The following is a 72,089-nucleotide window of genomic DNA, read 5'->3' on the forward strand; positions in this document are numbered from 1 at the left end:
TAAAATGAGAGGGACCTTAATTGGATTTAAAGGAAGGAAATTTCTTTGATCAACACTTTAGTAATCTCAAATTTGGTTCCTTATATGTATTTATCATATATTTTATTTACTGTATTTTGGTATCCAACTAACTTCACAATAACAAGAAATTAGGACACTTATTTACGCTCCACCAAACACATTATTAACTTATGTTTGATTTTGCACGTGTTTAAAAAATTTAAAATTGTTTTTGATATGTGGAACTAATTTCCATATGTTTAATTGTTGTCGAGTATAATTGATTTTCTTCTAAAATTGATTTTGACTTAAAGTTAAATTTTTTATTTTTTATTATTTAATTCATTTTATGTAAATATATAAATATATTTAAGTATAAATTACTTTTTATTCAATTCATTTTTTTAACTAAAATTAATTTAACATGATTTATTTATTAAAAATTATTGTATCTAAACTTACGCTTACACCCACTCTTTCATTTTTTATATCCTTCCATCAAAATAAATATTAAAAGAGAGAATCAATAAAATACTAGTATTAAAAAAAGAAGAGAAAGAAAATTTAAGAGAGATATAAAAATGAATTAATGAAAGAGAGAGTCAGTGGAAAAATGGGTTGGGCTGAGGCATAATTACAATTGAGCCCAATATGAAACCAAACATAAGTTGAAAGTTCAACTGAAAAGCCTGCAAAAGAGAACGGAGGTTCTAAAAGTTAGTCACTGAGGGTCAAACATAAATTGTAAAAAATCAAGTTAATTTTTATTTTGGCTAAATTACAGTTTTGGTCTCCCTATTTTGTCTGATTCACGAAATTAGTCCCTCTATTTTAAATTCAAACAGTTGATCCCCCTATTTTAAATTTAAAAAATTGTAGTCCCCTTCTCATGTTTTTTCAAAGAGAATCGATGAATTTTTTTATTTTTTAACTTATATTTTTATCTACAAAGTTTAATAATAGGTTTATATACGATGATTTGTCATGTTTTATAAATAATTTGTCATTTACAAAATGAAAATATCGTTAATTTTAAGTGCAAAAGTATGAACGGGGGATCAAAACTGTTTAAATCTAAAATAGGGGGACCAAAACTGTTTAAATTTAAAATAGGGGGACCAATTTCGTGAATCAGAGAAAATATGGGGACCAAAAATGTAATTAAGCCTTTTATTTTTTATTATATGTTACTAAAAGTTTGTTTGATCATTTAGAAAGATGAACTAAATATTCAATTCATCAAATAATATAGACTCATCTTCAATGGGTCCAGTAAAAATTATCCATGATAGACGTGAGCTTAAGTATTGAATTTTGATATTATGAAAGTTGTATTAAAGCTCCAAATGTTTAGTTTCTATACCCTCGCCCTTAAACATCTCATGGAAAAGAGAATTTGTTTTCCTTTCCTAATATCTATTTTATTGTTCATTTGCATGTTTAATTATTTGGTGACAAAATTTCAAATAAAATAAAATAAAATAAAAAATAGTTCTTTTCTTTTTAGCTAAGGTACATGCGATTCTCTTGTGCTAGCATTTCTTGAGGACATGGTTCTAGTATATGATGATTGCTTTACTCAAGAGTAATCTCAACGTGTATGGATTCTTTAATTTCAAATTGATATTAAAAAGTTCCTATATAAAAAGATGGTGAAGTAGATTATTTCCTTAGGATCATAACAAAAAATGAACATGGAAATGTTTGCTTTGGAAATTTTGGACAATACAGTCCTTAAAAAAACTGTTGTTGTTTTCTTTTGTAGTTTTTTGTTTTGGAAGATCGTTAGATACATGTGTGGTCTTCTCAAAGTTGACAAAGAACCTGTCACCATATTGGTCACCGGTGCTGCAGGCAAGACTTATTTCTTTCATACATTTTTTTCATGTCCTAGTTGAATTTTATCTAACCTTATAAAATCTTATGTTTGTCACTTAATTTTGTTCCATATTATGTAGTCATATACTTTGTCAAAGTTGATCGAGAAACTAACATCTAGAACCGTCTAAAGTATATGGAGAATAGATGTCTTATTTAATCACGATTTAACCGTGATAATATTTTATGAAATCTTATTTAATTACAGTTTAATCATTACAAATTTTGAATCATATACAGTAATCTGTGTTGTACGTCTTAAAAGACAATCTTGCTAGTGCTAACACCAAAACAAACACACAATAAATATCAGACTCGTCGTTAATTTGAAGTGTGCGTATTGCATATGTTACATATAAATTTTATTGACATGTGATTGTTTTTTATCTTTGATTTTGATTGAAAAATAGGACAAATTGGTTATGCACTTGTTCCAATGATTGCAAGAGGGATGATGTTAGGTCCAAATCAACCTGTGATTCTACATATGCTTGAGACTGAACCAGGATTCGAGGCACTTAAAGGGGTCAAAATGGAACTAATTGATGCTGCTTTCCCACTTCTTAAAGGCATGTTTTTTGAACTTAAATTTGAACTAATTAAGCACAACTAAACATATCTAATAATAGTGTTAAATGCAATATAGGTGTTGTTGCTACTACTGATGTTGTTGAAGCTTGCAAGGATGTTAACATTGCTGTTATGGTTGCTGGAATCCCAAGGAAAGAAGGAATGGAAAGAAAAGATGTAATGTCTAGAAATGTTTCTATTTATAAGGCTCAAGCTTCAGCTTTGGAACAACATGCTGCTGCAGATTGTAAAGTAAGAAACACTTTCCAAACTGCACTAAAATATTTTGGTTCGATTTTCAAACGCGAACCGAACTATGAACAACTATAAATTCTCTTAATTTTGGTTCGATTTTTTAAAGGTACTATAACTCTAAGTTACCAATTATTTGTGAATGCAGGTGCTAGTGGTTGCAAATCCAGCAAACACAAATGCTCTAATATTGAAAGAATTTGCTCCATCAATCCCTGAGAAAAATATCACATGTCTTACAAGACTTGATCATAATAGAGCATTAGGCCAAATCTCTGAGAAGCTTAATGTTCATGTTAGTGATGTGAAAAATGTAATCATTTGGGGAAATCATTCCTCAACTCAATATCCAGATGTCAACCATGCAACCGTCGCAATAAGTAATGGCCAGAAAACTGTCAGAGAATTAGTCGCGGATGATTATTGGTATCTCGCTTCCAAACCTTCTCAATCTCAACATCTTTATGATCTTTTGCGATACTTAATATTGCGGAGAATTGCATTAGAAAATTAAGTAATTTTGTTTTTGATTTGTGTTAGGCTAAACAATGAGTTCATCACAACTGTTCAGCAGCGTGGAGGTGCCATTATCAAAGCAAGGAAGTTGTCTAGTGCATTATCAGCAGCAAGTGCTGCTTGTGATCATATACATGATTGGGTTCTAGGTACACCTAAGGTTCGTTTTTTCTTAATTTCTCTTAATTACAATTTTATCATTTAGTATCGTTAAGTCAACTCAGTTGATAGTTGTGCAGAGACATCTGAGTGTAGGGATTCGAGTTGGAATCTGCGACACTTATTCACCTTTAAGGAGTGAAATTTCAGTCACTAAACTACTAAACCAAAAATAAAATCATCACTTATGTTTTGCGTCTTATTATTTATCTATTGTTTGTTGTATTTGCATGATTATTTTAGGGGACATGGGTATCAATGGGAGTATATTCTGATGGATCTTATGGAGTTCAACCTGGTCTCATTTACTCTTTTCCTGTTACATGTGTCAAAGGGGAATGGAGTATAGTACAAGGTACATTGTTCATTCTTATATTGGCCAGAAAAATGTATTTAATGTCATGTGATTTTGTTTAATATATTATTGTATTTGATAATTTGATAGGGCTCAAGATTGATGAATTGTCAAGGGAAAAGCTGGATAATACGGCTCAAGAACTCATTGAGGAGAAAGCATTGGCTTACTCATGCCTTTAGTTTGGCTCAAAAGAAGAAATCATGCTTTTACTTAAAATCCCTTTGCATAGTAAATTTGGTTCTTATAAAAAAAGACAGACTTTCCTTAACCTCAATAAGTGCGCGGGGTTGTGTGCAAGTTCTATTTTACAATTATATTATTATAACTATAAAAAGTTGTATCTTATTTAATCAATTAAAAAATAAATGACATCATTTGTAAATTATAGTTAGACTGACAAACGGCGATATTGTTAAATTGAACGTCATTACCAGAGTTTGAATTATAGACTCCATGGTTGTGTATGTGGGTTTATTATTCTATTGAACATTTTGTCATTCGTCCCGCAAGGTTTGGCCGATAGAGGACTTGCTTAAAAGCCAGTTTGTGATCAAGGCCAACTTCATTTTCTCAATCTTTTTGGGACATCTTTCTAGATTTGCTAGCGCTTTAGATATGAAATATATTTGACTCTGCACGATGACCACTTCTAGCGTCTCACTGATTTATTCTTCAAAATTCTGATTCATCATTCTCCAATATCTAGTGCTTGCGTTCCTTAAACCAAAAGGAATGACGTTGTATCATTAATTAACGTGCTCTGTTATGAAAGCAGTCTTCCCTCTATCTGCGTTAAGCACAGGAATTTAATTGTATCCATAATAGGTATTCATAAATAATAGCATTTTGTAGCCGACTGAATTGTTAAGCAATTTATCAATTTTGGGGAGAGGGTAGGAATATTAGAGACAAGCTTGATTGAGGTCAGTGTAATCGACACACATCCTCCATTTTCCTGACATTCATTTTAAACCAAACAATGTTAGATAGTCATTTAATGTATTTTAACTCAAAAATGAATTTAGCACAAAGTATACTCTGAACTGTAATCCTAGTTGCCTTGGCTTTTTCGGCGGATTTTCTTCTCCTACTTTGGGTTAAGCATATGATTGAGGGATTGATATTTAACTTATGACAAGCCACACTGGTGACCGCTAATATTGATCTCTCGTCTTTTGGATTTTCTTCGCTCGTATGTGATCTTGAAACATCTTTATTCACGGATCTCTGAACTGGTTATTTCAAGTGAGATGATCCCCTAGTGATCGTATATACGATGGGGCTCAATGACGACATTAAGGCTAGATTTAAGTAGTGAATGTGGTAGTAAGACCCAAGGTTACCATGGTAAGCCGACAAAAATATTGATGAAATGGTGCAATCCAAAGGATCCGATGAATTTGATGTGGAAATTTGTGAGAATCAAAAAATTGATTCCCACTCACAGCACAACTATTTTGGCATGAACAAGAGTTCAATGATGTTTGGGTGAGAAGCTCCTCCTCTACGGTGGTACGAGCCTCTGATTGCGGTGGACCGAGGATATATATGCATCATTAACACTCTAAGACCCAAGTCAGTAAGGTTCAAGAGATGCAACTTTGCAATAATGAACGAATAATACATGTTGCATTGTGTAACATAACTTATTAACGATAGACGATGAAAGTCGCTCCCGCATGGCTCGATGTGAGTTTAGGGGACAGTTTGATAAGACATGATTATAAGTGACGACCTAGTAGATGGAATTCAATGCATAACCTGCTGTATCATTTTAATGTTTTTTTAGTTAGCATATTTGTGAGAAGAAAAATTAGATATTAACTTTTAAGATAAAATAGTGTTTTTTTGATATTAACTTTTAAGATAAAATAGTGTTTTTTAACAAGTAATCTAATAGCTGAAATTCACTTTTTAAAGGTGAATAAATAAAATGTCCTAGGTTCAAACCTCGAACTCACACCTTTATAACTCAATACCAAATGAGCTAATTTAAGATGCGATATGAGACATCAAACCTCTTATCATTCAATGTTCAAAAGTATATTATAAGTTGTGGTAGTGGTCAAGTGATGAAATGGTAAGAGTGATTGAGACTGCTACACATCACTTAGTTCAAAAGTTATGCTTAACAAATAACCTCTGATCTTATTTATAAATAGCAAAAATGTTTACAAAAATTTAAAAATTAAAATTTTGAAAGGTTTTACTTTTACCCATGATTTCAACATTTGTGAATACTTTAGTCAGGGAGATAGATGAAAACTCCTCAAGTCATTATTTCTAAGTGAATGCATATTGGAAATCAGACATCTCACCTAATCACTTAGAGTATGTTTGAATTGATGAAATAGAATGAAATGGAACAGAATGGAATGAAATAAGTTTATGTTTCATCGTTTGGATTGATTAAAAACAGATGGAATTGAGTGGTATGTGATGAAATGCATTTCATCCCATTCCATCACTTTCCACTATTTTTTGTACCCTCTGATTTGGGCGGAATGAAAAAATTACTCTATTCCGTCGTAAAGTTCCCAAACAATGGAAAGACGTATTTATTCCATTCCGCTCTGTTCCGCTCCATTCTATCCCGCTCCGTTCCATTGTGCTCAGTTATTTTTATTGTATTCAAACATGAAATTTTGGGTTAGACAATTAGATTAAAAAAAATCGATTATGGTTTTAATTAACTAATTAAAATAATGAATCACTAAACCCTTATTAAGAGAAATAATGAAGATTGAGTAAAATCGAAGAATTACGATGTGGATGCAATGCAGAACGAAAGCAGCACGAAGGCTGCTACAACAAAACGCCAACCACCACCATCAGCCGCAGCGGCAACTAAGCTATAACGTAACATCTTTCGTCTCTTCTATTCATTCTTCGTAATCATTTCTTCATTCATTTCAATCTATATCTCTCACTTTACAGGTTTTGGTTGAAGAAAATGAATACTCCAGACTCGCTCAACTCAACCGACCCTCCGCTCTCAATGCCATCAACACCTCCATGGTTACTTATTACTATCCCCTCTCACTTCAATTCATTCAAAATCAATTTTCTTCACTGCATAACCAAACGCACGCTAACATTATTCCTTTTGGTTTTTTCAGGCTGCAAGACTGCATAAACTTTATAGAAATTGGGAAGATAACCCTAATATTGGTTTTGTCATGCTCAAGGTAATACTTATTATACATATTCTCTATTGTATTTTCTCACTACATCTCATGCTAACTGTGATATCGTCAGCTTGTGTTTATAATGATATTAAACTTACATGATATTTTCAATTTTCTTAAGGGAAGTGGCCGGGCATTTGCAGCTGGTGGAGATATTGTCGCGCTTTACCGTTTTATAAACCAAGGTAAGAAGTATCATGAGTATGGGGAAGTTTTACTGCCTTGAATCTTATTGCAAATTTCAATGTCCTAGTTGTTTCTGCGGTTCTAAAATGTATGTTTGGTAGATGACTATGTTTTCAAACTGGTCTGTAGACCCTTGGAACTTAAGAGAAACTATAGGTTGCATCCATAGATTAAGTTTCAGATTTTACTAACAATTTGGTTTTAGGTATTTTCTTCATTCTATTTTAGATGTATTATTTGCTATTTGGTAATTTGCAGTTTTTTTCTCCGTAGTTCTTTTAACTTTTCGCTTTCTGCATATGTAGGGAACATGGAAGCCTGCAAAGAATTGGCTAGAACAGTATATAGTTTTATATACATGCTAGGTACATATATGAAGCCTCATGTGAGTATAGTGTTTGGAGGCTGGTGAATTATTTGTTCTCATTTGATTAGACATATTTTATATACTCATATCTGTTGTTTCCTTTGAAAAATGATTTCTACTCGTTGATTTGCTGTGAGTGTTCAGGTAGCTCTTCTGAATGGCATTACCATGGGCGGTGGGGGAGGAATTTCAATCCCTGGTACATTCCGAGTTGCAACTGACAAAACTGTATGTAGATAGAAACTTCCTTATATATAATGTACTTGATAAACCTCTTGCGTATTATTCTTGTATTTGGGAGTTATGCATGGTACAACGCAACACTTGGTTGTATATGCTGACTTAAGTATAACTTATCACTGTTTTGCAGGTTTTTGCTATCCCTGAAGTTCTTATTGGTTTCCATCCCGATGCTGCAGCATCTTTTTACCTGTCACGTCTACCTGGTCACTTAGGTATTGTTATGTGTAATATGTATGTATCTTATGCTGCTTTATGTTAAAGTTTCAACTTTCAATCCCTCTGCTTGGATTGGGAGATTCTATATAAATCATTTTAACAAATGTAGTCTTGAAGATATTTAACATTATACTTGTGTCTGCGCACTTAGAGGGCAGAGGACAGTTGCAAGGTTTGACAATTGTAGTGGCTAAGTTGTTAGAAAATAGAAGCGTCTTTGTAAACCAATTCGCTACGCTCATTGTCAAAGATAAGCTACGCTTGGATTGATTTTGTTCATGGACTGACTAAAAGATATAATTCCATATCTCCATTGTTTAAACAGAGATTTTCACTTTAGACGTGTTACTTCATCATAGAACGATATTTTGGCCACTGTGAGGCTATTAATGGTGTTCAGGGGTAGCTATATACTGACTTTTTAAACTGTATTTTTTTTATTCACTGGTTGCTATTGTACGCAGGAGAGTACTTGACTCTTACTGGGGAAAAGCTCAACGGGGTAGAGATGGTTGCCTGTGGGCTTGCTACACATTATTCGCTACTTGCAGTTTAGTTTTATTAAACCGTAGTTCTTTTTCTTTCTATCTTTCTTTCATTATTTCAGTTGTATTAAACTAATCTTTGTTTTTGCTATATGGCATTTGAAACCATTGAGTGTTGTGTCCTGTAGAAGCTTCCACTAATTGAAGAACAGCTGAGGAAACTGGTTACTGATGATCCATCTGTCATAGAAACTACTTTAGAACAGTATAGTGATCTTGTAAAACCAGGTGGCTGCAGTGTACTTCAAAGGTTTGAGCTGTCTTTTATCCTCTTAAATTTTGGCTCACAATATCAAATAACTCTAGTATTCAATTTTTATTTTCAGGCTTGAAGTTGTTGATAAATGCTTTTGCCATGACACGGTTGAAGAGATTGTTGATGCATTGGTAAGATTCACATTCTTTTTCTGAAAAATGATAATTAAGGGCCTTCAACTCAGTTTTTCAAATTGAGAATTTCATTTGTTCTTCATATGTTGCATTAGAGTTTAAACCAACCAACAACCAACCGCCAACCGCCAACAACCAAGTCTTATCCCACTAAGTGGGGTCGGCTATATTGATAATTTCTCTTAGATGTGCATTCCTTTCTTTTGCATGAGTTGTGACTTACGTTTGGATGAATAATATATAATTTTCTTTTATACTTATTATCATTAAATTTCCAATAGGAAGTTGCGGCGAGTGAAACAAAAGAACTATGGTGCATTTCTACCCTAAATAGACTTAAAGAAGCTTCTCCATTGAGCTTGAAGGTTTCCTTAAGATCTGTGAGTTCCTTTTGCTTGACTGATGATGTCTATACATTTTGAGTTTGTGTTTTCTTTCTCTTCTTTTCCTAGAAAAACCTGATTCTATAATGTAATCCTTCTAATTGTGACAGATACGAGAAGGTAGATTTCAGACCCTTGATCAGTGCTTGTTGCGCGAGTACCGAATGACTTTACAAGCAATATCTAAACAAATATCAAATGACTTCTGTGAGGTATAAACACTGAATTTCTGGAAACAGAAACAAACTGCTTGTGTCTTTCTCAACAAAAGTTGATTTGAATTTCTTTCAGGGTGTGAGGGCACGTGTGGTTGACAAGGACATGGCACCAAAGGTACCATTCACTTCCATTACATTATTTTTCTTCAGACTAAATTCATTGGCTTAATGCAAATTCTTCTTTATAGACTAATTTTCTCTCCATTGATATCACAAATATGTATTTAAAATTGAAATTCATATTATGGTTGTGAATTAAATATATACAGTGGGATCCTCCAACCTTGGAAAATGTGTCACAAGATATGGTGGATCGGTATTTCTTACCTCTAAGTGAATTTGAACCTGATCTAGAGCTGCCAACAAAATCCCGCGAAGCTTTTTTGGATAGAAGTATGGTCGGAAGTTGAATCATGTAGCCAACACCACTTAGTGGGACAAGATTTAGTTGTTATTGTTGTATCTTTTTCTCTAGAATCGGTCAAACAAATATACACCATTGATATTAGTCATTGTTTGGCATAGAGGAACGTCTCCCTCTATTCTGACCTGCTTATAATCATTGACTTCACATTCATACAACAAATAGTTTCCTGAAAATAAAATTGGGCTGACTCTGGAATATCATTAGAACAGACTAAATTTTTATTCATTTTTGCCTAAATATGGTTCTCAACATGGTATCCGAGCTATAGTTGCCACCATCAAAAAGCGACAATTTTATTTATCATCAAAGATAATCTCCAATCACTTTTGTCCTTCTTTTTAATTTCAATATGTTCTTCTCTTTTCAATTTCTTTGTTATTTTTTATGTTTGGTGAACATGTATATTTGAAATTGGTTGAAGCTCATTTAACAAAGACAACCATCATTGCCATTATCTTTCTTCATTCTTGTTTACATCTACAAACAAGGGAATCTCACAAATAATTTCTACATGCGGAAACTGCCATGGAATGAGTTTTTATCCTGCAAGTAGTCTTTGAATATCAACATAATGACACCACACCAACTTTGCCATTTGAATACCCAAGAATATAGTTATTAATTATTTTTGAATAAGCGCTAATGAGATATTGGAAGATTTTTAATTATATTGGAAGAGTTTTAGGTACCTAAGTTACTATCGCTATTAACATTAATTTTTTTTTTTTTTTTTAAAAGAGGTCACATGATTTTTTTTTCTTCAAGTCATAACAATCTTTTCTAACCTATCATTTTCTCTATTCAAGTCCTTGCATATAGAATACAATTTTTGAAAGGAAGAATTATTTTTAACTTTATTTACCTCATTGTTTTTTAGTCTGTCATAAAATATAGGTTTGTCCCGTCTCTTAATTTGATTTATCATATGAGCCTGAGTCAATACTTTATTTCTTGATGACCTTTTTATTTTTTTTCTATTTCATTTTGAACCCTATCTTTTTGCACTTGTTCTTTCTCTGAGTTTCTTGACAAATTTTAACTCATGTAGTATTTTCTATAATTTATCAAAAACAATCGTATTTTCAAAGCGCGTATCCTTAAATTTCATTACTGGGTTAGATTTTTAGCACCACAATTTTAATCGAAAAAACTCGTTAGATGAACAATTTTTGAAAAGATTACCAAGAGTTTTAATATTATTGGAGAAATAGTTTTAAAGATTTCCTTTAGAATCGCTTGGTATCTTAGACTCTTGGCCTAATGTGTTCATCATATCCTTTTGATCTTAGTAGAATTTGCATAGATCATTTTAAAGTGTTCCACATTTTCTTAGTAGTTATACAGTTAAATACATAGATGTAATGTTTAATACTTAACGCGAGAAACATCAAGTACTTGTCTTTTAAACCATGTTGCACCTTTCCTTTTTTCTCTTTGGCTCATAAATTTCTTGATTTACTCACCACTTCCCGATGCTTTTGAATGTTGACTTGTCCTTTCGATGTTGAAAACACGCTCCTTGACGTCGTGCACCTTATTTTCGGTGTTGCTTTCCTCATCCTTTATGTATCACTCAATTCTAGTGACTACTTCTGCCAATAAAAACGCTAGCTTATGGGCGAATGATTCGTTGAAGTGCTCCACCTTAAGACTATTTTGAAACGCTTCAACAAACATTTCTTGGTTTGGTTGGACGACCTGGTGGTGGCCTCATTGAAGCGGGCGAGGTAGCCCTTAGCGATTCTGACGGACCCTGACATATATTAAACAGAATGATGGTGGACATCTTTTAGTGGTGGCTAGCAGCGAACTTGTGTACTAGTTTCTTTACCAATTCTTGATACTATTGATAGAGGCAGAGAGTAAACCCACATACCATCGCAAGGTGACTTCTATGAAAATGCCGGACAATAGCTTTCACTTTAGAGAGTCAGGAGCTCCTATGATGGCCATTTGCGTATTGATGGAGGCAACATGTTTGTATGGATCACTACGTTCATCAAACTTGGCCAAGGAAGGAGGCTTGAAACCTTCAGAGATAGGCGCCCCCATATCTCGTCTGAGAGGGGTTGGGGACCCAACAATTTCATTTCCTCTAGGAGGTTGGGATCTTGTTATTGATGTCTGATGTTGTGAACATCGTCTTCAAACGTCTTGTTATGGCGACGTAATTCATCCATGGTGGTACGCATCTCCGACAGGGCGTCGACAACACCGGTACCGCTGGTACTTTTTGGCATAGGAGATGAAGCTCTCCTACTAACCTTAATTGAAGGTGGCTAAACGTATGAGTGAATGGTAATCGTGGAAAGAGTGATGTTGATAAAAGAAGGTGTGACCTAAGTTAGTTTTACTGAGGCCCTGCGGTGGGCGCCACTATACTTCTAAAAAAGTACAGTTGTGCACGTTTCCCTTGCAAGGGAAAGTGACTCAAAGACTTTAGTAGGTTTATAACATGTTTTGGTAGTGAGGGCTTTGGCCACGACAATGAGGAACCCTGCAGAGTTATGTTTGAAGGTGACTTAGGAGACCTGCTCACGTGAGGTGAGTGACTCTATTGATGTTCGATGATGTTTGGTAGCAAGCGTGTAACCCCCGACAGTAGATTGTAGTGAGCGTGATGCTCTTTAGGGTGTAGAGAATGAGTATACTTGAGGTCTCCTCATCTCCTTAGGAGGAGATGTATTTATATAAGTCTCTAATACCTAGGGTTTGAATCACCTTTAGTGGTGTTAACCGTCCCCCATGTTCGAGGGAATATTGACCGCCTATATTTCAGGGATTAATAAAGACTCCTTCTTACTTGACCCAATGTCAGGGCTTTTGTCTCTTAGGCAAACGCGCAATAGTTTAGAGTATTAACAAATATATCACTACAAATTATTAAACATATATAGACATAAATAGTGGACTAACATTGCTAATATTTTAAAACAGAAATAACATATTGATAACAAAAAGTAAAACAAAAATACAAAAAAATATGTTGAATTTTAAGTTTGAGTTTAATTTTTTTTTCGACATTGAGATTTTCTAGGATAACAAATTAATTTTTGTACTAAAAGATATAAAATTGATTTAACATTTAAAAATAGAGAAAGTAAAATGAAAAAAAAAACTATACTTCTAATAAAAATTTAAAGATATAAGAATATATATTTCTTTAATATTAAGCGATGTGGTTAAACTTTGCCTAAAATAATGAAAATAGAGTGATTGTTGTTTTAATTAGATGAATGAATTACTAAACCCTTAAAAAAGAGAACACAAACAATGGAGATGGAATAAAATCGAAGAAGCAGAATGGCGTTGCAATGCAGAACCAAGGCAGCACGGAGGTTGTTACAACAAATGGCAAACCACCACCATCACCAACGGCAGCACCTCAGCCAAATCCCCTCTCTCTCCGATGATCATCACCATAACGTAACTTCCTTCCTTCTTCGCTTCTCTTCGATTCTTCGCGTTATCATTTTCTTATTCAATTCAATCTCTGTTACGCTTCCTTGACAGGTTTTGGTTGAAGGAAATGGATACTCCAGACTCGCTCTACTCAACCGATCCTCCGCTCTCAATGCTATCAACACCTCCATGGTTACTTCTTACTACCTCCTTTCACTTCAATTCTTACTTCTAATTTTTGATTTTATGGTTGATAGCAAATAAACTAGCCTATTGAATTCAGTGTTTGATAAAATTAAGAGTTAAACTAACTTTTTAAATAATATTTAGTTTTATCAATTAAGATAATAGGAGTAAAGTGAGAGAAAAATAATTGAGTATAAGCTACTTGAATTAACTTATCAAAGTAAGTTATAAGCTAGTGAAAATAAGCTATAACTTCGTGACAAAATGACGGTTATCAAACAAATCTTTTTTTAAACATATGAACTTATATGTCATAAGCTATGAGCTCAGAAAATGACATTGCCAAACAAATTCAACTAGCTAGCTTATCGGCTATCAACTAGCTTAAGTTCATTCGCTATAAGCTAGCTTATCCGATATCAACTGGCTTACAAGTTCATTTGCTATCAACTGACTTATAAGTTATTTGTTATTTTTATCAAACAAAACCTTAGTGATTTTATTCTCAATTTTGTATGCACTAAGTAATGGTAAGGTTAGTGAGTTAGTGTGCTTTTTTAGATCATTCCTTTTGGTTTTTCAGGCTGGTAGACTGCATAAACTTTATAGAAGCTGGGAAGATAACCCTGATATAGGTTTTGTCATGGTAAAGGTAATAATTATTAATTTATTATGCATATTCTCTATTGTTTTTTCTACCTACATTTTTCTACATACATCTCATGCTAACTGTGATATAGTATGTTTATGCATATAAGAATGTCAAACTTATATGGCATTTTGAATTTTCTTAAGGGCAGTGGCCGGGCATTTGCAGCTGGTGGAGATATTGTCGCGCTTTATCGTTTTTTAAAAGAAGGTAAGTTATATCAGCTGTTTTCATTTTTGAATTCTGTATGGCGAAGTTTCACTGCCTTGAATCTTATTACATGTGCTGGCATTTAAGACCCAGCTCCATCTAGTTTTGGTATCTGTATTTTCTACGCAAAAATAAAGAATGCCCAAGAGAAAGTGTATGTTGCATTCATAGATTAAGTTTCAGATTTTTCTAACTACTTGTTTTTAGGCATTTTCTTCCTTTTATTTTAAATGTGTTATTTGCTGAAACATGATCTGCAGTTTTTTTCCTTAGTTCTTTTAACTTTTCCCTTTCTATACATGCAGGGAACATGGAAGCCTGCAAAGAATTTTTTAGAACAATATATAGCTTTATATACCTACTAGGTACATATTTGAAGCCACATGTGAGTACTGTATATGGAGCCTGGTCAATTATTTGTTCTCATTTAATTAGACATAAGTTATATATATATATATATATATATATATATATATATATATATATATATATATATATATATATATATATATATATATATATATATATATATATATATATAATATACTCATATCATATCTGGTGTTTCCCTTGAAAAATAATTTCTACTTGTTGATTTGTTGCAAGTGATATGTTTCTTCAGGTAGCTCTTTTGAATGGCATTACCATGGGTGGTGGGGCAGGAATTTCAATCCCTGGAACATTCCGAGTTGCAACAGACAAAACTGTGCGTAGTATAGAAACTTCCTTATGTATATGTACTTGATAAATCTCTTGCGCATTTTTCTTGTATTTGGTGGATTGTTATTTGTTAGTAGGGACTTATGATATGTGATTTGGGAATGTGATAATGGGCCTTGCATTGTGGTACAAAATGCTTATACTATAGTACTCACTTTGTCTTGCTGACGTAGGACTTCTGATTATTTACTCTATTACTGAGCAAACATTGATATTGGTAGTTTATCTAATAAAAATCCACAGTTCATATCAAAGTAGGACTTCAGATTGTTTACGCTATTACTGAGAAAATGTTGATATTGGTAGCTTATCTAATGATAATCCTACAGTTCATTTTGGGGGAGATATGTATAACTTATCACTGTTTTGCAGGTTTTTGCTACCCCTGAAGTTCTTATTGGTTTCCATCCCGATGCTGCAGCATCTTTTTATCTTTCACGTCTACCTGGTCACTTAGGTATTGTTTTATCCATACTATTACTATATACATGCCCCATCAAGTATTGACAACATATAATTGAATAATGAATGATTTATTAAATAAGATATCATCTTATTTTAAACATAAATGATTGATGGCGGAGATTCACTAGTTCAAAAACTAGTCACCAATTGTAGATACAATTGATGAAATTCCTCTGTTAGTCTTTCTGAAAAACTAGTCACCAATTGAAGATACAATTGATGAAATTCCTCTGTTAGTCTTTCTTTGTTTCATTGGTTGCTAATGTATGCAGGAGAGTACTTGGCTCTTACAGGGGAAAAGCTCAACGGAGTAGAGATGGTTGCCTGTGGGCTTGCTACACATTATTCACTACTTGCAGTTTAGTTTTATCAAAGCCTTTCTTCATTATTTCAATTGTCATAGACTATTCTTGTTCTTGCTATATGACATCGAATACCTTTGTTTGTTTTGTCCTCTAGAGGCTTCCACTGATTGAAGAACAGCTCGGGAAATTGGTTACTGATGATCCATCTGTCATAGAAACCACTTTAGAACAGTATGGTGATCTTGTATATCCAGACAGCAGTAGTGTACTACAAAGGTTTGGTCTGTCTTCTATTCGGTTACTTCTCTTATATTTTAGCTCAAAATATCAAATAAGTCTTCTACTTTTTACTTTTTATTTTCAGGCTTGAAATTGTAGATAAATGCTTTTGCCATGACACAGTTGAAGAGATTGTTGATGCATTGGTAAAATTTACATTCTTTTTCTGAAAAATTATAATTAAGGGCCTTCAAATCAGTTTTTTATATTGAGAATTTCATTTGTTCTTCATATGTTGCATTAGAGTTTAAACAAACCAACAACCAACAACCAACAACCAAGCCTTATCCCACTAAGTGTTGTCGGCTATATTGATAATTTCTCTTAGATGTATTCCTTTCTTTTGCATGAATGGTGACTTACGTTTGGATGAATAATATATAACTTCCTTTTATACTTATCATCATTAAATTTCCAATAGGAAGTTGCGGCGAGTGAAACAAAAGAACCATGGTGCATTTCTACCTTAAATAGACTTAAAGAAGCTTCTCCATTGAGCTTGAAGGTTTCCTTAAGATCTGTGAGTTCCTTTTGCTTGACTGATGATGTCTATACATTTTGAGTTCATGTTTTCTTTCTCTTCTTTTATTAGAAAAAACTGCTTCCTTCTAACTGTGACAGATACGAGAAGGTAGATTTCAGACCCTTGATCAGTGCTTGTTGCGCGAGTACCGAATGACTTTACAAGCAATATCTAAACAAATATCCAATGACTTCTGTGAGGTATAAATACTGAATTTCTGGAAACTGAAACAAACTTCTTGTGTCTTTCTCAACAAAAGTTGATTTGAATTTCTTTTAGGGAGTGAGGGCACGCATGGTGGACAAGGACATGGCACCAAAGGTAACCAACCATTCACTTGCATTACATTATTTTTCTTCAGATTTTAAGACAAAATTTTTCTTTATTAATATTACAAAATTGTATTTAAAATCAAAATTCATATTATGATTGTCAATTAAATATATGCAGTGGGATCCTCCAACCTTGGAAAAGGTGTCTCTAGATATGGTGGATCAGTACTTCTTACCTCTAAGTGAATTTGAACCTGATCTAGAGCTGCCAACAAAATCCCGGGAAGCTTTTTTGTAGCTTATCTTTCTCCTTAGAATCGGACAAACAGATATACACCATTGATATTATGCAAGGAAAAGATCTGGCATGAGCTTATTGGCAATCTCATGGACATGGTAGACAGTGGATTGTAAAGCTATGTATTGTGAAACAGATTTAGTCTTTGTTTGGCATAGAGGAATGTTTCCCTCTTATTCTGGCTTGCATATAACTATTGAATTGACATTCATACAACAAATAGTTTCCTGAAAATAAAATTGGGCTGACTCTGGAATATCATTAGTACAGGCTCAGTCAATGAAAATAATGTTTTGGTATTTTCAATTTTTTTAAAAGGCTATATCTGTTTGGTTGGGAAAGTGATAGATATATAAAAACAGAAAAATGGTAAGTAAGTTGGGCTGAATAATAAACTTAATTTCTGAACAGATTATTTGATCAAAATGACTTATTTATCATGCAATATGCCCTCAATACTATTCTACAAAAACGGTGGATTTGAGAGTCTTATTGGCCATTGGCTTATTGCATAGTATTTTTAATTCTCAAAATTTAAAATTTAAGAACGGATGAGTTTGACTGCAGTGGACAGAATGACATATTTTTTCAATTTTTGACAAGCAAACGATGTAAGTGCAAATTGCTAAATTAATACAGAAGACAAGAATGAACATGTGCCATGAAAGTGGAATTTGTGACATTTACAAGATGTAATAAACCATATGGAACATCTTCAAAAGTGGCCCATGAAAATCTCTGGATTTTGCTTAATTTCAAATGTAATTAAAAGCTCTAAAAAATGTGAAAAGAAAAAGAAAAACTAAAGGCCCATGCAGGTCTCGAACCTGCGACCTTCGCGTTATTAGCACGACGCTCTAACCAACTGAGCTAATGGGCCATTTGTTATAATTTTCACATTCTATTTTAGTTATCCTAGAATATTCTTTGGAGACAACTCTTCTGAAGAAAGTTTCCAAGGAACTCTCCCGAATTTATCGTATAAGGTCCTCATCCGTTTGTAAGTCTCGAACATGTGTACTTCTAGGACGTTATCATCGAGCCTCTCCCTAATACATAATTGTTTCCCTTAAAAAAGACTTAGTCGGTAAGACCAAATTTTTACTTGTATCTTGGAATCATTGAGGCTTAGTGATGCCCCTCAATCATAGGTGAGACAAAGTTTCCATGGAGACCGTGAAACAAAACTTAGCTCGATGTTTTAGGATACTATTATTTAAAAGATTCATTAGATGCTTTTGGAAGATAGTATGATCGAAGCCTCATATTATTCCTTATTTTTAAGGACCAAAAAGAGTTTAAGGAAAATATCGACATATTGTACCTTAACCGCGACCTTTAGATCCTTTCCATTTTTTTTACCATGTTATTCCTAGCCTCGGGCCTAGATGGCCTAGGGTGAGACACACATGTAATGATCCTTGAAGAAATTAAGGTTTAGGGATGATTTTTAGGGAAACTTACATATTCAAGTGTGATACGTTGTTACTTGATTAGTTTGTTGGTGGCCTTGTGGACTCCAAACTTCCTAATCATTAGATTTAGTTCTTTGATATCCCTGAGTTTGATCAAGAGTAATTATAAAAGGATGATCTTTTGTTCTTTATTTTCTTTCCTTCAGTTGCTAGAAAATTCCATCAAGATATCATCAACATATAGAATGAGATAGATAAGAAATTCCTGATTCCTGTTAAATATGTATGAAAAAAATATCATAACAAGTTCTCACAAAACTATGCTTATGAAGAAATTAATAAAAGCGATAATGCCATTGTTGTTTGGAGCTTTATTTCAACGCAAACAAGTATTTTTCAATTAACATAATTTAAAATTGTCCCATACAAAACCTCAAAGTTTCTCAATGTAGATTGTCTCTTCAAACTCTCCATTTAAAAGAGTTGTTTTGGCATCATCTTTTATAACTCAAGATCATATTTAAGTATTATTCTTCATCAATGGATGCATTTCATCATTCATCGCCTTCAATCATTTCTTTAATAAACATAACTTAAACTTGTCCCTACAAAACCTCCAAGTTGCTCCACATAGATTTTTTCCAAGGTATTTATGTAAAAGAGTAATTTTGACATCCTTATGTTATAACTCAAGATCATATTGAAGTAGGATTCTTCATAAATGAATGCATTTTATTATTAACCACCTTCAATCATTTGTTTTACTATCCTTGCCATATGCTTTCTTGAAGATTTTTGGTTATGAGTCAAACAATCTTTCAACCACATTCAAAGCATAATAGATAAAACCAACATATCTATATGTCTAAGGTGGTATAATCTTCCTCCTCACTCAATCATGAGTAAATTGATAATTTGGATTCATTTTAGGTTTTCCTTCTCTATAAATTTAAGTTTACTATTCTTTCACTTCTAAATTTTTGCACTTCATCCAAATATGGGTCTAATCAAAAGAAACATCCTAGCATAAAATAAGTTTTGATTCTCTAATTTCCATCTTCCACAATTTGTATCCCTTCAAACTTTTTGGATAACCAAGAGAGACACGTGTCACACTAGTGGCATCAAGCTAGTCTTAATTGATATGTCCAAACGCCAAGCTTCAAAAAACCTTCAAATTAGATTAGTCTACAAGTTTCTCACTCCAAACTTTCATGCATGTATTGAATTGTATTCATGTGGATAGACATTTATTAATAATGTAAGTTGTAGTAATAAAAACTTCCTCCAAAGAATATGAATACACATAATTTGTTTATCCACACTATTATAAAAACACATTTGATCTCAGTTGAAAAAATAATTTTACCTCGATTTCAAAGACGAGGTAACTGAGATAAAATGTACCACACAAGAGTTTGAATCACAGCAACTACAATTTCAAATTTTATAGAAAAACGAAAATTTACCTATCACTTATACCAATAACCAAGGTGGATATATATATATATATATATATATATATATATATATATATATATATAAATTTTCTATTGTATAAATATTAACTTTTAATTGCTCTCGATTAACAACAATCACCATTAAATCAACAACAAAACAATAATTCTAAAAAAAAAATTAAATATACTAAAATAACTTAAAGAGAAGCTAAAATTATATCAATATGATTAATTAAGTAATACAAACAACTCATTAAAATTATAATATAAAAAACAGAGTTGGTATACTAAATATTCATCTACCACTTAATTTTTCTTCTATTATTTATGGTGTATTTGGATTGAAGGTAAACATAATTGATTTCTAGTAGAATTGAGTTTGGTAAAATTGATTTTAATAAAATTGCGTTTAACATTATTGATTTATGTTTGGTCACATTTATGTAAAATTGAGTTGAACAAAATATTTCAATTTAAAAATCACTTAGAGTCAACATGCATGAATGAATATCTTAGATAATTCAATCTGCTTTGAATTTGCACAAGACCGACAAAAATTCAAATGCAGGGACGATGAATATGAAATTTGTAATAAAAATAATTTACTTTTGTTATGTAATTTTCAATTGGCTTAAATGTTCAAGTGTCGTTTACAAATTGTCACTAACTCTTTTACGCTTACGCCCTCGAACCCGGAGCCAAAGTATAAAGGAGACACCGACGAGAGCAAAATGAAAAAGATAAATGGCATAAAACTTAAAGACCGCCTTATCTATGTGATATTTTGTTCTCTTTAATTTATTTGTTGAATTAATAAATGTAATCTTTATAATAAAATATATTTATACTAGTTATACCCATAAGTTTTACTATTGATATACTTTTAGTATAAATTGTGTATCATTTGTGGAATTGTTAGACTAATTTTTTAAATTGAAGAAGACTATAATAGACAAGAAAGCTCAATCTCAAAAAATTTAAAATTGATTGATGTATGTTCAGAATTAATTTTGAATCTAAAATTTTTGATCAAGTCCTAAAACATCCTACTATTGACACATTTAAATATATTTAAATTTTTTCAACAAATGTTATACTAATTATAGTTACTCAATTATTCGGCAGTCATGTGAGATCTGCTCACATGATATTCTAAAATAAATGTCATATAAGATATCTTACAAAAGTATTCAAACATAGTGTGCGACATTAAGTTTTGTTGATTGTTGTGAACAAGTGCAATGTATACTCTGATCGCGACTCATGTGGGACATAGAATTGAATTAAGGCAACCAAGCAGTCTAGACAAAAAATATAAGTTGAAATTGAGGCCGTTTTGACCAAATATTCGAAACAGATTTAGTTTGAGGCTGCTTTTAAAGTGATGAGGATTGAGATGTATTATCGTGTAAGGCTCTGTTTGGTAAATTAATTAGTTTATGCTTTATAATTAATTAGTTTATAAATTTATATGATAATTTAGACATGTTAGATAATGATCTTTTCGTCTTAAACTTATAGTTTATTTTACTAGGGGGGTGTTTATTTCGGAGATACAAATGTAATTCCCGGAAATGTGACATTGGAATTCACATATTCCTTTATTTGTTTCAAGTTTTGATAAATTATTCCCAGGTACTTTTTATTCCCAGGAATAAATTTTGTTCATGAGTTTCTTCATTTTCATTCCCATGTAAAAGGATTGGAATCTTACATTCCCGTGGGAATGTAAAATAACCAACCATAACTTCCCACTCTAATATTATTTTAACACATTTACTTTTTAATTTTTAATTTTTAAAATTTAATTAAAACAAAATCTAAAAATATTCCTAGGAACTTTATTCATTTGCCAAACACATTGATAGGAATAAAGTTCCAAGCAATAATATTCCTAGGAATAATATTCCCAGGATTATAATTTTAATCCTTCAAACAAATACACCCTAGGTTATAGCTTATTTTTTAGACATTATGTCAAATAACATTTTATCTTATAACTTATTATTTTTCTTCCACTTTTATCCTTATAATTTTAACCAAAATCTATTTTTATCCTTTATAATTTATTTTAATTTAAAATAAAATAATTATGCATTAAATATAATTCATCTGATAGAACATATTAAATCTTAATCGTGATTTTATCTTTCTCAACATTATTTTGATTTTACTTGTAATAAATTTACACTCAAAATTTTAACTATTCATATGTATTATTTGTAAATAAATAAAAATAAAATTAAATGCATTTAATAAAAGGATAAAATCGACAGAAGAATTAGAGGATATATATTTATCTTCTCTTACATAAAAATGTTTTTTTTTGCGAAAACTAATTATTCTTGCATTTTCTTTGAATGGCCGAGGCATATTGGAAAAAAAACTCAAGTTTTATATTGGTTAGAGATAAAGTCTAAAAAGAGTTAATATAAATTACCACCCCTCACCTTACAAGACGATTTTGTAGGTAAGATACGATGATTTGAGAAAGAGATTGTGGTCTTCTGCAGAGGATTCCCCAAAACTCAAAAGAATCAACTTTGTGGAGGGACATGATGCTAATGTGTAAAGATCCTCAAGGATTCATGAGAAAAATTAGGAATGTGGCTCTCTTTTGGAAATCTTGTTGGCTGGGGAGAGGTTGTTTGGAAGATCATTTTCCAAAGTTATATCAGGAATGCTCATTTAAAAATGATTGTGTCAATAGTATGGGGGTTTGGCATGGTGATGTGTGGGGCTGAAGGATCATTCGCGCGGAAGAAGTCGCTAGGAGGGAGGCTACTACTGAACTTGAGGATTTGAAGGTGATGTTATATGGTATATATTCTGTCGTGAATGCTGCTGACATGATTATTTAGCCTTTTGATATTTCTAAAGTCTTTACTGCGAGGTCTTGTTATGATAACTTAAATTAGGTTATAGGTGTTAACAAAATGGACGCTCGGAAGAAACAGGGGTTAAGCATCATTTGAGGGCTCATGTTCCTTGAAATTGAAGATTTTCGGTTGGAGACTTTTGCAGGATATGCTGTCTTCAAGGAAGCAACTTTTTAGAAGAGAAATTATCACACATAGTTTAGATGCTTCTTGTGTTTTCTGTCAGTCGCATATGGAAGATTTAAATCATCTACTATTGCACTGCTCAAAGTTAAAGATATTATATATGGAGGAAAATTCATATTTGGTTGGAGTTAGATATTCCTTTTGTTGAGGATTGTTGTAGTCACATGCTAAAGTGTGTTGACCTATTGATTGGAAAGATGTCAAGCTGCAGGATAGATGTTATTTGGTTGACAACTTGTTGGTGTATATGGATACACATAAATGACATTGTTTTTAATAACGCAGATTTCGACATCGACAAATTCTTCTTTATCATTTTTTGCTTCTCATGGTGGAGGCTCGCAATTGACTTGAAGGATAGAATTAGGAAATTTCTTTACACACCTCCTAACCTTCTTGGTCACCTCTGGTGAATTTACCAAAATACCCCTTGTTTCGGAAGTTCATTTCCGAAAACGTACTTTTATTGAAAAAAAAAGGTGTTTTCGGAAATGTATCTCCGAAAAAGTGTTTTTTTTAATGAAAAACATTGATTTCGGAGATGCATCTCTGAAATAAAGTTGTTTTTCATAAAATTGGTGTATTCGGAAGTTCATCTCCGAATTCACCCCCTTGGAGGAATTCAGAAATGTACTTCGGAAATAAGGTCTGGACAGAAGAAAAATAACAAACAAGAACGATTCGCTTTATTTAATCGGATGAAGATTACATCGATCACATTACATAAGATTAAAGTTACATATTGTTAAACACGGGTAGGTGAGGATGAGTCAACATTTTGATAACGTCGGCCCCCGATCTTTGAGTCAACGTTTTGATAACATTTTGATAACGTCGGCACCGTAACTTTGTCCTCGGACGTTCGGAAGCTTGACACATATTGGTTATCGCCTAATAGTTTCAAAAGTTGTTGCATTTCCGACCGAGGGCCCATTTTCAAGACTTTGAGATTGTGTCGTTCATTGTAAACTTGCTTGATATTTGAAACGATATCCGGTTTTTTCCGTTTCAAATTGGCAAGTATGTTGCGAGGCGCCACTTTAACTATCGATAAATCCGAAATCACATTCTTCTCTTCGCGGGACAAACGACACACAATTGGATGCCCGTGTAACTTGGCATCCAAGGCATGATTATGAACTCCACAAATGACGCTTAAACGCCACAAATCATCAACCCTCCGAGTAGCACGCAACTTAAACGGACACCCGCACTTTCTCGATCCCGTGTCTTCGTGTTTTAGCACCCGGTTTGATTGTGCATAACTCCCACCCCGTTCGCAATTCAAAACAACGAAAGCTTTCCGCCTACTATTTCCATTGTCGGACCTTAAAATAACAATTCCAAATCCAAGTTTACTAGCTTCGTTCCGAACCCAATCAAGCAATTGTTCACGACTACCGAAGCTCCGATCATTTGTAAATTCTTGCCGTACATCAACCGCATTGATCATAGATTTAACGTCGATAACCGGATCGTTATTAACGTTGACAACTTCCGGAACTGCTACGTCATCGTCTTGCACAATGTTGTCCGGATGCACCATACCTAACATATGTAAAAATTAGAAAAAAATAACCAAAACTGTTTTTTTTTAACTGCCAGGGCATATTTCGGAAGTTCATTTCCGAAATTTGTTAGGTAATATATTTCGGAAATGAACTTCCGAACCATCGCAGGTTTCAGCATAAATTTGTTGAATCAATGTAGTGAAATAGGGGATGAAATGAGAGATGTTTACCTCAAATTGTAGCTTTCTATGATCCCTTTAACGTGATCAACGGTTTGAAACTTGATTTTGAGACGAAAAATGGATGGAGATTGATTGAGTTTTGGAGAGGGTTTGGAGAAGTTTTGGAGAAAAAATGATGAAATAGTGAAGGAGGGAAAATTGTATATGCAGGAATATTTTTAGAAATGAACTTCCGAAATATTCATGGTTTTGAATTTTTTTTGACTTCGGAAATGCATCTCCGAAAACACCACTTTTTTGGTGTTTTCGGAGATGCATTTCCGAAGTAAAAAAAAATTCAAAAAAAAAAACTTCGGAGATGCATCTCCGAAGCAGGGGCAATTGGGGGATTTCGCTGGGGTCATCCCCATAGGGAGGTGGGTAAAGAAATTTTCTAGAATTATTTGTAATTTTTACGAGTGGTTTAAAAACTCGATGCTTTGTATTTGATTTTTCTAGTTTTTTATTTTTTTTAATTTTGTTTCTCTCTTGTATGGATTGAAGTAATCTTAGTACTCCTTTATCCTAATTCGAGTGTTACTTATTAAATTTTTTTTTTGAGGAAAATAAATATGAACTACTTCAAGAGTAATTATTTATAGCAACCAAAGTTCAAAGTTTTCTTAGAGATCCGAGTCCGCCAAGATGGACTTTGTTGTTTCTTGTTGAAGTAATGTATGAAACAATTGAAAATAATATTTTACATTTGATAATGATAGTGAATAGCACGAACAATTACTTTTTTAGTTTTATCATTAAAATATCAATTCTTTTTCTCATTGATGGCAGCCGTTTATTTATTTTTTAATTTAATTATATATAAATATTAATTAAAATACATAAATTTATTTTTTAAAATAAAATGGCGGATCAAATTACATTTTAAAAATGTTTCTATTAATTAAAAAATAAATGAGTAGCTTTTAGGATGATCTGTTTCAATAGAAATTTTGAGAATTTCTTTGCCAACCTCCCTACCTTCTAGTCCACCTCTGGTGAAAAACCCAAACTACCCCTGACTTCGGAAGTTCATTTCCGAAATGCAAGAAAAAGGCGTTTTCGGAGATGCATCTCCGAAAGCGCTTTTTTTTTTGAAAAAATTGTCTTATTTCGGAAGTTCATTTCCGAAAACAGCATTTCGGAAGTTCACTTCCGAAATACTGCGCGTTCTGCAGATTTATCAAAGCACTCCCCCTCCCCCAATTCATTTACCCTAACTCAAATCAAAAACAACCAAAGGCGAAAATTTGTGCAAACACACTTCCAAGGCTGCATCAAGGCTCCAATCACATTGCTATACAACATTCAAAAGCCCACAAATCACTCAATTTGTAAGTTTTAAATTTGTTAGATTCATTATTCAAATGCATGTTATTTAGGGTTTCAATTGCATAAATGATATATGGACTGATTGTTAGTAGTATTTAGGTTGTTTAGAAACTTTTTGAATTGGTTTTATGTTTGATTTTGGGGTCTGCCATGGAAGTTTCAGAAAACTCTATCGCAGGGGTGTTTCAGAAGTTCATTTCCGAAAACACCTCCATCCCAGTTTTCGGAAATGAACTTCCGAATTGTATCAGAAGTTCAAATTTTTTAGTTTTTTATTTTGTCTCGCATATTAATCGATTTCAATTGTTTACAGGAACATGTCAGGAATGGGTGGCGCTAAGGGAAAAAAGGAGGTGAAGGAGAAGAAGAAGGTTTCGACCGGCTCTACTTCGTGCTCTCGCGGAGTGAAGGAGGTGAATGAGAAGAAGAAGGTTTCGACCGGCTCTACTTCTCGTTCCCAGGGGGCCCGGGGCCCGGATGCTCAAGCTCAACTATCTGGCGTGAGAGTCGTGGTTGATGCTGATGGTTCTGAGACTGAGTGGGATGAGGATTGGTATCAGTATCTTCATTCGGAGGAGTTCGCTCGTCGGGCAGAATAATGTGTTTTTGTTTTGTTTGATGTGTATTTTGTAACGCTCGTCGGGCAGAATAACGTGTTTTTGTTTTGTTTGACGTGTTTTGTTTTGTTTTGTTTTGATTTCGGATTGTATCTTTCGCACAGTGTTTTTGGATTTTATTTATCATATTAGTATTTTCTGTTTATATGTCGCTTATTTTATTTGCCGTTTGCGTTTAATTAAAATGCGAGACTGTTTAAGAAAAAACATAAAAAAAAGCTTTTTGAGAGCGAGAAAGTTTTTGTATGGTATCCTAAGCATAACATGACACCATTGTTCAAGAGTAAACTATCTGATATTTACAGAAAAGTTGGTGCTAGAAATATCTCTGAGTCACTATCCAAAGAAGAATCATCTGTTGTGAATGATGATGTTGAACTCGAGCATGTTGATCCAAATAATATTCTCAACTTAAGGGGGTTGGTTAAGCTTATTCTTGGTTTTCTTGCATGTTGTAGCCTGAAAATGGAACAAAGTAAGAGACATGAAGCTGTTCAAAGTCTTGTCAACTTGAGTTTCCGCGAGACAAAGGGGTGCGCTGGGAAAGTCAAAGTTCTATGTTTATAATCCAGAAGATGGATAGTGTTCGCGGCGATGAAATGAAACATGCTTCAAATTTCTCTGAAGCAATATCTGAAGGCGTTTTACGCGAGAATCATGATCATGTCGCTTATTTAATATATGTCGTTTATTTGTTTTTTTTTTTCAACAGGAGCGAGAGCCGTTGAAAATGCGAGACTGTTTTAGATAAAACATAAAAAAAAACATAGCTGCATAATTCGGAAGTTCATCTCCGAAGACACCCCCCATGAGGTGTTTTCGGAGATGCACTTCCGAATTGTGGAAATTTTTTAAAAAAACATGCGCTTCGGAAGTTCATTTCCGAAGCAGGAGTATTTTGGGATTTTCGCTGGGGGTGACCCCCATAGGGAGGTGGCTAAAGAAATTTTCTTCACATAATAGTTTTAAAGTGACTTGCTTACTAACATAACTCTATTAATAAATTGATATATTTTGACTAAAATATAAAAATGTTAATATCATTACTATTTTTAGTAAATAAAAACAGTATAATATATTTATTTTGTCTTTTCTTTTAAGAGTTCAATGATTATCCACTAACATTATAAAATAGTTTAAAAATATTTTGTTCAGCCGTGTCATATCAGTAATTTAAAAATTGCAGTCTGAACTAGTGAGATACATGATGATCATTGAGAATTCATTGATAGTATAAAACTATTTTATACTTTGATTTAGACTATTTTATAGGAGTTCATATTAGATACAAACAAAATTTAGGTCAAATAGTTTGACTCATTTTTCTTATATTTTCTTACAAAGTATATATATAAGCTTCGACACCTCTTCAAACATAACATAACCAAAGATGGCAAGTTTAAACATGGAGTACTACTTGCCAATAATGGTTATGGTTTTGTTACAATTTATATATTCAGGCATGACTCTTGGAACAAGAATTGCCCTTGTGGATGGTATGAGTCCAAGGGTATTTGTGGTATATCGTCATGCTTTTGCAACCATTTTTCTTGTTCCCATTGTTTATTTGTCATCAAGGTATACTATAGTTAATTACTAGCTATCACCACTTTCTCTTTCACTTCTTTCTTATTATTTCTTATAATGTTAATTGTATTGATTAATTATTTCTCTTTTTATTTTATTATAGGAGAAACTCTGCTTCCTATTCCTTAAATTTAAAGAGTTTTGCTTGGATATTCATGAACTCACTAATTGGGTTTGTTTCTAGTTTTTTGTAATATAAATTATAAATTTCATTCCTAGATTGCCCCTCTGATTCTGTTTGAATATTTTTGCAGGATTACATTAAATCAAAATTTATATTTTGAGGGACTATATTTATCTTCTTCTTCAATTGCAAGTGCTATGAGCAATCTCACTCCAGCACTCACATTTGTTATAGCAGCTTTTGTAGGGTAATTAATTACTAACTAATTAACTCAATCTATTTTTGTTGCTACTCACATATATATGTTTCAACCCATTTGAAATTGATAATATATATTATGTTACAGAATGGAGAAGGTGAATATTAGAAGTTTGAGGACTATAGCCAAAATAATAGGGACAGTGATATGTGTTAGTGGAGCAGTATCCATAGCATTATTGAAGGGTCCAAAATTAATAAATGCAGAAAAAATGCATTCAAAATCAATCATGGGAAGTGATAGGAACAGGTTACTTGGATGTGTATGTCTTTTGGGAAGTAGTGTTGCTTGGTCCATTTGGCTCATTTTGCAGGTAATATAAAAAATAAATTCTCTTAATTAATTTCTACTAATATTCTATTATAGAATTTCTATATAATAATTAAGCCACCTTATATACTTTTCAGGTTCCAGCCTATAAAAGTCATCCTAATTATTTATCACTATCAGCATGGATGTGTTTATTTGCAACATTACAATCAGCAGTTGTTACATTAATCTTAGAGAGAGGAGACATGAATGCATGGAAGATGAATTCTGTACTTCAATTTGGTTGCACTTTATATGCAGTAAGTTGATAATTTTTTATGATAATCCAACAATATTTGTATATATAAATTAATAAATCATTCAACTTAATTTGTTATATATACATTTTGTAGGGAATTATGGGATCTGCACTTATGTTTTGTCTCCAAGCATGGTGTGTAACAAAGAGAGGACCACTCTTTTCTGCAATGTTTAGTCCTCTCTTAACAGTGATTGTGACGGTATTAGCTGCCTTATTCCTTCATGAGCAAATATACCTTGGAAGGTACTAATATTATTTAAGTTCTAATTATGAAGATTAATTTTATACATAACTTTGAATTATTAATCTAATTATATGATGTCTGCTTCATATGTTTTAGCTTGATAGGTGCAATTGGAGTGATCATTGGCTTGTATATTGTGCTTTGGGGTAAAGCTGAAGAAGTAATTAATGTCAAAGAGAAGATTGATCCAAAATTGATGGTTGATGAGACAAAAGAAGTGGAAATTGTGATTAATGATCTAGTGGAAATTAATTGTAAAATTGATTTGGAAAAATCAAATTTAGATGATGAATCTACATTACACCGTTGATTGAAAGAACTTTGTATTAGAATTATAGAATGTCACAATAGTCTTTTTACTTTTTTTTTTAATTGAGGAAAAGATGGGTTTTTTTTTTTTTTTTTTTTTACTTTAGATTTCTTGAATGTATTATATTGTGGTTTCACAATAAAGATAAATAACACATTTTTAAAGAAAGGATACAAAAAATTGCATAAAAATTTATAATTTTCTGAAAATGCAATTAAAATTGTCAAAAAATTAGATTGATAATGATAAATAAGAGGTTATTGTTAAATAAAATAGGTATGAAAATGCAAATGTTTAAGATATTAAAAATTTAAAAAAGACTAAAGAAAGTACAACGACTAAAGATGGAAATCTAGCTCTAACATCCTTCAACATAAAATTTTTAAATTAGTAAGATTGATGTGAACTCACTACCTAGCAGCCATGAATGATAAGCTGAGAAGCTTGAATAGAGAAAGAGAAAGGCAAAAAAACTTTATTACACAACTGAACTTACAACAATGCATAGAGCCAAGTATATATAGCAATACTGAGTTAGTTACAACTCAACTAACTACTATAACTAACTTAACTAACTATGCTTATGGCAGTTGCTAATACAATAAAAGGTGATTACTCTAAGCTTTCTTTACTATGCTTAACATCCCCCCTCAAGCTGGAATAGATGTTCAGCATTCCAAGCTTGCTCTGTAAGGTATTAAAAGGTCCAACATGCAGAGATTTTGTTAAAATATCTGCTACTTGATCTTTTGAAGCAATAGGGAGCAAGTGTAGGATTCCTGCCTGTACTTTATCCCTCACAACATGACAATCAATCTCTATGTGCTTTGTCCTCTCATGAAACACAGGATTAGCAGCTATGTGAAGGGCAGACTTATTGTCACAATAGATCAGAAATGGACCAGAATGTTTAATGTTGAAATCTTGCAGCAAGTACAAAATCCATTGACCTTCACAAGTAGCTTGTGCCAATGCTCGATACTCTGCTTCGGAAGATGACCTGGATACAACTGTTTGCTTCTTACTCTTCCAACTAATCAAGGAATCTCCAAGAAAAAAGCAAATTCCAGTTGTTGATCTCCTTGTATCTGGACATGCTCCCCAATCCGAATCTGAAAATCCTTTGAGTGTGAGAGTGGATGATGAGCTAAAAAACAAACCATTTCCAGGATTGCTTTTGAGATACTTTAGAACATGAATACCAGCAAGCATGTGTGCATCAGTAGGATTACTCAGGAATTGGCTAAGTTTACTAACTGTGTAGGAAATTTCAGGTCTAGAGTGAGTGAGGTACAACAGTCTACCAATCAGTCTCCTATATGCAGTAGGATCTGAAAGAGGCTTGCCAGATTCTTGATGTAATTGGAGATGAGGCTGCATAGGGGTATTACAAGGTTTGGCACCAGTCAGGCCTGCATCTTGTAACAAATCCAATGTATACTTTCTTTGACAAAGAGAAATTCCTTCTTTGGATCTACTTACTTCAAAGCCAAGAAAGTATTTGAGGGCACCTAAATCCTTGATGCTGAACTTGTTATGTAGAAGGGTCTTAATGTTAGTGATCTCATCAACATCAGTCCCTCCTAAGACCAAATCATCTACATAGACAAGAATGATAGTGAAGTGAGGACCATTGGATTTGCTGTACAAGGAATAATCTGACTTGGATTGGATGTAACCCGAGTGTAAGAGAGTCTCAGTCAGTTTTGTGTTCCATTGTCTACTTGCTTGCTTCAAACCATAGAGAGATTTTTGAAGCTTGCAAACAAGATTAGGATGAGGTAGTGTGAGACCAGGGGGAGGCTGCATATATACTTCTTCATTGAGATCACCATGAAGGAATGCTGTGTTCACATCAAGTTGAAACAAGGGCCATTGATGAACAGCTGCTATGGCAAGAAAAACTCTGATGGTGGTCATTTTAACAACAGGACTGAATGTGTCCATGTAGTCCAAACCTTCAGTTTGGGTGAAGCCCTTAGCAACCAATCGTGCTTTATACCTTTCTACAGAGCCATCAGCATGTTGCTTGAGTTTGAAAACCCATCGACATCCAATAGCTCTTTTATGTTCAGGTAGAGGAACAAGTGACCAAGTATTAGTCTGTGTGAGAGATTGTAACTCAGATTGGATGGCATCACTCCAATGCTGGTTACCTATAGCTTCCTCATAAGTATGAGGCTCAGGAATGGAGGAAAGATGCAAAATATATTGATTGTGAGCAGGAGATGTATGATGATAAGAAAGAAAATCAGAAAGGGGATACTTACTTTGGGAAGAAGATTGAGCATTGGCTGGATTGTTGAATTGGACTGTGTTCTCAATCAGATTGCAGTGAAAATCCTGAAGGTAAGTTGGAGCTTTGGTAGGTCTGGTAGATTTCCTAAGAGGGATAATGGGATCAGAAGCTTGTATAGGGAGATTAGGAGATGTGTTATGGGATGGAGAAGAGGATGGATGAGCAGAATTATTAGAAAAAGACTCATTAGTGGAAATATTGGGAGATGGAGAAATATTAGATGAAGGAGCAGACTCATGAATGAAAGGAAAGTCAAAATGTTCAGGTGAGGATTGAATAGATGGAGGAGAAGATGTAGGAGGATGTGGTGGATAAGGAAATAAATGTTCAAAAAAGATAACATCTCTGGACAGAAATATTTCTTTAGATTTTAGATCAAAAAGAATATGGCCTTTGACTCCAAGTTTGACACCTAAATAAAGACACTTTCTGGATCTAGAATCAAGTTTATGTCTATGTGCTGGTAAAGTAGTAGCATAACATAAGGAACCAAAAACTCTAAGGGATTTTATGTTGGGCAGGCTGGTATATAAAATTTCAAAAGGTGACTTGTTTTGTAAGAAAGGTGTGGGGAGTCTGTTGATAATATGAATAGCATGACTGACTGCATAAGACCAAAAAATTTTGGGAAGATGGGATTGGAAAAGAAGGGCTCTAGTGATGGCAAGTATGTGTTGATGCTTTCTCTCAACTATGCCATTTTGTTGAGGGGTACCAACACATGATGTGTGATGAAGAATGCCATGAGTTTGGTAGTAATCATGCATGAGAAACTCACTGCCATTGTCTGATCTTATGCATTTGATGGATTTGTTATGCTGAGTAAGGGCCATGGATACAAAATTTTTGATCAAATTTCTGGTTTCAGTTTTGTGTTTCATAAGGAAGATCCAAGTAAAACGACTCTTGTCATCTACAATAGTAAGGAAATATTTGTGGCCATTAATAGAAGGGATGGAGATTGGTCCCCAAATGTCCATATGGACCAAATCAAAGACTGCATTAGACACATGAGTACTATCAGGAAAAGGTAACCTTTTCTGCTTGGCATAAAAGCAAATGTCACAAGGAACATTAGAAGAATCAACATTGATAAAAGGAAAAGATTTCTTTATTTCAATTAACTTGGCATTGGAAATATGTCCAAGTCGTAAATGCCAAAGATTACATGCATTGGTAGGGCTAAGGTTTACAAAGTTATGTGGAGGTGCTAGAGAGTTAAGTGCTAGAGAGTGATGTGGAAAGTTGGGAATGACTGCAAGTGGCTGAGTGAGAATATACAGTCCTCCTCGCAATTCAGCTATACCAATCCTCTTCTTGGAGTAAGTGTTCTGTATGAAACAAGTAGAATTGTCAAAAAGCAGTTGGCAATCTAAATGTGAAGTGAGTTTAGGTACAGAAATGAGATTAAAAGTAAAGTGTGGCATATAGAGGACATTGGTCAGCACAAAATTATCATCAAATTGAATGGTGCCAGCATAATGAGTAGACACTAAAGTTCCATTTGGCAACTTTACAGTGATTTCAGGAATGCGTGTGATGCAAGAAAAAAGTCTTTTGGAAAAGCAAACATGATCAGTAGCTCCTGTATCTAGAATGAATGATTCATTCAAGTCCTGAGAAGGAATAGTACAGATAATACCTGAGCTAGAGTTAGGTTGAGCAACAACATGATTCACACTGTGAGAGGAGGAGGATTGCTGAAGCAAAGCCAAAAGAGCTTTGTGCTGAGCAGGTGTGAATCCATAAGTGCCCGATGCTGTGTCATTAACTTGGTCGTCAGGAAGATCATGTGGAGCTTCATCTTCAGGTTCTTGTTCAACTGAAACATTGTTGATATGGTTTTGTTGCTGCCAATGGGGAGGGTAACCATGCTTTTTGAAGCATGTGTCAATAGTATGATTAGTCATACCACAATGAGTGCATACCCTCATTCCTCTACCACGACCATTAGAGAATCTACCACCTCTTAAACCACGACCTCTAGTATGATTATGACCTCTGCCTTGAGATTGAGTAGCAGGAAAAGCTAAGACTTTTGATTCATCAATCGGAACGATCAACTGTCTTTCTTGTTGCACAAGTAAAGAGTAAACTTTGCAAATATTGGGAAGAGGATCCATTAACATGATTTGTGATCTAACAGCAGAATAGGTATCATTTAATCCTTTCAAAAATCTAATAACTTGGTCAGAATCATGGTAGCTACGCATCTTGTCAATAGCTATGCATGTAGAGGCACAATCACAAACAGGTATGGGGCGAAAATTATCTAGCTCTTGCCACAACATTTTCAATTTTGTGTAATAGGAAGATATAGAAGAATCACCTTGCCGAAGGGTGCAAATTTCTTCTTGAATCTCTGAGATTCTGAAAACATCTCCATGATAAAAACGATCTTTGAGTTCTTTCCATATGCTTGAAGCTGTCTCCATCCATAGCACGCTTTGAGAAATTTCTGATTCCACAGAATTGTTCAGCCAAGACATAATCATCGTGTTGCAACGATCCCAAGCAAGAGAGTCACGATCTTCATCAGGTGGTCGAGGTAAGGCACCATTGATGAAGTGAAGTTTGTTCTTGGACCGCAATGCCATTGTCATTGATCTAGACCAAGAATGATAATTGCTGGCATTCAAAAGAGGAGAAACAAGAACGAGAGCCGGATTCTCGTTGGGATGCATGAAGTAAGGATTAAGAGTGTCATTTTGATACCCTTTGTTGCCATGGTTGATCGGAGAGGAAGAAGAGCCATCAGAAGACATGATGCAAAAGAAGAAGAGGAAAGAAGATCGGGAAGAAGAAAGGAACTGAGTTGTGAATAAGATCGCAGCGGAAAAGAAGCAATAATGGGGTAGCCACAGGTCGATGATACCATGTGAACTCACTACCTAGCAGCCATGAATGATAAGCTGAGAAGCTTGAATAGAGAAAGAGAAAGGAAAAAAACTTTATTACACAACTGAACTTACAACAATGCATAGAGCCAAGTATATATAGCAATACTGAGTTAGTTACAACTCAACTAACTACTATAACTAACTTAACTAACTATGCTTATGGCAGTTGCTAATACAATAAAAGGTGATTACTCTAAGCTTTCTTTACTATGCTTAACAATTGAATCAAATGATCATATACAACAACATATATTCTTAATATCAGGGTATCTATGTATTAGTAAAATCTCATGAAACTTGTATGATTTCTTTTAGTTAATTATCTTGTTATTTACACACTATAGCAGATTTGTGTTGGTACGTAGAGCCCATTAGGACTATCCTATCAGATTTATACATATATTTGATGCTAAATCCTTTAAGTCTAAACCTTTTCTTTGTTTTAACTCAATAAATGTGTTATGTACTTTAAAGTCCTTGTAATTGTTTTATCTCTTTTGAGTTAGGTAGTCATGCGAAATATAAAATAATCATAACTAGACAAATTTTATGGTATTTTATCATAGAAGTTATGATGACAAAGTAAAGAAATGACCATCACACGAGAAATGGTGAAATTGTGTTTTCTGATTTTGTTGTTCTGGGCGTTCTTGTTTAGTGAAGATGGAACCTCGCTTAGAGAAGGAGTGTCTCGCCCAGCGAGGTGTGTAGTGTGGGATTTTTCTGGTTTTTAGACTCGTGCTCAGCAAGTAATTGATGCGCTTAACGAGGGCTCGTTACAGGTACTTAACGAGTGATAAGAGTATAAAATATTTAGAGAGAGAATGGATGAGAGAGAAGCTCTGCTAGGGTTTTGTCTTTTGTAGTTTTTTCGCTCGAACAGTATGCAGGGTGTCCCTGGAAGGGCCTGGCGGAGGGTAGACGGCAACAAGAGTAGAAGGATAGGAGCTGTGAGGTGGGATATCTGGAGGAACGAAACAGGAGGCAAGCTAGGTGAAACTACAACCTACTTCATCTCTGAGTTTGATGATAGATGGAGAGCTAAAGACCTTTTCTTCGAGCTTAAAGAGTACGGGGAGATAGAGGAAATAGTGTTACCACCTAAAAGAGATTGGAGAGGGAAGAGGTACGGCTTGGTGAGATTTGCAGAAGTCAAAGACACCCGGGTGTTGGAAATAAAGCTGGATAATGTTTGGTTGGATGGTAGGAAGATTATGGCCAATATCTCAAGATTTAAACGCAAGGAGGTGAGCTTACAGATCAGAGGAGGGAAGGTAGGGTTGACCGGTAAGAAGGTGTCGAGTCACAATTCAAAGTCCTGACAACACAACAACGTCATTGCGTCGGGACCTTCCAAAAGCTTTGCGGAGGTTCTTAAGGGAGGCGCTCAGATGGGCAACATTACGAAGGAGGCCAACAAATCATTATTTTACGCAACTAACATGGTGGAAAAATCAAGGTATGTAACAGCTAAAGTGGGAGTGACGGTAGCACCTAATCTCGCATATGGAGTAAGTCAAAGTCTCATTGAGGAGGGGATCTTCACTATCACAACCACACCTTTGGGCCCTAATCTTTGTCTTCTTGAGGAGCTTGTGGAAGGGGACCTCAATATTCTGTTGGAGGATGAAGGAGAGTGGAGGAAGCTTTGGTTCAAAGAGATTAGAGAATGGAGGCCGACTGATGTGGAATGTGCTAGAGCGGCTTGGGTTTCGATCTATGGAATCCCATGTCATGTGAGAAATGAAAGATTTATCAACACCCTTCTTTCGGACCAGGGAAGAGCTGTTAACCTCGACTGTTTGCAGCTTAGAGCTTCTAGATTGGATGTTACAAAACTGATGATTTTCACAGACTCTCTCGAAAAAAATTAGAAACAAGACGGAGGTGTGTATTAATGGAGTATGGAATAGCATCTTGATTATTGAAGAATCACAGGTTCAGGTGGAAGAGAAGGAGAGTATCTATGAAGGTGAAACAAACTCTTCAATCAATTCGGTAAGCTCCTCAGAAGCTGGTAGTAGGGATGATGATAGGTAGGAGAAAGACGAGGTTGGTTATGGACTGGAGGACAAGGATTTAGATGGTCTTGGTACAACACATAATAGCATGCAGGAAGGAGTAGGCCCTTCTGTATTTCCTGATAGAGATCAAATCAAAGTGGGATACGGTGGAAACATTAAATGCAAGGCTGTTTCAGCGGATAAAGCGATAGCGACCCCTGAAGTATCTTTGCTTCTAGAATTAAAAGTGTGATTGGAAAGTTGGTCTCCCCGAATCAAACGGCCTTTGTTCCGGGTAGAAACATGATGGATGGAGTTTTGTTGGTGAACGAGGTTATTGATTGGGCTAAGAGGAATAAAAGAGGTTGTCTTCTCCTAAAGGTCAATTTTGAGAAGGCTTATGACACTATCTCTTAGGACTTCTTAAGATTCTTATTGAAGAGTATGGGATTTGGTTCGAGATGGATGAATTGGATGAAGGCTTGCATTTTCACGAACCACATGTCCGTTTTAGTCAACGAGAGTGCGACGAAAGTTTTTTTGGCCCAAAGAGGTTTGCGTCAAGGTGATCCGTTGTCGCCTTTCTTATTCGTGCTTGCTATGGAAGGTTTGACCACTTTAGTCAAAAAGCCGGTGGAAGTGGGGGATTTTAAACCGTTCAAATTTGGGGAGGAGGATTATGTAGACATTCTTCAATTTGCGGACGATACCGTTATCCTTGGAGAACCGACTTGTGACAACCTTTGGAGTATGAAAGCGATTTTAAGGGGTTTCGAACTCATATCGGGTTTGAAAATTAACTTTTCCAAGAGTAATGTTATAGGAGTGCATATTAGTGATTGGATGATGCATACGGCAACATCTTTTCTAGCTTGCAAGAAAGGTAATGTTCCGTTCAAGTTCCTTGACATTTGGGTGGGTATCAATCCTAGAAGGAAGAAGGGGTGGAAGGAGGTTCTATCTCATATGAAAAATAGACTTTCGACTTGGAAAGGTAGAAATATCTCCATTGGAGGTAGGTTGATTCTTATCAATTCGGTTCTAAATGTTATTCCAACGTTCACTCTTTCTTTTTATAAGGCTCCTAAGTAGATCATCCAAGATATAAGAGGGCTTTAAAGCAACTTTTTGTGGAGTGGCAATGTTAACAAGAGAGGTATTCATTGGATCAAATGGGATGTTGTTTGCAAACATAAAAGCAAAGGTGGATTGGGGATTAGGGATGTCAAAGAAATGAATAGAGCATTACTATTAAAATGGGAGTGGAGGATTCTAAGGGAGAAAAATGCTATTTGGAGTAGATTTCTAGAGGTGAGGTATCATAATCCTAAATTGATTGTTCAAGTGTCTAGTGGAGGTGGTTTAAACAAAGACGATTCTATTTGGTGGAGGGATGTGATCCAAAACGATTTAAATCCTGATATCTTTGATGAAGGTTTCTCTGGTTGTGTGAAAAGCATTTTAAACAAGGGAGACAACATTCTTTTTTGGCATAGTATTTGGTTGGGAGATCAAACTCTTCGCGGAATATTCCCGGAATTGTATGATAGATCAACCAAAAAACTGTGCACGGTGGAGCATATATCGCAATTCATGGATGGCGTTGATTTGTGGAACTGTTCTAAGCTTTTTGCAGAGGCGGAAATCGCTGCCAGCAACTCTGTTCTGCATCTATCTACAGCCGAAGCTGCTGCTGGTGCGGACTCAGTGGGGCTGCAGTCGCAGGCTGCGGTGCTGGCCCAGTCCCTGCACGACTACTGGCAGCAGGTTATGAGGGATCAAAACGCGGAGGACTTACATGTTTGGATTCTGAATGGGAACGACGAGTTTTCGGTCTCGAGCTTAACAAGCTTATCGGAGGATAACTCAGACTTCGCTTGGACTATGGACAAGGTAAACAATATGAGAGTCATTTGGAACCCGTCGTTACCACTTAGAATAAAGGTGGTCTCTTGGAGATTTTTTGCTGAAAGAATTCCTGTCAAAGACCTTATGCTACAGCGGGGTGTTTCCAATTTTCCAACGTATGATTGCGTTTTTTGTTCGGCTCAACCGGAAAGTTTGAAACACTTGTTTTTTGATTGTTTGATCTCTAAAGAGGTGTGGAAAAGAATATTTATTTGGATGGGAGAAGCTAGCCATATTTATTTTCAAGATTTCATGTGTTTTGAGTCTATTCAAAACAAGGTGAAGAATTCCAAAATCAAGGCCTCGATTAATGTTATTTGGATAGCCACTGTTTGGAGCTTGTGGATAATGAGAAATTCTATTATTTTCGAGGATAAATCGTATAGCTTTGATGAGGTGTTTTCTAATACTTTGTTTCTCTCTTGGAGATGGTTAGGTTTATCTCATAAATTAGCTCAGGATAGTTTTTATGTCTGGTACAAGAGACCTTTGGATTGTTTCAAGTGTAATTAGTTTCCTGTGATGTAAGGGTTGCACCCCTAGTGCGATTTCTTTTAATCATTTTCCTATTGAAAAAAAAGAGCGATAAGAGTGCAAAATTGGTTATTTCGAATCAATTTTTCAATAGAGTTTTATTTTGGGCAAATAGTTTTTACTGTTAGGTACTGGTTAGCATTGTTCGGAACTGTTTGATGTTGATTGATGAGTTGCTAATTATTTTACATGGTTTTAAATAATTAATGTTAAGTTTCATGGTGAGTGGCCACGAGAGAGTGAGTTATTAAGAAGTGTAGTTTAAGTGTGAATTATTGTGGAGGCCTTTTGGTGTTGTGAACGGTTCGAAGTGGAATTAGTGGTGAATTTATTACACCTGTTTGTGTTTGTTACATATCATGCATCATGTGTGTCGATGTTGAGAAGGGACGAGTCCCTGGTTCAAAAGAGGGGATCATTGATGATTTTGAATTCAAAGAGGAACTGTAGTGAGTGGATGAATGTCTATAACATAACTATGATGTCTATAAAATGGTACCATTCAACGATCTGAAGTTATAAACGATGATCATTCTTTGTATACCCTGTAAATATCTTCATGTATTGCTCTACCAGATACATCAACCTTAAATAAATTGGACCACAAAATCTAATCTCCCTTATGTGAACAACTAAGTGAACCATAATGTCAACAAATGATGGAGGGAAATACATCTCCAACTGACACAAGATAACTGCAGCCTCATATTTCAACTCATCTGAATTTCCAAGATCAGTGACTTAGCTTGACTACATATAACATTGAAGAATAAGCACAATCTGGTTTTAGTTACCCTTATTTTTTGTTAAAATGCCACTGATAGCCACAAGTAGAAGCTGTTGTATTAAGATATGACAATCATGAGGTTTTAAGCCAACTAATTTGAGATAATTCATTAACACAAGCTTCTTCAAATTTTATGAGTACCCTTGGGGAACTTTGATATCTTGCAAACAATCGCAATTTTTTTTTCTTTTTTAGACAGAGTGTGACATGCTGGGGTCAAATATGTATATTTTCTATTTCTTTTGGGGTCAATTCTTGTCGTATACCCATCACCACCATATATATATATATATATATATATATATATATATATATATATATATATATATATATATATATATATATATATATATATATATATATACATATATATATACGGGATTTTTTACTATATTTTTTATTGCCTTTTATGTTGTGAAGTGTTCCAATCAAATTATCACATACATTTTTCGCCACATGCATCACATCAAGACAATATCTTACATCTGAACTAGACCAATATGAAAGATCAAAGAACATCGACCTCTTTTTCCAATTTTTTTCTCCACATTCCCTTTTTGTTTATTTCCAAAGACAACATTAATATGTTGCTTTCTCTTATAAAATTCCTTCTCAATTAAGGGCTTTGTAGCGATACCAAACTCTTGTTTTCCAATAAAAGCCTTCTGTAATCCACGATATGAATGATTAAGTCTCAACTATTTTCGATGCCCAAGGTAAACATTAATTTCCATTTTGTAATTGGTGGGAGCTTGTATCATCTTCACATATAGGACACACTTTATGTCTCTTAGTAAAGTTACCAGAAAAATTATCATATGCAGGAAAGTCGTTGATTTTGCAAAACAATATGATATCACTCGTATAGACATCATCAAAATCAACTCCTTCCTCCTACAAAATTCTTAAATCTTCAACCAATGGAGTTAAGTAAACATCTAAGTTGTTTCTTGGTTGTTTTGGACCGAAAGTCATCATTGATAACATCATATATTTGCGCTTTATGCACAACGATAGAGATAAATTGTAAATTATGAGAAGAACATGTCATGAATTATGGTTAGTAGTCAAATTAGAAAACAGATCCATTTCATCTATTGCATGTCGAAGCCTAAGATTTCTTGGCTCAAGGGCGAAATCTGGAAACAACGAATCATTTTTCTTCCATTGCAATGATTCAGCTACATGGAGAATTTTTCTATCACTTACTCTTTCATGTGCGTGCGATCTAGTATTTTTTGTGTCATTTACATTAACAAATAGTCTCTTGAACTTTTTAATTATCGATAGATACCACATCACCTTGAAAGAAACACCCTTTTTAGTTACACCATCATCATCTTAAACATCATTATCCTTCTGATTATAGCGTGACTCTCTACACCTCGGATACTCCTTCAAGTTTTCATACTCTTTCCTGTATAATATGGAATCATTATGACATGCATGTATTTTGACATAGCTTAAACCCATTAGACATAATATCTTCTCGTCCTTATAACTACGGTTTGCCGATGTGTTACCTTCTAGAAGCATTTCTTGCAACAATTCACGCAATTCATTGAAAGTTCTATCTTACACCCACCTATTATCTTAAAATTAAATAGTCTTAACATAGTTGAAAATCTTGTTTTTTTTTTAATTCTGGATATAACGACTCTTCTATGTCTCTTTGCAGAGTATCTTTCATATGAGTTTTCTTAAAAGCATCTACTCCAATATTATGAATCATATCTTTTAGAGTATCATTAATAAAATCATCAACTTCAACTCTATGTGAGACATGTCTTTTTTGGTCACTTCACCGTGTCGTACCCATTGTGTAATTTTGAATACTTCCATCACAACCTAAATGATTGAATATAACATTTCTCGGATGTTTTTGCATATTTTGAGATTTTTTACAATGACACCACAAAATCTCATTATTTTTAGGAAGTTTTTTTTTCCCATGAATTCAAGAAATTGAGTCACTTAATTCTCATACTCTTTATTTAATCTATTGACTTTAATCCAACTACGATCCATAATCACATACAACTTCCAAAAATAAAATAAAATCCTACACAACCAACAAAAGTAAACATTCCATCACAATAAAACAACAACTACGAATACCCAAAAAACAACAATTCATTATACCTTAAGTCTCAAAAATCATAACAATAACAATAACAACAACAACGGTAACAAAAACAACAACGACAACAACAACATCAACAGCATCAACAACAACAACAATACCAATACAATCATGAATAAGAAAATTTTACATATGTGAAATATGACGAGAGAGTAAAAGAAAAGTGTTGGTTTGATGTTTGAGTTTCATTTCTCCTTGGAGAAGATGAAGAATGATTTTTCTGTTCGTTAGGTGGAAATGAATGATGTTTCTTTCATTCGCTATGGCACTTATGAGACATAATGGGAAGTGAATGAGACTTAACATTCTGATGATTGAATAAACTATTGTTTAGAGTTTATATCTCGGTTTTTAGAAAAGCCGAGAGAATACAATCGAGATAAAAACTGAATTCAATTTATAAATTAAGTAAAATATTAATCAACATTTAATGTAGGAAATTTTTTGAAAACCGAGAGATAAGATTATTAATAAAATAAGGGTGCCATTTCACTAGATATTAAAATACAAGCTTATAGCATACTACTCCCTCTAGTCCCATTTATAAGAAAATATTCTTTTTTAGATACATTGAATAAATAATGTATCTAGACAACATATTGTCTAGATACATTATTTATTTAATGTATCTAAAAAGAGAATTTTTTTTATAAATGAGACCGAAGGTAGTAGTTAACTAGTACATGAGTAGACACCTAGGTGTTTATTGCATTAATGAAAATGTTTCAAAATTATAGTGGGGCGTATGCCTTCTGTCTTTGACACCTAGGCTGTCCCTGCATGCATTTATTTATTTTGGTAGTAAAGCTTTAAAAGGATAGGCCAAGTGGGCCTTCTTTTCTAATATAATAAAGCTGAAGTCAAACTGTGATATGTCGCAGCAGATTCGAATCCCACGTTTTTCGTTTACATAATATGTCTTCATTTGAAAATGGATACTCACTCGAATTTGTAAGTTGAAGTTGAAGGAGAAAATCCGTATTGACCGGATTTAAGTATAAGTTTGCGTTTTTTTTAATTATAAAATATGGGGACGATTTGGATAATGTGGACATTAGTATTCCACTCCATTTATTTTATTATGTATATATTATTTATATTTTATAATTTATATTATTAAATATGTAACTGATGTTTTGATAATTTGGTTTGTATTTATTAATTAAAAGATTTGAAATGTATGTGTGAAATTTTTTGAGATTGTTTTATTTTATTATTTATAATGTAATTTGATTTTTGAAAAAATAAATATTTTTATTATAAAAATTAATTTTACTAAATAGATGGTGGTGGGGCGGGGATACCCGAATCCAACATGAACCCATTTTAGACGGATTTGTGTTTTAATTCTCTATTTCCGTTTGAGTTTGAGGTGGAGAAAAAAGATTAATTGAGAATTTAGGTTTGGATTTGGGGAAGTAAAAATTATCTCCGACCTGCCCCCGTTGTTAATTACAAGAACAACAATGTATTAAATTTATGATTTCATTTTTCAATATTATCTTTTAATTTATATGAAATTTTCAAAATGCAGTAGGTGATCGATAAGATCAGCAGCTTGATCAATCAATTCTTTGTTATTTCATCTGTAGGGTACCACAACAATTGTGCAGCTTGATCAATCAATTCTTTAATAAATGTTATTTCATTTGTAGGGTACCACAACAATTGTGCATAAATGTTATTTCGTGAAAAGAAAAGTTTGGCAAGTTTCAACATGGAATACTATCTTCCATTAATGGTTATGGTTCTGATACACTTTATATATCCAGTTATGACTCTTTGGAACAGAATTGCCCTTGTGGAGGGCATGAGTCCAAGGGTATTTGTGGTATATCGCCATGCTTTTGCAACCATTTTTCTTGCTCCCATTGCTTATATATCTTCAAAGTATATTTTACTACTCTCATTGTTTTATAAAAAGTTATTCAAACTAATTTCAAAATTATGGAATTTTTTGAGAATTTGATATCTGAAAAAATTTACATCAATTGTACATTATAATATAAAAAATAACATTTTAGATAAATCATCCAAACAATTTTTTTTATTTGAAACTTTGTATATTTTTGGGAAAGCAAAGATGGGAGGTTTAAACATTATGTACTATCTCCCTATAAAAGGTATTTGTGGTTATTCAATTTATATAAGAATTACTAAGCTTCTCCTCTTGTTACATAACATAAGCCTCTTGTTTTGGGAGAGCAAAGATGGCAAATTTAAACATTGAATACTATCTTCCAATAATTGCTATGGTGGTCATACAGTTTATATTTGCAGGCATGACTCTTTGGAATAGAGTGACCCTTGTGGAGGGTATGAGTCCAAGGGTATTTGTGGTATATCGTCATGCTCTTGCAACCGTTTTTCTTGCTCCCATTGCTTATATATCTTCAAGGTAATACTTTATAATTCTTTGTCATTATTATTTCTTAATTAGTCTCTCTTAATTTTCTTCTTATCTCAAGTGTTTTGATGAGCAATGTTTCTTTCTTTTTTGACAGGAGAAGCTCTACTTCATGTAACTTAAACTTAAGGAGTTTTTCGTTGATATTCATCACCTCACTAATTGGGTTTGTTTTCATTCTCAACTAGAATAAATGTATATTTAGAAAGTAGGGAAATGCTAACCCGTATCCTTCGGTAAGTTTTTATTAAAATGCGTGTATTTAGTGCATTAAAAATGTATTGAAAATTGAAATGTTAGCTTTTTTTAAGAATATTTGATTTATTTAATATGCTTAAAGAGTGGCTCGAGGACACTGATTAGCAAAACCCTAAAAAATAAACTTATAAATAATCATCGCTTTTTTGTAAAATTTCAATATGTTTATTCATTATTTAATATATATATATATTATAATTTATAGTAGTCAATTTTTATGATATGTTGAAATAGAACAATTTTTTAAATTCGATAAATTTTTATAGATTTGACTTGCTTAGTAAAAATATTCAATTCAATGACTGAATTAATTTTTTTTAATAGGCAAGAGATCTATTAAAGTTGAGTAAAAGGGTACTCATCCTATGTACAAAGAGAAACAAAGAACTCTAACTCTTAAAACAGAATAGAGGTAGATTGTGCCAAGTATAAAAATGACAACCATCCAACAAAGTACAAGATTGCGATTGCCAACTCCAAAATCTAAATACAATAGCTGTCATACAATCATCAAAAGAGAGATCGATTTGGTTAAAAATGATGTCGTTATTAATTTAATTTATCTTTTATATAAAGTAATTGAAAACTATAAATGTGATTAATTTGACACATGATGTCAATAGATCACAACTGTTATATAGCATATGATATACCAAACTAATACCACTAAAATAAAATAAAAAGCAACAAAAAATTATAAGAAAAAAAATAAACAATCAATAATCAGACAGCAAAATAAGAGGAAACTAGAACACCAAAATTCGCAACCTACTAAGAGATCACAAGCTAGATCTTAGTCTACAAAAAACTACTATACAAAAAACAGGTCCTTCTAGGTAAGAACCAAGAACGCTTCTCCTCATGGACAATGTCAAAGCCCCTCTAGCTGATATTGATTCATAAAGAGGATAAAATTCTCGAGTCAAAGAGAGAATGTTTTTTTTTCCAATAAACAATGGAATTAAAACAAAAGTGTATAAGGGATACTCCAACCACAAAACAGAGAGGAAAGCTCCTACAACTCGAAACAAACGAGCAACAAAATATTTCAAGAATGAAAATTACAATGCTCCCCTAATTTGTAGTGAAATAAGAGCTAATTCCAAGAAAAGAGGATTATATCCGACATATATTCAGAAAAACTAAATAACTCACTTTTAAAGATAATCGCGTTCCGCTTCAACCATAAACACCAAAGCGTAGCCAACCAAATAACCGCCAAAATATTCCTCTTAGACGAACACTTCACTTTATCACAAAAGAGGAAAACGCTAACAAACTCCTCAAACGATAAATCCAGGACGATAGCTATCCAACCAAACACCCTCCTCCAAATACGCTTAGAAACCTCACAATCTCCGCATAAATGGGATAAGGATTCAACCTCCTTTTCACACAATACACACATTAAGTCAATATTATTCACCAAAACTCCCCTTTTGAACAATTGATCTTTAGTTGCTATTCTATTGTGTAAACACCTCCAACCAAAATAAAGAATTTTAGAAGGAACTTTAACTTTCCACAAATAATTCAAAGCTTTAACCATACCCGGATTAAGAGGCGGACCCGATAAATTAGATTTAAACCGATCATAAGACTGCTTAACCGAAAACTGGCCCGTCGTGCTATCTTTCCATTCAAAAACATCCTCGGTACCAGGCTGCAAAAGCCACTGCTGAAGCAGCTCGAAAAAATCCGGCATAATTGAAACCGAAATAGTGCGGTCAGCCTAAAAAATCTGCTCCTTCTTCCAAAACCACTGGTTCGCCTCAACCAGCCCCCCATCTGCCATTGTCATCAAGTGATCCGCCGCCACTGTCAAAGAGAGAACATACAAGAGTTGTCCACTTACATACACAAGTATCATTTTTAAAACAGAGAAATGCTCTATTTTTTCACATCTTTCACGACAATTGATGAACTATCAAAACTAATGTCATTCCTAATTTTTCAAATAGGCTAAACAACATATAATTCATGATATGATGGTAAGCTCACCCTCAATTCTATATCTACCATTTAGATATATAAATAACTCAAAAAAAGAGTTAAGATCCCTAAGAAGTACACCAATAAGCTCACCATCCACTTAAAAATCTTATGCCGAACAACTAGAGCATTCTCACCTTGTACAAATATATGAGAAGTGAATTCTACCGACCCCTTACACATAACACATAAAACCTCAATTGCATCAATTAAAATCCAACGCTTAAACACATTATCTCTTGTAAGGATTTTATGTTGCAGAAGTTGGCAAGAAAAATTCACCACTTTAGAAAGAGCCCAACATGTACATATGAGAGAGAGAATCAAATTCTTTTGGTGAGAAAAAATAGAAGTAGCGAGATTAAGCTAAACTAAACTAACAATGTAAGTTTAGATATAAAATTGATGGTTTAATTTAAATGAAATACATATAATTGTTGTTTCGTAAGTTTAATTTTGATTTTAAAATTATAGAGATGTATTTTTATTGTTAGGGCACATGTTTAGGACACATAACTTTGTAACTAGTGTGAGAATTTCGTTTCTACATTTCTTAGAATAAAATATCAAATGATATTGTAATTTACATACAGTAAGTTTAGAGATTGATTGATATATTTCACTCTTTTATATTACAGTATCACATTGAATCAGAATTTATTTTCTGAGGGTCTATATCTATCTTCTTCTTCAATTACAAGTGCTATGACCAATCTTATTCCAGCGGTCACATTTGTAATAGCAGCCATTGCAAGGTAATAAATAAATTTAATATATTCTTATCATTCATGTCAATTTTTAAGCGGATATGATTTTTTAAATTTGAAATTAAATACATATGACAGAATGGAGAGAGTGAACGTTCGAAGTTTGAGAACTATAGCTAAAATATCAGGGACAATTATATGTATAAGTGGAGCATTGTCTATTACATTATTGAAGGGTCCAAAGCTACTAAATGCAGAAAACATACCTTCAAAATCAACCATTGGTTCATCATTAAAAGTGAAGAAAATATGCTGCTTGGATGTCTGTGTCTTCTAGGGAGCATTGTTGCTTGGTCAATTTTTCTCATTTTGCAGGTATTTTATTTTAAATTATGATATTTGAACAATATTTGAAGAACAAAATCTAAAGTAGGTTAAAGATAAATTTGGTATGCAGTTAATAAAAATTGCATTTATTTTTTACTTATCAATTTTGTAAGAATGAGTTTGACTAAATATCAAATTTGAGAAGACACAAGAGTCTAAGCAACACGTGTTTGGCTTCATGCTACATGGTTAGCGTTATTTGGTCATGTTCTAGATATTCTATCATGAGCATGAGAGATATGTGTTAAAAATATTTAATTGAAAATGATTTAGCCTAAAAACATGTTTATAAGTAGTAGACAATCATCACCACAACTAATTTCTTATAAAGCTTGAGTTGAATAAAAACCTAAAATTTTAAGTTGTTATTATAGCCTATTGATTCGAGTTATCCACCGTTTATTGTCACACACTAAATTTAATAGCACTGGACGTGAGTGGATATAAAAGAGAAAACCCATTTTTTATATAGTATTTAGTAGAGTAAAAAAATGTTTATAATAAGTGGCATCTATCATGTTACAAACATAATATCATATATAACTTTGTATAATTATCTCTATCGTGATTACATATGTCTCATGCAATCTTACCTCTTTATATCTTTCACAGGTTCCAGCTTATGCAAGCCATCCCAATACCTTATCACTAGCAGCATGGATGTGCTTAATGGCAACATTACAATCATTAGTAGTAACACTGTTTTTGGAGCCAAATTTTAATGCATGGAAGATTATTTCTCTATTTCAATTTGGTTGCATTTTATATTCAGTATGTTGATGATTTTTCATAGTGAGAAAAAATTATTGTTTATATAATTAGATATATCATTAGTGACCATATTAGTAATAAAAAAGAAGTAATACTTCATCATTATGTTAATTTATAATAAACATATTTTGCAGGGAATTGTAGGATCTGGAGTTTCACTTTATCTTCAAGCATGGTGTATTTCAAAGAGAGGACCTCTTTTCTCTGCAATGTTTAATCCTCTCTTGACATTAATTGTGACTATATTAGCTACCTTATGGCTTCATGAAGAAATATACATTGGAAGGTACAATTATTTAAATTCTGATTATAACTTGACTTATGAGAATTATATAATGTTATTAATCTAATAAAATGATTATGCTATTTCATATGCTAGTTTGATAGGAGCAATTGGAGTGATCATTGGCTTGTATATTGTACTTTGGGGTAAAGCTGAAGATGTAGTTGATCTCAAAGAGAAAATCGTTGATAATGAGTCTTGTGGAAAATTATATTATAAAACTAGTTTGAAAGACCCTCTGTTATCCAACTAAAAGTCTGTTTGATAAACAACTTATTTGCAGTTTATTGTAATGGATAAGTTTATGTAAGCAAATTTTTATAATAAAAATTTAATAAATTTGTTATGAAATTGATCAAAAGTGATAATAGATAAGAAAGAGAGAAATAGAAGAGATAAATTAATATTTTATTATTATTTTCAAGTAGATGATTCAGTGGAGGAGGTGAAGATGAATTTATGGTTTGGAGGAGGTGAAGCAACACACGTGAAGTTGTATATACTGTATTTACCTTTTCAATTTTTTTTCTTTTTTTTATCTAAAAAAAAAATAGAAAAGAAAATAATTATGAGAGGGAAACTAAAAAAAAAGGGAAATTCTGGCGGGGTATATTTTTTTGGGCTTGGGCCACAGTTTGAAATGAAAATTATAAGGTTGCGGTTTTTCTTTGCGGCTTAAAATATCTCTAGTTTCTTAACCGTGACAATTGAAGGAAAAGCCACAGATTCACACTCCAGATTCAATTTTTAAAAACATATGTCTACAATTTGAAAACCCTGACCAAAGCATGTAAGTGGCCACAATTTTTGAGCTGTGAAAAAATTTAGCGTGGCCGTAGGACAAAAATATTGTAGTGTATGATATACATTGCATAGTAACTCCAATTTTTAGGACATAAGTGTACAGACATATCACTAAATCCCAATAATAACAGTTAACTCGTAGGAAAAATGATATACTCGTTAAAAGTAAATATTATTCATAACACTCTCTCTTGTGAAAGAATTATCTCTTTAAAAACCATACCAGGAAAACCAAATGGGACAAAACCATGGTATAGGAAAAGAGAGTGTAGAATGTATTTAATTCCCCCCTCAGTTGAACGACCATCTCTTTGATAATCAAGATTATTATACTAGTCTGTTAAAAGTTCTACCTGAAAGTGACTTTATGTTGTGTTAAATTTTTTTCATAATTTATAGACGTTTGCTATGAGTTTTTTTACATATCTCCATGAAATAGTTATACCACCATAAGTAAACAAGTAATTTGTTTGTGATCTACCACTATGAGGATCTCCAAAGTAACCTGTAACTCTAAGGTAATGGGATATATGTTTGACTAGGTTCCAATGTTTTTGTGTAGTGACGAACTATATATTTCTAATAAATTGAGAAAAATTGATATATCATGGTGTGTATTTGTTAGTTACCAAATTGTGTAAATATTTAGGGTAATTTTTGGTAACTTTCGAGTCTTTATGTGCAAAGTATTAGTTATTTCATTTTGATTTAGTATATATATATTCGTATATTTATTTTATCGTCGAATAGTTCTTATCTATGCAATTTTTGTTGAAATTTGTAGTTTTGCTTGATAGATGGAAGCTTGAACCATGGAAAATGATTAAAAGATATTTCAAGACCAAAAGCTAGGAATTCTGGAAAAAGGTACCGCGCTAAGCGCGGTTTTGAGAAATAGATGGAAGTTCTGGCAGAAACTTCCGCGCTTAGCCCGATTCAGATCTCGCTCAGCACGGTTGGGCGGTTTAGTTTTTTGGGATAGCGCGCTAAGCCGACTTCATGGGGCTTAGCGCGGTCTGCGAATTTCTATTTTTCTATTTAAGGAACAGAACATAAATTGGGGAATGTTACACCATTTTGAGAGCTAAGAAACCCTAATACAACTGTAGCAACATAGAATCGAATAATCGGAGCATTGATCGTCGAGAAATCACTGTTGATGCTTGCTATTCTTCCTTCCTTCCTTCTTGTGCAAGCTATCATGTCTATGGATAGCTAAACCCTTTTGGTGTCAAGGATTTGATGTAATCTTCCTTACCTTTTGTATGTTTTTCTTATGAATATTGTGTATGAACAAGTTATTAATCAATATAGATTATCTAGTTTGTTTACTCTTGAATTTCTATGGTTTAAATGTTTGTGAAATAAAATATTTCAATCTTGATCTAACTCTATCATCTATCAAATATTAAGGCTAGACATAGAATTAATGGTTGATAATCACAATTAATGGTTGATAATCACTTTGTATCGGTTTATAAATGTTATTTGTATTGTTCAATCGGTTGAGCAATCGTTGGTTGAACAATAAGGTAAATCTTGCTATAACGTTGCGTAAACGAACGATACGTGAAGTATTGATTGATAACAAATTCATACGCATATTCGTAGGAAGACATACAATTTTAGGTCGATTAAATCAAGTCTTGATACTTTTCTTTAAACTTAGAACTTTCCTTATTTTAATCTTTGCTACTAAACTTGTGAATGATCTTTTACCAAACCAAATCCAAAGTAACTTTAACTCAAGGCAATATAAACTATAGAACGGCAATGATATCGCACCAATCCCTGTGGAAACAATAAACTAAAAGTAATCCAATATACTTTCAACAGTGTTATTTGATAAATACACCAGTGGTCAAAATACAGTAAGATATGATACTTTAGAACCAAGTACTTTTTTATCCTCTTCTTGAGGTCTGGAAGGATCTTCTCCATATATAATGATCTAACAATCATTAAGGTTGATAAAATATGATTTCTATACATATAGAAACATTTATCACTTTTAATTTGCTATATAAACTTCTTGGTGTACAAAAATTCCATTGTCCAAATTTAATTTCAATTAGTAATCTTAGGCAAAACTTTGTTCATCCTAAGTTCTTCATCTCAAACTGTTTCTTTAAGAAATTCATAATTTTTGTAAGCTCTTAAAAAGTTCCAACAATATTTATGTCATCCAGATAGACAACGTTATTATAGAAAGTTATTTTCCAAAGCCTTTCAAAAAAATATGAGGACAATTGGAGTAATTAGTCTATCCATCCTTTAAGAAATATTCACTGAGAAAATTATACCATATGCATCTATATTGTTTTAACTTGTAGGGAAACTTTTTTAACTTTTTTAATTGGATGTGTAGCTTTCTAAAGATAAAAAAATTGTGTTCTTGGAGTATAATAAACTCTTCAGAGAGTTTTATGTAAATGCATCACAATCAAGTGAACCATGTAAATAAAGATCTTACAATATTCATCAAGTGCAAATTAAGCACTTCATGTGCTATAAGGTATATTAAATATTGAAAAATTACTTGTAATCACTATAGGTGAATATACCTTATTAAATTCAATCATAATTTTTTGTGAAAATACTTCAGCAATAAATTAAACTTTGCATCTCATAATTTTTTCATTTTGTATTTTGCTTTTTCATAAAATTTATTTAAATCTAATTGGTATCAGACCTAACCTTGAGGTGTACAGATTACAGGTTCAAATTTTTTTCTTATAAAGTTAGTTTAATTCTACTTCAATTATATCTTTTCCTTTTGGCCAAAAACTCATTTTATCCTACAATCTTTATTTGAATTTGATTCATGATCCTTATTACAATTTATACTTTTAGTTCTATATTATAAACAAAGACGTGGTAAACATTAACTTCATTTTTGGATGTATTAATTCAGGTTTCATTTTGTTCAATTCATGACAAAATTTATCAAGATCTATTTATTTTCAAAAATTTCAGGTAATTGGTTAGTTCTTCTAAAAATAAATTATATCAAACTAATCTTAAAATTTTCATATTCTCATTAAGGTCGTCTTTAACTTTATCTCGCTTTCTTAGTAGAGAAATTTTAATATTAGAATCTACTTTTCTACCATACTTCATGCATGCTTTCATATATATGCGATTGTCCAATATGAAAATCTATTTTGATTAGAGTATTATCAACTATAATTGGTTGTATAAACTTTCCAAATGAATGATCTTTTAATTTTTTGGTTCATATCTATATACATGAGAATCAAGATGATAATTTATTTTAAATTGTTCACTTGAACTTCAAATTCAAACTTTCGTGCTCTTATTTTCTCCCAATACTGGGCAAATTTGTTTATCAATTAAAGCCTGTCAGACAACACTTAAGTATCAAATTATATGCTCAAGTTATCTCCTAAAACATGTGATTCAAATCAATTTTTTACAATATTCTTTCAGGACCCATCTTAGTGTATTATTTTTTAGCGATTGAAACATACATAACACATACAAAAGTTCACTTACATGGGAAGTATATGGTTATTAACCTAAAATAATTTTACTATAAGGGAGGAGAAACAAATAGTAATGTGTTAAATGCAAATAAATATCTTAATATTCATACTTGTGTTTTTCTAGTAACTAATTTAGAATTGATGATCTCACAAGTGTCAGTCGTACAATTAAGTTTATATGTATAAAGAATGGATATTCAAGTCCATATTTTTATAAACATATTCTACATGTTCATTATTAATTTTAATAATATATGTGATACTTATCAAAATCTTTCTGAAAATTCAGAAAAAGAGGTCTAGACTATTTAGTTGAGAATTTTTTCCTCAAAAAGAATAGATAATAAACACGCGTGATGTTTTAGTCGATGCAAAAATTAATATCATAAATATTTAAATGGTCTACGTGATTGGTGTATTAATCCACAAATATCACCTTATATATGTTATAAAAATATAAAAAAAAAATCAATTTCTCAATTATCTATAACTATATATAAAGAGGAATGAGGGATTTGGACTGTCCTATTTTCTTTTCAAATTTACCCTTACACCCTATCTCTACTATTGATAAGCGCCAAAATGTAGTTATTTTGTGTATGTAAATAGTGGCACTTATCGATACTTTTTGTTAATACCGTTTGAATAATTCCCCGTTTTTGTGTAATTTCGTATACTTTGAGTTTTGTTATGTTTTCGTGTAAATATGTATCGTTTGATAACTTTGTTGTATTTTTGTAGGTTTTATTGCGTTTTCGGAGCCTCGAGGAATAAAGTGTCGAAGACACGGCTGCGGACGCGTTTTGAAGAAATAAAGCTGCTGTTATGGTGTAGCTCGCGTCGCACGCTGGAGGGCGCGTCGCGCGCTGTAGGTGAAAAAGAAATAATTCAGGCAGAAGCTTGGACGCGTCACGTGTAACACCCCAATTCTACCCAAAGCATTTAGGCAAGAAAATATCAGAGTATTTAAAATTTCGTACAACACAATTAGGATGTTACACTAAGTAACCAAACAAACACCTAGAAAATAAACGGACATCAACGATGCCAAAAGCATACACACCTGCCAATAAAATGATACATAACACACGGAAGATATGAACATATATATATATATACATATATCTCTCACTCTCAAAGAGGAGTTTTCCAAAATAAAGTGTTTACAATATACAATGGCACGTTATCACATATACATGTTCAAAGAGTCATATATAAATAAATAACAACAGACTCCCGACTCCCCGGTGTTACGTATCAGAGCAACTGACAAGACCGACTGGAGAACTACCTCTTCCAAAAGACTCCCAAAGCGGCTAATCTGCAGGATGCCACTCAAGCATCAAATCAGCAGAAGGGTGAGAATATAATTCATAATGAAAGCATGACAATTATAGTAATGCCAACAAGTATCATCAATAATCATACAACAAAGTAATCCACTCATTCAACCACAATCAATATATAAGTAATGTGACACATGAATGATAACATAATTATAAAGACAGACAATGATGAATGAGACTCAACTATGCATATGCATGTGGTACCAAATCCGGAGTAAAACTCCCTTGTCATTATGACAAATACACCTTTGCCGAGCATTATGCTGGGACTTCTTTCCCTCAGGAAAATACACCTTTGTCGAGCATCAAGCTACGACTAAACGTCATCGAGCATTTAGCCCCCACTGATGACCTCTTGCCACTAGGGCAAATACACCTTTTTACCGAGCATTAAGCCCCCACTAGTAATAATTGCCAATTCAGGCCACCTGCTAATAGCATTCCGCCATTAACGTAATGAAATGTTATGCTGTGCAAATATATGACTCTATTACACGACAACAACATCATCAACAATATAACACGGTCACATACCCACGTTACACCGTTTATATTCTATCCAAAAGGATACATCACCAATTAATAACATCGTTATCAATTACATCACACCATAATTACCACACAGGCATTAATAAGCACACAGCACACATTCACCGTTCAAACATACTGGCCACATCGGCATAGATGAACGTATAACACACTTATACACATCAAATTAATATTGGCCATCGGCCCACAACTTCATCAATACATAACACATATGAACATGATCTCATGTTATCGACAACTAATCACATACCTCGTACCATTACGATAACATTCACATAACACATCATCATGATTTATCATGCACTAGTTCACAAAACCATTTATGAAAATCAACCAACCACTACTACATCCTACATCATCATATAGAGCATGGAAATAGCTTCCGAACGTTTCAAACAACACATAAAGCGAACACCAGAGTTAAAAGATACGACCTTTCAAAGTTTGGGAAACATAAACATACTTCATAAGTTATCCCTACATAGTTCTATCACTAAATCCTAATAAAAATAATAGGAGAACACATCCTATGAATCATTTAATTAGATAATAATATAGGTTATTGCGTTAGCTTTCCAACGCTTCGAACGGCGACAAAATCGGAGTTACGGTTCAAGAGTTACGAAGTTTCAAAGTTTTGGAAAAACAGAAAAAGCTGTCATCCGCTTCAGCTCCGCTCAGCGGACCTTCGCAGAGAATTTTCTGCAACAGAACCTCCGCTCAGCGGACCCACCTCCGCTCAGCGGACCTGCGTAAACCCAGAAAAAACCAGAAGGAACCAGAACTGTTCTAGCCCCCTTATACCCACCAAAACCACTCCAAAACATCATTACAACACCAATACAACACATACAAACCATAGAAACAACCTATTATCACACTTTTCATGGTTAATTCATCACTCTAACTCAAAACCTAACTTTATCTCCAAACTCAAACAAGCCATGGTAATGGAAAACAAACATGATCAATGAAGGTATCTATCATCACACTACACATACACACCACAAAATCATGTTTATAACTTCTAAACTCACAAAACTCACAATCCACCATTTTTGTCCAAACATAGAAAAGAACAAGGACAAGAACAAGAACAAGACTATAAGAATCATACATCCAAGATAAATTAGATTCACCCCCTTACCTTGCTATAGCAACGATCGGAACTCGAATCGGTCGAGAATCCACCAATCTACACTTTTTCCTTCTTTTCCTCTTCTTCTTTCTCTCTTCTCTTTCTTTCTTTCCTTTCTTTCTCTTTTTCTTTCTATCTTTGTTTTCTTTATAAAGAAAATATCTTCCTCGCGGAAATGACCAAAATGCCCCTACGCTCAAATATCGTTCAAACGCCCCAAAACGCAAAATATTACCTTAATAATATTTCCGGTACCAAAAATATGAAAACCTTCAATTAAATATTAGTCCGCCATCCCGAACTAATACCGACTGAAACAACTCCAAAAACGGTACAATTCCAAAAAACGTCACAAACGTCCAAATCAAGTATATACTTATTTTCCGGGCGTTACAACTCTCCCCCACTTAGAAGATTTCCGTCCTCGGAAATATCCCAAACACAAACAAACTTGGATACGCCCTTGCCTCCGACTAACCAACTATCAAGCCACGAAAGCAACGACACAATCAGCGCCAAACAACGAATTACTCTAGCTAAAAGCAAAACAACCAAAACACAACAATGGCAACGAGATGCAATGCCCATACAATGCACTCATCGACTAACACCAAAACACAAGAAATAACCAAGACACAGACAACAACCCGGTCGCACAACATCCAAATAACCATGCCAAGACATAGCAGTCAAACATGTAACCAAAACATCTGGTGGTCTTATAATTCCTACCACATCCACTGTCCACAATTTGAACTCTAACAATTCACACACACATATACGAACCGCGCCATTTCACGCTTCCGATGCGCACTCTAATTTCCCACAACAAACAGATTCACCAATTTCATAACCAACTTCCAACTCCTTCTAGTATTCACCAGAAACTCATTGTTCTCTCTTATCATACTCAACCTCTTAATATGCTGTGTCAGCTTGCACACCAGACAAAAGTCTTTGTATTATCCAATCAAAGGTAAAAAGCTAATCCAAACACATCATTGTTTCACAACACAAGCCCTCATAGATCCTTAAGTGACCAAACCGTCCTCTCAGTCTGACCATCCGTTTGAGGATGATACGCCAAATTCAAACGCAACTTCGTACCCAAATTACCTTGCCACTAAAAATGACCTTCTCAAATCTTGATATCTCTTAGTAGCATCAGGATGAATACTCAAATCACTACGACGCACTTCATCCAAAGTCCTCTTTTCAAATCCGAACATTAGGAATACAAACTTGATCATGACATCCCATAACATTGTTCTTATCAATCCGAAGATCACCATCTTTACCTTTGACTAATAAATGTCATCTTATCAACCCATTCAAATCCGATTCCTGACCTTTTCTAATCTCATCAAGAATACCATAAGTAAGCTTTCACATATAAAGCTCAACACCTGAAGAAGTCACTTTACGAACCAAAATCAAATCTCACAACTGTTTCAAATATCACAATACTCGAATCATCGATATAGACGTATGCAATGGTTTCTCATATTCAACTCGTTCTGATCAAACGAATACTTCAAACTCTTGTAGTCACTTACACACACAAATCTCAATCTGAATAATTAGTGCCTTCAAATTTCCCAAACAGAAATAACAACTGCCAACTCTAAATCTGGTGACAGATAAATCCTTTCAAAAATCTTAACTCGCATAAAGGCATAAACCACCACTTACCCCTTGAACATTCACTTCACTCGACCAAAAACTCACACAAGGAAACTTAGCAAACAACTTCTTCTTCCCAACACGGACAAAACAATTCTCAAGTGCTTAGCATGATCATCTTCACACTGATGATACCCATACCTCAAATCAAACTTGCAAAACAAACAAGCTCCAACCAACTTGATCCGTCAAAATATCAATCCTCGAAAGTGGATACTTTTCCTTAATTGTCACTTTTCTCAATTGTCTAAAATTGACACAAAGCCTGACTGAACCTTCCTTCTTAGCCAACAAAACACATGCACCCTACGGCGACATACTCGAACGAACAAACCTCTTCTCAAGAAAATCCTTAAGTTGACTCCTCAACTCTTTCAACTCAGAAGTTAGCATCCGATACGGAACCCTCGACACAACAATAGTTCTAGGAACTAAATCCGTCAAAATAGAACTCCAAGACGAAATTCCTCTTTTCGACGATGAATCAATGAAACCTTCAAGAAACACTTATACAAATGCGCAACTATCCGCAATCCCAACAATTGCTCTTTCTCAAGAACATCCAAAATCGTCGACAACATAAACAACGTCGTACCACCTTGCACCGACTCATTCACTTCCAATATTATCAAACTAGCCAGATAAGCCTATCACGTCCAATACGATCCCGTCTACTATCAACAAGAGATTAAGGGTGATCAAGTCCTCAATTTGTCAATAGGTAGCCGACAATCATAATAGAGTATAAACTATCAGTACTAACATTAATAATATTCTTTTCCAACTTTTTCTCATAGCACAGAAGCACTATGATTCCATAATTCATAAATCTCCCAAGATCATCTGAACCAGCTAACACCGACGTCCAGTAGCTACGTACCAAAACACTTCTAACAATATCTCAAAACAAAATACCTGAGATCCTACTCATCTCTTCATACTCCTAATTCTCACTCGAGTTCCAAAACGTTTCTAACAACGTCAACTCACACAAGGCTACTCAAACAACAACTTCATAGTCCATCAGTAGCGTTAGAGCATCACAACTTTCTAAATTCCATTCTTTAGAATTAACCAACATCTACTCCGTGACACTCCAACTCGATTAACAACCGAAGTCTTAAGTCCAAGTCTCCTTCACTTCAGAAAACAACAAAGTCCAACAACACTAGTACTGCTGCCCTCAATAGCATACTAACATCTTGCAACTGAAACATATCCGAGAAGCACATGTTCTCCCCCACTTAGCTGCAAACCACTCCTGCATACATCCAACTAGAGGCACAACAAGTACTGACAGTGCTCCACACACTTATCACATACTGAGGAATTAAACAACATTAGACAACACTGGCCGGACAGACCGACCTGCTCTGATACCACTAATGTAACACCCCAATTCTACCCAAAGCATTTAGGCAAGAAAATATCAGAGTATTTAAAATTTCGTACAACACAATTAGGATGTTACACTAAGTAACCAAACAAACACCTAGAAAATAAACGGACACCAACGATGCCAAAAGCATACACACCTGCCAATAAAATGATACATAACACACGGAAGATATGAACATATATATATACATATATCTCTCACTCTCAAAGAGGAGTTTTCCAAAATAAAGTGTTTACAATATACAATGGCACGTTATCACATATACATGTTCAAAGAGTCATATATAAATAAATAACAACAGACTCCCGACTCCCCGGTGTTACGTATCAGAGCAACTGACAAGACCGACTGGAGAACTACCTCTTCCAAAAGACTCCCAAAGCGGCTAATCTGCAGGATGCCACTCAAGCATCAAATCAGCAGAAGGGTGAGAATATAATTCATAATGAAAGCATGACAATTATAGTAATGCCAACAAGTATCATCAATAATCATACAACAAAGTAATCCACTCATTCAACCACAATCAATATATAAGTAATGTGACACATGAATGATAACATAATTATAAAGACAGACAATGATGAATGAGACTCAACTATGCATATGCATGTGGTACCAAATCCGGAGTAAAACTCCCTTGTCATTATGACAAATACACCTTTGCCGAGCATTATGCTGGGACTTCTTTCCCTCAGGAAAATACACCTTTGTCGAGCATCAAGCTACGACTAAACGTCATCGAGCATTTAGCCCCCACTGATGACCTCTTGCCACTAGGGCAAATACACCTTTTTACCGAGCATTAAGCCCCCACTGGTAATAATTGCCAATTCAGGCCACCTGCTAATAGCATTCCGCCATTAACGTAATGAAATGTTATGCTGTGCAAATATATGACTCTATTACACGACAACAACATCATCAACAATATAACACGGTCACATACCCACGTTACACCGTTTATATTCTATCCAAAAGGATACATCACCAATTAATAACATCGTTATCAATTACATCACACCATAATTACCACACAGGCATTAATAAGCACACAACACACATTCACCGTTCAAACATACTGGCCACATCGGCATAGATGAACGTATAACACACTTATACACATCAAATTAATATTGGCCATCGGCCCACAACTTCATCAATACATAACACATATGAACATGATCTCATGTTATCGACAACTAATCACATACCTCGTACCATTACGATAACATTCACACAACACATCATCATGATTTATCATGCACTAGTTCACAAAACCATTTATGAAAATCAACCAACCACTACTACATCCTACATCATCATATAGAGCATGGAAATAGCTTCCGAACGTTTCAAACAACACATAAAGCGAACACCAGAGTTAAAAGATACGACCTTTCAAAGTTTGGGAAACATAAACATACTTCATAAGTTATCCCTACATAGTTCTATCACTAAATCCTAATAAAAATAATAGGAGAACACATCCTATGAATCATTTAATTAGATAATAATATAGGTTATTGCGTTAGCTTTCCAACGCTTCGAACGGCGACAAAATCGGAGTTACGGTTCAAGAGTTACGAAGTTTCAAAGTTTTGGAAAAACAGAAAAAGCTGTCATCCGCTTCAGCTCCGCTCAGCGGACCTTCGCAGAGAATTTTCTGCAACAGAACCTCCGCTCAGCGGACCCACCTCCGCTCAGCGGACCTGCGTAAACCCAGAAAAAACCAGAAGGAACCAGAACTGTTCTAGCCCCCTTATACCCACCAAAACCACTCCAAAACATTATTACAACACCAATACAACACATACAAACCATAGAAACAACCTATTATCACACTTTTCATGGTTAATTCATCACTCTAACTCAAAACCTAACTTTATCTCCAAACTCAAACAAGCCATGGTAATGGAAAACAAACATGATCAATGAAGGTATCTATCATCACACTACACATACACACCACAAAATCATGTTTATAACTTCTAAACTCACAAAACTCACAATCCACCATTTTTGTCCAAACATAGAAAAGAACAAGGACAAGAACAAGAACAAGACTATAAGAATCATACATCCAAGATAAATTAGATTCACCCCCTTACCTTGCTATAGCAACGATCGGAACTCGAATCGGTCGAGAATCCACCAATCTACACTTTTTCCTTCTTTTCCTCTTCTTCTTTCTCTCTTCTCTTTCTTTCTTTCCTTTCTTTCTCTTTTTCTTTCTATCTTTGTTTTCTTTATAAAGAAAATATCTTCCTCGCGGAAATGACCAAAATGCCCCTACGCTCAAATATCGTTCAAACGCCCCAAAACGCAAAATATTACCTTAATAATATTTCCGGTACCAAAAATATGAAAACCTTCAATTAAATATTAGTCCGCCATCCCGAACTAATACCGACTGAAACAACTCCAAAAACGGTACAATTCCAAAAAACGTCACAAACGTCCAAATCAAGTATATACTTATTTTCCGGGCGTTACATCACGCGCTATTAGGGCGTGTCGCACGCTCTGCGATATCAGTTTTGTATAAATAGTTCAGATCAGATTTTTTAGGTTTTTTATCACCTCTTTTTGGACAAAGTTGAGCTCTGATCCATTCTTTGTAGTTTAAAGGTTCAAGCAACACTATTGGGTGTCTCATCATGTCGATTGTGATGACAAACACGAGAAGTTTCCGCTTGTTCTTCTTCTTCCCTGTGACCCATTCCAATGGTGGGGTTTGTATGTATATTTTTCCTCTCTTGTATGTATATTTGTTGATCTTGGGATCGTTTATATATTCGATTTACAAATCATCATTGTTGTTGTTCTTCTTGATCTTTTTGCTTAAATGCTTCGGATTTGTGTTGTTACAAAAATGAACATCATAGATCTTGATTAGGAATTATATCTGTTAGTTTCTAGATTTCAGACATGGATTTAGAGCTAATAACCGTAATGGGTATCGATTTTAATGCCTCCGTGTTGTTTGTGTCGGTGGAGAAATCGTTGATGTGAATAGTACGGTTGAGCTTTCGTCGGTGTTGCAGAAATGGACACTGATGTGGCGTCTCGAATGATGCCTGGTGATTTTGATGCGTATTGTGAGTGTTGAGCGATAGATCTTCAGATTTAAGTATTCGACGGGTTAAGTAGTAATACGATTCAAGAATAAATTCTCTTAAGCTACAATAGATTGTTTAATTGCTTTTATTTACTTTTCCCGCATTTACCTTTCCGCACCCAAATCATGAAACTTAGAACGCGAGAAAGTCGAACGGCAGTTTTCTCACCAATCTCTGTGGACTACGATACGATATAACTTATATCACCCGGTAATAATAAACCTATTACTTTTTGCTTGCCGCTTTACCACTCCAACAACTATGTGATAACTGGAAGTGATAACTTTCCACACTAACTCTTTCTCTTAGGGTGCGTTCGTTTCAAGTTATAAAATATTATTTCTTGGAACCTTTAATCCCAGAATTATTATTTCCAAGAATAATATTCCCATGCAAGTGTTTGGTCTAAAGTTTAAAATTCTCTTGAATGTTTATAATATTTATTCAATTTAAAAATTGTAAAAAATAAAAATAAAATATATGTGAGTAAGAGTGAGAAGTTATAGTTAGTTAAATTTTATTCTTATTAGAATGTTGGATTCCCATCCTTTAAGCATGAGAATAATTATGACAAAAAGGATGTGTAAAAATATTCCTTGAAATAAAATATATCTCGAAATAATTTTTAAAGACTTGAAACAAACTCGTGAGATTGTTGTATTTCCAATTTCATATTCCTAGCCTAGGAATCCTAGGAATACAATTCCTATTTTTGAAACAAAAACACCCTTACTTTTTTCAAATTATAACTTGTCTTTAAACATAAATGATTGCATATCATAACCACAACACACAGTATGCAAACATTAAAAAGGCTTTGCACGTGCAAGGTTTTCTATCAATGTGAATTTATGTTCAATGTTTTGATTTGAATGTGTATCAAAGACATGTAGTATTACATTATTCAACATTAATTCTTGGTCTGAGTTTTTAATTTTGCCATTACCATGTCATGCAATTTTGTTAAATGTAAATGTAATAATTCCATTAAAGTTTTCTTCTTTACACAAACTTATTCTACTACTCTTTCAATATGTCTCTCTATGTGGAAGTGGTTATTTAGTGTGGACCATGATTTCGAAAAAACCTCTTAAATTTTGTATGATATCACTTCTCTACATCAAAAGTTGTATCGGGGCGACATCATATTCCTAACTTACTTACATGCTTCATATTACTCTATTTATCTACTGACATTTTCTCTCATATTTTATAATTTTTCAGTTAATTTTATTTATGTTCTTTCAATTTGAGCGAGAGATAGTGTCTCATCCACTTTCTCTCTTTTTGCTTTGAGCCAATAGAAAAATTTAAGTTTGTATTCATGTTTTATTTTTCTTTTTAAAGGAGAAAATTTGATGAATAAACTCTTTTATATTTAATATTCTGAATGGAAAATATTAAATGTACGATTTAAAACTTTTTAATGCATGCTATTTTTCATGATTGTTTTCTTCCTTTTTAAGTATTTTTTTCTGATTGTCTTCTTCATGTTTATAGTATCCAAGACTAATCGCATTCAGCTATGCTATCTATACACTCATTTTATCTACACCGTATGTTACACCAAAGATTTTACCAAATAGAATACTTTCTGCACAAAATTCTAAGCAAAATAAATTATTTATAAAATAGAATTTTTACATATATGTATGCAAAGACGGTGTGGGTGTCAAAAAATGGTGTAAGTTTATCATTACTCAATCGCATTTGATTCATATATGTACACAAACTCATAACTATATTCATGGATTAAATCTTGATTTTTAATTTAATTTAATTTTAATAATTGATAATCTTTAAATTATAGATATTTTTTGTTTCTTTTTTCATAACTTTCTTCATATGCTCTTAATTTATCCTCACTCTTTGCAAGATAAATTTTAACAAAATATACTCTTTAAGTGGCATTCGAAAAAACCATTAACTTCTCCACCTATTTGACCAAGTATTTGCAATTCTATTTAATTCCAAATTTTGTATACAGTTAGTCTTACTAATTGGATAACTTCTTCACAGAGTCACTATTTTGAATTTTGTACACGATTAGTATACTAATGTTATCTATAGCAATAAATTTATATAATTGCAAGGAATCATGATATTGGATCTGAAAGTAGTTTGGAGATCTGAAAGAAGTTTGGAGAAACAAAATTCCATCACGAATCATAATATTTGGTTGGAGGTTATTCCTCAATAGACTTCCAAGTAAAGTGGATAGGGATAGGCTATTGAAAAGTGGACAGGGATTTCAATTGAAGTGAATCAGTCCTGTTGGCATAATATATCTTGCTTAAAGAAAGATTTAAATTTTTCTTCACCCACCTCCTAACCTTCTTGCCCACTCCTGGTGAATTTACCACAATACCCCTTGTTTCGGAAGTTCATTTCCGAAACTGTACTTTTTTTCTTAAAAAATCTGTTTTCGGAAATGTATCTCCGAAAACGTGTTTTTTTTAATATAAAATATTGATTTCGGAGATGCATCTCCGAAATAAAGTTACTTTTCAGAAAATGTGGTGTTTCGGAAGTTCATTTCCGAACGCACCCCCCTTGGAGAATTCGGAAATGAACCTCCGAAAATATGTCTGGACAGAATAAAATGAAAAACAACAACAATTCGCTTTATTTAATCGGGTGAATATTACAACGATAATATTACATAAAATTAAAGTTACATATTGTTGAACACGGGTAGGTGGGGATGAGAGAGTGGTGGGGAGAAAAAAAGGCTTCCAAATTTCAAAAGGTGTACTACTGTAAGTAACAAATGAATTGGGAAAAAATTGGGACGTCATTACAAAAAATTGGGAAAAAAATCTTATTATTTTTAATCTTGATTTTTTAGAAATGACGTCCCCAGATGATAATGATAAACTATAGCTTACAATGATTGGCTCCTTTGTATCGCGGTGGACGTATCTCCGGTTCTTCCTCCGGACATCCACCTCCTCCGTCATATGTTCCGGCCCCGGTTACACCTCCTCCGTCATTTGTTACTTACAGTAGTACGTATTTTTATTAACATGATAAATCCAATACAAAAACATTGTGCGATACAATCCGAAGAACAAAACAAAACAAAACACGTCAAACAAAACAAAAACATGTTATTCTGCCCGACGAGCGTTACAAAATACACATCAAACAAAATAAAAACACGTTATTCTTCTCGACGAGCGAACTCCTCCGAATGAAGATAATTATACCAATCTTCATCCCACTCAGTATCAGAACCATCAGCGTTGATCACGCCTGAAGGCTGAGCCTGCGCGTCCGAGCCATGGACTCCCAGGGGACGAGAAGCATAACCAGTCAAAAGCTTCTTCTTCTCCTTCACCTCTTTCACCTCCTTCACCTCTTTCACCTCCTTCTTTGAAGAACCCTTTCTTCCCTTAGCGCCCTCTTTAGAAGACGCAGTCCTGCGTGCTTGTTGTTTGTCTGACATGTTCCTGTAAACAGTTGAAATCGATTAATATGCGAGACAAAATAAAAAACAAAAAAATTTGAACTTCTGATACAATTCGGAAGTTCATTTCCGAAAACTGGGAGGGAGGTGTTTTCGGAAATGAACTTCCGAAACACCCCTGCGATGCACTTTTCTGCAACTTCCATGGCAGACCCCTAAACCAAACTTCAAACCAAATCAAAATGCTTCTAAACAACCTAAATACTACTAACAACCTAACCATATATCATTTATGCAATTAAAACCCTAAATAACATGCATTTTAATAATAGATCTAAAAATTTCAAAACTTACAAAGTGTTAGGATTGAGGGCTTTTGAATGTTGTTTAGCAGTGTGATTGGAGCCTTGATGCAGCTTTGGAATTCTGTTTGCACAAATTTTCGCCTTTGCCACTTTTTGTTTTGATTTAGGGTAAATGATTGAGGGAGGGGAGTGTTTTGATAAATCTGCAGAAATCGCAGTATTTCGGAAATGAACTTCCGAAATAATGTTTTCGGAAATGAACTTCCGAAATAAGTCAATTTTTTCAAAAAAAAAACGCTTTCGGAAATGAACTTCCGAAGCAGGGGTATTTTGGTATTTTCGCTGGGGGTGACCCCATAGGGAGGTGGCCAAAGAAATTTTCAAAGATTTATTGAAGAAGGTTAAAGAAGGAAAAAAAATGGATCATTTAGTGTGCTACTACTTGGTGCATATGGTGCAAAAGAAATAGAATTATCTTTCAAGATGATGTTTGCAATGTAAATGAGATTGTAATGTCTATTAAAATGACTTTTGGGAAACATCACCATCTCTCTCTCTTCCAATTCCCATAGTTTTCCACCATAAAAATTTATTATTTAGACTTTAGAGATTAAAGACTAGAGAATTTATCTTGCCACCTCCCATTTTATACATGTCACCTTTAAGTAGGGCGCTTTTATCAAATTATATATGTAAATTATTGGATTTTTTGAATTTTTATGTATAGTACCAGGAATTTCATATAAATACCAGAAATTTTGTTGAATTTACTAATTTATCGTGCCTGATGCTCCATACTAGAAATTTAAAATTTCCGATATTGGATATTTCAAATTTCAGGTATGTAGCAAGAGTTAAAATTAATACTGGAAATTTGAAATATCCAGAATATGAAAGAAATACTGGAAATTTCAGGTTTTAAAGAAATTTTCGGTACACTCCAGAAATTTGTAATTTTCGGTATTGGTTTTCTACCAGAAGTTCGTGAAATTTTCGGGACGGGGTAATGAATTTTGAAAAATTATCGGAAATTTTAAAATCTCTAGTAAATCGTACTGGAAAATTTGAAATTTCCAGTAAATATATACAAAGAATTTCCAGTATCGGCCAAAAAAAAGTATCGGAAATTTGTTCTGCGGTACCAAAAATTTGCTTTTTGATGATTTTAGCAACAATAATTTTTTTTCAAAAAAGATAATTTTTTTGAATAAATAGTATTAGAGACATTTTGAAAATAATATAAAATGAAGGAGGAGGCGGGTTAGCATGTATAATTTGGGGGTGGGGGTGGGGGTGGGGTGTGAGGGTTGGCAAGATAAATTCTCTAAAAATATATTTGTTATACTAGCCTACCTATCCATTCATTGGTTTAAAAATCAATTAGAAGCCCATTATCCATTACTTTCACAACATCCTATAAGATTAAATAATTTCTTGAGCCAATAGAAAAATGTAACTTGAGACCTGGCGCAAGATATTAGAGTTATCCCTATTTTAGGTACTATTGGGGATAAAGCGACACTATTTTGTAAGTATTTTGATTTTAAACATGTTTAATAATGGTTTAGTTAGAATAACAAAATAATAATAATTAAAATACATTCAAAAGTAAAAGAAATTTGTACCCCCAAAAAAGTAAAAGTAATCATTTTAAAACTTTATTTATTTTTTAACAAATGACAATTATTATACAACAACAATATACTTTCTTCGTCTCTAAATAAGTCTCACATTTAGAAGAAAAAAATTGTTCTAAAATACTTGTCACTTTAGATTAAATGTAATTTTATATTTAATCTTTCAATTATATTCTATAATAAATATTCTTAATTAATTGTTTCTTCACTTAACATTAATGCTAATTTGAATACACCAATAGTTAATCAAAAGAATTTGGTAAAATCACTGTTCTCTATTTCATTTATTACTGTTTCTTAATCTGTGTGAAAAGTTCAATTGTGACAATTAAATGGGACGGAAGGAGTAATATTTTTTTTTCGGATTTCGCATTCTGGTTCCTAAGGGAAATAGGCCATAGTAATCCAGTGCTTGTGCTGAGAGGTATGGGCACCGGCTAAACATTGTTCCCACCTAGGAATCGAATCCAGTATTTCTAGGGGTGTTCATTGGTTCGGGTAAATCCGAACCAAACCATAGTGTTTGGGTTGGACATTTTTTCAGTTTGGGCAAGAACCGAACCAAACCAATGAAATTCAATGACAATTGGTTCAGGCATCAGATTTTCAATTTACTACCCGTCCTTTTGTTTTATCCAATAATTTGCAAATTGATCTCCTCCAATTTGCAAATGACACTATGATTGTAGGCCAACCGTGTTGGGAGAATATTTGGACAATAAAAGCACAATTTCGCGGGTTTGAGCTTTGTTCCTGTTTGTCTGTTAACTTCCATAAAAGCAAAATTATTGAGTTCAATATTAATATGGAGTTTTTGATGGCTGTTTCAAACTTCTTAGCTTGTGCAATTATCTCCCCTCCTTTTAATTTCTTGTAATTCTGATTGGGTGCAATCCTATAAGGCATTCATCATGGTTTTTGATTCTTTCAAAGTTGAGAAATAGTCTTTCTTCTTGGAAAGGGAAATTGGTATTTTTTGGTGGTAGAGTGACATTGCTTACTTCTGTGTTGAATTCAATTCCTCTATTTTCTTTTTCATTTTACAAAGCTCCTAAAATAGTTATTCAAGAGTTCATTAAAATCCAACGTCCGTTCTTATGGAATGGGGAAGAAAACATTATAAGGATCAATTGGGTTGTGTGGTCTATAGTTTGTACCTCAAAAGTCGAAGGGGGACTAAGTGTGAAGCATTGTGACATTTTCAATAGGGCTTTGTTAAGTAAATGGGGCTGGAGGATTCAACCCGCAAAAAACTCGTTATGGTATAAGCTGCTTGTGTTCAATTATGGAGAGATATAAAGCTTTAATTCATGATCATTATCTTTCTTCTACCTTTTCCAAATCTTCATTATGGTGGAGGGATTTATTGGTTGTTTTAGATTCTTGGGGAGCTGGAATAATTGGTTCGACAAAAGTATTTCGTGTAAGTTAGGAAGTGGATTTAGTATCGATTTTTGGAGGGACCGGTGGTTGGGTGCAGAACCTTTTTCAATGCAATTCTCTGTGCTGTTTTTTCACTTGAATGGACCTTATTTGAAGATTTCATAAGCTGGCTTTTGGTCTGGTGAAAGTTGGGTTTGGTCTGTGTGCCCTAGTGCATAGATTCTTTCGGTTTTGATATATAGTGATATTTAACTTCTGCTTAGCATACTGCACCAGATTTCTCCCAATTCTGATGTCATGGACCGGTTCGTTTGGTGGCGTGATCCTAGTGGCTTCTCAGTCAAATCTGCGTATGTTAGATTGGATGCGTTGATTTGTTTGGATTTTCGGCTGGATTCTGATTTAAAGCACTCTCTAAAATGTGTTTGGAAATATAATGTACCTAGCAATATTCAGGTGTTTTCTTGGCGATTGCTTATTGATAGGCTGCAGACGAAAGATAAGCTTGCTAAAAGGGGAGTCTTATTAGGTATCCATAATCTTGTTTGCCCATTATGTTTTGGCCCGACGGATTCTTATCAACACTTGTTTATGGAAAGTAAAGTGGTTGATTATGTTTGGTCTTGTATTCTTGAATGGCTTGAGGTGGGTATTGTTAGCTTCTTTCCGAAAAATTTCAAATCACCTGTTGTTGTTTTATTCGGCTTTTTCTGGGGGGGGGGGGGGGGGGGGTGGGCCTATCGATGCTATAGGATCCTTATTTAGTTGGCAGTGGTTAGAGCTGTTTGGTTGATTAGAAACTATATTCTTTTTAATGGAGGGATTAAAGGGAGCAAGGAGATTGTTATAGTAGAGAAATCTTTAGCTTGAGATTGGTTTGGTGCTATATCAAAGGGTCATGTAGATTGTTCTAAAGATGTTTGGCTCTCTAATCTTTTATTTTTCTTGAGGTGTTGACAGAAGAGTCCAATCCTTTATAATCTCAAACAAGTTTGAAATATTTGGAGTTAACCAAGTAGAAGCTTTGATCTTGGTTTTCTTTTATCAAGAAGTAGCAGTTTCTTGAAAGGTGCCTAGGAGTGTGGTCTTCTTTTATCATAATCAACAAAAAAAACTTGCTTTGTTTAATTTATATGCACATGCATTTTCATATTTAAAAAAAAGATACATCTTGAATTTAAAAGAGTTTATAGTGCGTACACTACTCTTATATTTAATTAAAAGATATCAAGAAATAATATTCAAATTAGAAAATGTATGAATGAATAGTATTGAGTCAGTTTCAAGTAAAAGATTTATCAAATTATTCATGTTAGCATATTCAATAGCAAACATGATTCAACGCAATTCAGTTTGAGGGGAGATACAAACTCCAATCTTAATTGAGAAAACTTTAAAGGATGTTTGCAAATTATCCCTAATTTATCACCACAAGTTGATATTTATGAATTTTCTCTTGAAGCTTCATCCGTGTTGCATTAAATCCAATTATTACTAGGAAAAGATCAATTAACTTGTATGATTCTAGATGCCGGAGGACAACATTTGATGTTAAAATATTTAATAACTATAAACTTGTGAATTTTAAATGTACCTCTTAAAAGAAGTGAATGTCATATAAATCAACTGTCTAATATGAAGAATGCATCTATTAAAGTCAATATTACTATTTTGAAATCTAATATTATTTTTTATGTATTAAATTTTTTAAAGAATTATTATGATGAGAATCATGAACAAATTCAAAATTTGTCTTTATATTAAATCTTCCAATTTTAATCTAATTAAAATGTATGCAATTAAATTAAATGAAAAGGTAAAGAAAATTCAAAGTATGATAAGTGCAAATAATTTATATACTTAAAGTTAATTATATATATAATTTTATTTTGACTTAAATCTATGGTTAGATATTAAGATTGATTTTCTTAAATTAGTGTAGGTTTGACTTATTTTTTTGAAGAAGAAAAACAATTTTAAGGATGTTTTTATTTTATTTATTTTTTTTTTTACAATTTTAAGGATGTAAAATTGATTTTAGAATAATTTTTTAAAATAAGCAATTGATATAAGAAAATCGCACTAGGGGTGCAACCCTTACAAAAAGACTCTAAATAGAGTTAAAGTAAGACAACGGTAACTTGTACCAATCGTAATAACTAGACCGAGATAAATGATAACTATTATCTAACCACCTCCATGAAAGGAAAATGATATTAGAACACACCACATCAAAGCAGTAAGAGGCATTCTCGAATATGATAGCGTTCCTCATTAGCCAAAGTCTCTAAATAATAGCTATCCAAACCGAGTTAATCTTGATCTTCAAAGAAGCTTTCTTCATTGATCTTCTCTTGAATTAAGCCAAAATCCATTAACTCCTCAATAGACATGCCCAACTCAAGAACACCCAACCAATTGTAAATTCTATTCCAAATCACTTTAACCACTAAACATTGAAAAAACATGTGATTTGAAGTCTCCGGGTGATTTGAGCAAAAGATACAATCA

General features: G+C 33.5%; 6 protein-coding genes, 1 non-coding gene and 1 pseudogene across 9 annotated transcripts; 7 read left to right on the forward strand and 1 right to left on the reverse strand.

Annotated features, from left to right (window-relative positions):
* Window positions 1-1,680: 1,680 nt before the first annotated feature.
* On the forward strand, window positions 1,681-4,044 carry LOC131616072 (malate dehydrogenase-like). The gene is made up of 7 exons (XM_058887303.1): window positions 1,681-1,854; window positions 2,289-2,447; window positions 2,525-2,700; window positions 2,849-3,126; window positions 3,241-3,376; window positions 3,619-3,730; window positions 3,821-4,044. Exons 1-7 carry the CDS (start codon window positions 1,689-1,691, stop codon window positions 3,910-3,912), a joined length of 1,119 nt encoding a protein of 372 aa, XP_058743286.1. The 5' UTR covers window positions 1,681-1,688; the 3' UTR covers window positions 3,913-4,044.
* Window positions 4,045-6,401: 2,357 nt separating this feature from the next.
* LOC131616071 (3-hydroxyisobutyryl-CoA hydrolase-like protein 1, mitochondrial) lies at window positions 6,402-10,575 on the forward strand. 3 transcript variants are annotated; one of them, XM_058887299.1, is made up of 14 exons: window positions 6,402-6,592; window positions 6,671-6,751; window positions 6,853-6,921; window positions 7,043-7,106; window positions 7,413-7,492; window positions 7,619-7,702; window positions 7,845-7,929; window positions 8,398-8,483; window positions 8,607-8,728; window positions 8,805-8,865; window positions 9,150-9,248; window positions 9,362-9,463; window positions 9,543-9,584; window positions 9,739-10,574. In XM_058887299.1, the coding sequence occupies exons 1-14, from the start codon at window positions 6,500-6,502 to the stop codon at window positions 9,877-9,879; spliced, it is 1,209 nt and encodes a 402-aa protein (XP_058743282.1). In that variant the 5' UTR covers window positions 6,402-6,499; the 3' UTR covers window positions 9,880-10,574. The 3 variants fall into 3 exon arrangements, with proteins under 3 accessions (XP_058743282.1, XP_058743283.1, XP_058743284.1); XM_058887300.1 differs by having other exon boundaries at window positions 6,457-6,592; window positions 7,048-7,106; window positions 9,739-10,575; XM_058887301.1 differs by lacking the exon at window positions 6,402-6,592 and having other exon boundaries at window positions 6,603-6,751; window positions 7,048-7,106; window positions 9,739-10,575.
* Window positions 10,576-13,108: 2,533 nt separating this feature from the next.
* LOC131616069 (3-hydroxyisobutyryl-CoA hydrolase-like protein 1, mitochondrial) lies at window positions 13,109-17,504 on the forward strand. Its single transcript, XM_058887298.1, has 14 exons — window positions 13,109-13,322; window positions 13,410-13,490; window positions 14,068-14,136; window positions 14,280-14,343; window positions 14,649-14,728; window positions 14,966-15,049; window positions 15,436-15,520; window positions 15,801-15,886; window positions 15,988-16,109; window positions 16,198-16,258; window positions 16,534-16,632; window positions 16,734-16,835; window positions 16,915-16,956; window positions 17,086-17,504. Exons 1-14 carry the CDS (start codon window positions 13,200-13,202, stop codon window positions 17,203-17,205), a joined length of 1,218 nt encoding a protein of 405 aa, XP_058743281.1. The 5' UTR covers window positions 13,109-13,199; the 3' UTR covers window positions 17,206-17,504.
* Window positions 17,505-18,011: 507 nt separating this feature from the next.
* On the reverse strand, window positions 18,012-18,085 carry TRNAI-AAU (transfer RNA isoleucine (anticodon AAU)). Its single transcript has one exon. It is a non-coding gene; the product is annotated as a tRNA-Ile (tRNA).
* A 10,128-nt stretch (window positions 18,086-28,213) lies between these two features.
* On the forward strand, window positions 28,214-29,989 carry LOC131617952 (WAT1-related protein At4g30420-like). Its single transcript, XM_058889222.1, has 7 exons — window positions 28,214-28,401; window positions 28,514-28,582; window positions 28,665-28,781; window positions 28,881-29,106; window positions 29,201-29,362; window positions 29,456-29,607; window positions 29,705-29,989. The coding sequence occupies exons 1-7, from the start codon at window positions 28,214-28,216 to the stop codon at window positions 29,916-29,918; spliced, it is 1,128 nt and encodes a 375-aa protein (XP_058745205.1). The 3' UTR covers window positions 29,919-29,989.
* Window positions 29,990-37,621: 7,632 nt separating this feature from the next.
* LOC131619797 (uncharacterized mitochondrial protein AtMg01250-like) lies at window positions 37,622-38,212 on the forward strand. The gene has a single exon (XM_058890854.1). The coding sequence runs from the start codon at window positions 37,622-37,624 to the stop codon at window positions 38,210-38,212; it is 591 nt and encodes a 196-aa protein (XP_058746837.1).
* Window positions 38,213-38,353: 141 nt separating this feature from the next.
* On the forward strand, window positions 38,354-39,541 carry LOC131619798 (uncharacterized). The gene has a single exon (XM_058890855.1). The coding sequence runs from the start codon at window positions 38,354-38,356 to the stop codon at window positions 39,539-39,541; it is 1,188 nt and encodes a 395-aa protein (XP_058746838.1).
* Window positions 39,542-44,621: 5,080 nt separating this feature from the next.
* LOC131616073 (WAT1-related protein At4g30420-like) lies at window positions 44,622-49,602 on the forward strand (annotated as a pseudogene).
* The last annotated feature ends 22,487 nt before the right edge of the window (window positions 49,603-72,089 follow it).

Source organism: Vicia villosa, linkage group LG7 (assembly GCF_029867415.1).
Source record: "Vicia villosa cultivar HV-30 ecotype Madison, WI linkage group LG7, Vvil1.0, whole genome shotgun sequence".
Lineage (NCBI taxonomy): Eukaryota > Viridiplantae > Streptophyta > Magnoliopsida > Fabales > Fabaceae > Vicia > Vicia villosa.

Bases quoted from the DNA above. Each gene is read 5' to 3' on its own strand.
- LOC131616072 (XM_058887303.1), top strand. From the start codon at position 1,689: ATGAACATGGAAATGTTTGCTTTGGAAATTTTGGACAATACAGTCCTT. The intron at 3,377-3,618 runs GTTCGTTTTTTC...TGATTATTTTAG, and splicing joins GGGTTCTAGGTACACCTAAG to GGGACATGGGTATCAATGGG. The intron at 3,731-3,820 runs GTACATTGTTCA...ATAATTTGATAG, and splicing joins GGAATGGAGTATAGTACAAG to GGCTCAAGATTGATGAATTG.
- LOC131616071 (XM_058887299.1), top strand. From the start codon at position 6,500: ATGTGGATGCAATGCAGAACGAAAGCAGCACGAAGGCTGCTACAACAA. The intron at 7,107-7,412 runs GTAAGAAGTATC...CTGCATATGTAG, and splicing joins TTACCGTTTTATAAACCAAG to GGAACATGGAAGCCTGCAAA. The intron at 7,930-8,397 runs GTATTGTTATGT...TATTGTACGCAG, and splicing joins ACGTCTACCTGGTCACTTAG to GAGAGTACTTGACTCTTACT.
- LOC131616069 (XM_058887298.1), top strand. From the start codon at position 13,200: ATGGCGTTGCAATGCAGAACCAAGGCAGCACGGAGGTTGTTACAACAA. The intron at 15,521-15,800 runs GTATTGTTTTAT...TAATGTATGCAG, and splicing joins ACGTCTACCTGGTCACTTAG to GAGAGTACTTGGCTCTTACA. The intron at 16,957-17,085 runs GTAACCAACCAT...AAATATATGCAG, and splicing joins ACAAGGACATGGCACCAAAG to TGGGATCCTCCAACCTTGGA.
- LOC131617952 (XM_058889222.1), top strand. From the start codon at position 28,214: ATGGCAAGTTTAAACATGGAGTACTACTTGCCAATAATGGTTATGGTT. The intron at 28,402-28,513 runs GTATACTATAGT...ATTTTATTATAG, and splicing joins ATTGTTTATTTGTCATCAAG to GAGAAACTCTGCTTCCTATT. The intron at 28,782-28,880 runs GTAATTAATTAC...ATTATGTTACAG, and splicing joins GTTATAGCAGCTTTTGTAGG to AATGGAGAAGGTGAATATTA.
- LOC131619797 (XM_058890854.1), top strand. From the start codon at position 37,622: ATGTCCGTTTTAGTCAACGAGAGTGCGACGAAAGTTTTTTTGGCCCAA.
- LOC131619798 (XM_058890855.1), top strand. From the start codon at position 38,354: ATGAATAGAGCATTACTATTAAAATGGGAGTGGAGGATTCTAAGGGAG.